This window comes from Tetrao urogallus (assembly GCF_951394365.1).
Source record: "Tetrao urogallus genome assembly, chromosome: 8".
NCBI lineage: Eukaryota > Metazoa > Chordata > Aves > Galliformes > Phasianidae > Tetrao > Tetrao urogallus.
In genome coordinates, this window is record NC_136821.1 from 4148763 (window position 1) to 4220851 (window position 72089).

The 72089-nt window shown below is 38.8% G+C and overlaps 1 protein-coding gene across 1 annotated transcript; it reads right to left on the reverse strand.

The window, feature by feature from the left end:
- Positions 1–2492: 2492 nt before the first annotated feature.
- KYNU (kynureninase) lies at positions 2493–54314 on the reverse strand (the record flags this gene model as incomplete). Its single annotated transcript, XM_079538916.1, is given in 16 exon segments — positions 2493–2645; positions 3729–3959; positions 7036–7121; positions 8596–8648; positions 24553–24626; positions 25367–25465; positions 28300–28326; positions 28330–28365; positions 31861–32007; positions 33334–33408; positions 34815–34886; positions 36365–36426; positions 42032–42114; positions 47947–48067; positions 52789–52978; positions 54234–54314. Coding segments are annotated over 16 exon segments (1590 nt in total).
- Positions 54315–72089: the final 17775 nt, after the last annotated feature.

Consider the following 72089-nt stretch of genomic DNA (forward strand, 5'->3'; position numbering starts at 1 on the left):
TTCAAAAAGCAGACCGTAATATTCCTTTTTTTATTTTTTTTGTACAGAAGCTCTTTTACTTGATACTCTCTCACTAAATAATATGTAAAATACTGACACCTAATGTTAACTTTCAGTATTATTCATTTTGTAAACTTTTACAAGAAATCAGGAAAGAATGTGTAAATGTAAAGCTCACGTGTTAATTTTGTTTCAGACCCCTCAACTCATGCAAATTTTAAAAATGAACAGCTGATGTCTATACAAGCAAGGAATCTGATGCTTACCTTCATTGCTTTATATTTATCTTCACTATTCATAGATAAAAGAGAAAGTTACTCAGATAAGTTGACCTACTGAAAGTCATCCCTCAATTGATATGTAAGTGCTTGTAAATAAAGCCAATACCTGTATCTGTACCCTGAAGTGACACTAAAAGGCAAAATACTAATAACCACTAACTTAACTGTACAAATTCAGGAAGCACTTTACCAACCTTACAAGTACTTTACCAACCTTACAAGATTTACTTTTCACAGTCCCCAGTGCAAGAAGTTTCTTTCACAGACAGCGAATTTAACACAGATTCCGAACTGCTCTGCAAGGACAAAACCTCACCATTGTTCTCTTCATAAATTCCAATAAGGATTCTACTAATTTGATTCCTAGATGCTATTTGGACGTGCTTTGCTTCCTTACAGCATATGTCCAGCTGAAATCAAAATAAGGAATGACATAGTATGACTCAGTGTGGATTTCTATTAAGCTTGCTTAACTTTACAGTGAAGACTTAAGAGAGAATAATCCAGTAGCATAAGTGCTTTGAACTTACTGGCAGTGAAATAAACCACCTTTTGCTATTGTGGCCCATCACGGCTTTATACTTGATGCTTTCCCTCATCAACTTTATGGAAAATGGTTCTTTTCTAAGGTCGTCTCACTGACAGATGAAAGTAGCTGTGCTGCAGATGTACATATAAAAATAAAACCCCAGGCACTGAAACTCAGATACTTGGTCTGCAATACAATGGCACAGCCTTGGCTGACTTCAGAAGAGATGACGTCAATGCAATCAGAACCTCTTGTGTGAGCCAGAGCTGCCCAAGTGCTACTCTTTAAAACAATATTAATGCAAAAGGAGTTCTTCTTACTTCTCACAGGTGCTAACAGTACCAGCAAATTCTTTATTTGCTGTTCTTTCAGCTTTCCTTTTCACATAACTGATGACGAAAAAGGTCTTATTGAGGCAGATTTTTTAAAACTACCCTTTTTGGGGTACTTTTACAGTGTTGGCATCCACTATAAAGGTTTCTCATTTGCAGAAGCCCCAGCATGCACTGAGAGATGCTCAATTATGCAAATAGTTCGAACAGAAGAAATGCTCTTGAGCCAAAGTGGTTTGGAGTAGTCCTCACTTCTCCCCCACAAATCCTTTCTCACTCTTGAAGTGGAATAAGTAGTACTACTAACAGTAATTCTCCAAGCGTTTCCAAGCAATAACCGTCAGAGAGAAAGGTTTCCAGATTAGCAGATTCTTGAAGAAAAAGATGCGTATAGAATAGCTACAGACTTAGGAACTCAGTTGCCATTCAGGTCAAGGTGTTATTTATTTCTCAAAGCAGTTCTGGGTATAGCATTGGTGAAATATAAGAAGTTTTTCTTCACTGCTCTTAGCTGCCAAGTGCAAATCTCTATAAATATTTGGGCCACACTGTGAGTAAACAATGAGGTTTCTCTCTGCTTTTGCTGAAACAATCCAGTTTTCATTTATTTTAATCCAAAATAAGCCTTGTTAAAACCTCAATACGTTCTCCTGTAGCCCTTCACAGTAGGTTACATGAATGTAAAATCCTTCTCAGCTTTCTCAAGCCTATCAACTTCAAAACGGCTACCTAGAAAGATAAAAGATGCATTGTTTTAGGCAACTGTATCACAGAAAAGAAGGTATCCATAATGCAATTTAATTCTTCAATTAAATCATTAATTAAACAAATTTTTAGGTCCTTTGAAAAAGTCAATATGTAGCAGCTAAGAATTATTAAACAACTGATTGTTTAACTTTCACTCTCCTAGTAAACCACATATTTTAAATGGGATTGATAAATTAAAAATGTAAATTGGACTGTATCTTTTAACTGTTAGCGACTGGTCTATTATTTTCTACTTTCTATTATGCATCATTTTTGTAATAAAGAAGGTGGGTTTTTTCATTCGTATTCTAGTTGATAGTGATTCTTCCCTGCTTCTCAAAGCCAGTGTAATAAAACTACATAAAGTGTTTATGAAAAGCCCCATTAAAATATACAAAGCATACTAATTCATGAAGTCAAAGTCAAAGCAAAGTGGAAAAATGAGCTTTAATAATATTAGGGCTGTTGTAAATAACTATTCAAGCACAGTCATTTTTTTTTGCAAATTGCATGGGATATAGCTTCGCTTACTCAAAGCAAGGAACCGCTTAGTGGGATAAATGCATCTTAGTCAGAAGTAGATTAAAAGATATGGCAGAGCCATCAATAAGAACCCGATAGTGCAGTATTGTTTGCTGTTTGTTTTGAAGAAGTAATTGCAGATCCCAAGATTTCAATAAATCTGTGCACATCCTGGAAAGAATTGTAGAGAGGAGCTGGGGCAACACGAAGAGCATTTGGTTCTCGCATGTCACACTGCAAAACAGAAAGGGAACGCTCAGTAAATTCAGGTCACTTTGTATTTATTTTATCAGACTGTATTTTTAAGAGTTACACCAAGGAAGAAGGGTATCTGTGCAGACATAAGTGAAAATTTAGGAACATCCAAGAAACTGTTTGGAGGAGCATTACTGTGAGGAGCAGAGTGAGAAGAATGGTGTGTGGCCAAAAGGAAAGGATTCAAGGCTTGGGACAGCAGTGCCAATAGGGGCTCTAATTGGCTACGCAGCCCTGTAATTTATGCTGAGGTCTACCTTACCACCTCACAGTAACCCATGGCCGAGGAAGCATACAGGTGACTAAAAAGCTGCCACAAAAAAGAAACATCCCTTCCAGTAAGATAGACTGTCTTGAACTAAAGACACAAGTAATGTTACAGGGCATACAGTAATTTTCTTCCCCTCTCTGTGAATTTGAACATTTTGCTGAACAGAATAGCCTCCTATATTTGAAGCATATAATTGCATTGCAAAGACAAGCCAACAGCATAAGGCCCTCTTAAAAGCTGCAGTTCCTGGAATTCCCTGGCAGCACCAAAACAGCAGCATATTTTACCTGTAGAGTTGCCCTTTGGGAGCATGAGTTACCAGCAGAAATAAAACTCATATATTATTTATATGGCATTAGGCTATCAGCCTCACCTCCCAGTACTTCTAAGTCATGAAATGCGTAGCCTTAAATTTAGTTTTGCTTCTTTGTGAGCAGCACTGACTGATAACCATGCTGTTACATGGCACCACTGGTCCATAGTGTCCTACTTGGACCAGCTTAAAGTCTGTAACACCTACACCATTGTGTACCAGTAAAGCCACTCACAGAATTGTGAGAATTAACCAACAGAGAAAGGACAGCCTGCACATTATCAAATAATTTATAAAATAACACTGCTTTCTTGCTCATTTGCACAACTAAAGATTGAAGTTATATAAGCACTTTTCATTATTTCAAGACTTTCTTGGCCTTACAGAAGATTACTGAGGAATAAAAGACAAATGATTATTTTCACAGGGCATGTGCTCAAAATGCAATGAACGAGAAGTTGAAGTTTGATTTACTCACAGCTACTCCTCTCTTCTCCAGCTCCTCAAACACAGACTTTATTGGAAGAGAAAAAGTTAATGTGAGTTGGCATCCTCTCTCTTCAATCTGAGGTGGTGTGATGATTTTTACAAAGGGCTTCTCAGGATTTGCTTTATCCTCACTGTAGTGATGATTTATCAGGTATTCCAAGTAACCAGTAAGCAGAACAGATTTTTTTCTCAATGCTTTCATTGTAGTTTGACCAAAAACCTGTAATGATTTAAAATCATTAGAATGGTAATGCATTGCAACAGAAAATAGAAAAGGTGAAGATGATTAAGGCCATTTCCGAAGTTAATAATGACTTACATAATAATTATTTTTTTCTTTTAACTTTATGACTCAAGTCTGCTGTTGTTACCAAACATCTTTGGACTGAAGCATTGATATCAGGCAGATACTGTTGGTACACATTTTAAAACTGGGTTCTTGAACACGTAGTGTAACATTACTACTTTGAGGAAATTAAAGATGTCTGTCTGTTATTAAAGATTTCTACACATCTACATAAATTAATTTACAAACATACACAAAAAACATTTGCTTTTCTAAGTAAATCTGAAGACATGCAACAAGGATGCACAAGGAAAAGTCATATAGAACGTGGTATCATGCCTCAAGAAACAAAAGTTAAGGCCCAAGGCAAACTTTATGACTAATTTATCAACTCTTATTTTCAAAAATACAAAATTTGCTTTATTATGCCCTGAACAGAAAGCTTTCCAGAAGTTCTGCATCTGATAGCCCACATAAAGAAACAGGGTTTGTTTGGCTGGTTTAATAGCTCTGTGCCCTCATCCAATTAAAAGAACTAGTGAGCTTCAACAAACAAAAATCTGTGTCAGAACATCATGAAAGAAAAGTAATGCTTAAAAATGACAGCCCTGCTGTCACACATACAAGCACAAAAGGCATGGCACAACAGTTTGGAAGGCCATGCAGCTCCTGCTCCTCTCCTGCTGGTCTACATGGAAATAGTCAGCTACAGGGAGCAATAGAAAATGCAACTCCTGCCTTGCACAGATCTTCCCTTTTCTTCTTTCCATACAAGCAGCTGCTGGGGAAAGAGGCAAAATAGTGGCGTCAAAGCAGACAATATTCTGTCTAGGCTGCATTGTGGCTCATAGCTGGAATATAGGGGCTTAGACAATCATGTCTCCACGGACTGCAGCTGCAAAATCAGAAGCAAGGTGAGGTTCTGCACAAAAAAATCCACCATCTTCATTCTCAGAAAATCATTGTTTCAGACTGAAGGAGTCACACTTTCAAGACCAATATATAAATAGTATTACCTTACGCACACCTCAAAGAGCATATAAAGAGGTAGATGAGAAGTCCCACCAGAAATACAACAAAGTTTGGTTTCCAGCAGCATCTGGAAATTTTGTAGAATATTCCAAGTATTGCTCCACCCTGCCATTAAATGCTCTACAAAACTACATTTTCCTTCTGTGATCCCAACTGTTAAAATATGGCTGCCGTAAGACAGGCTTAGCAGACATGGAAATGAATATGGCAGAGCCACCAGCAGCCCCTAGACACACGTCAACAGAAATCCAGAGGTGCTTTCCTCACCACACAGGTGGGCAGAGTATACCCATAGCCATTTAGCACATCACTGGAGGTACAACAGAAACCTGCCTCCTATTTCTCAGTGCGTTGCAGCAGGATGAGGAATGAATGCAAAAATCTGTCTGCTCAGGCTTTGTGCAAGGAATATCTGGTCTCCTGGGTGAAATTTTCAAAAAAAGACCTTTTAAATGGGGCTGTAGAGCACTCTCCTTTTTTCCATAAAAGGGAGCAGCAACTGCCATAACAGTCACTTTAAGCATTATTGAGGAATAACAGGCGCTAACACTTGCAGTTTTCATTGTTTTCATTGGAAACACTGCCTTCTGCTTAATGTGTCCCAGTGAAGGTGGCATGCAATTTCACTAGCCATCTCTTGCCAGACATGAAAACTATTTTGTTTCCCACTGTATTAGAGCAATTAGCACTGGGAAATCCTGGCTGTGCCAAAAGGTAATACAGGCACAGAAAGGGGAGGCGATGGAAACTGCTCAGCCCTCATTGTTTCAGGCTCCCTGCAGTGGGCTAAATGACATCAACCCACACAAACTGGAGCACTGACAATCTGGGTCATAGCAGAATAGCTTTCAGCTTATCTCAAAGGTCACATAAAGTTTAAAATATATTGGATGTTTAAGGACTAACAAAATAAATTGTTGGGGAGAACAAGAAGCATTGCTGTGCCCTTTGCAGTCCTTCAGCGCTGCATGTAAACAGGGAAGAGCACAATTGGCAATTTTCTGATTTTGTTTGTTTAAAATACTGTTTTTTCAGTCAATAAGGAAGAAGGATGTACAGTGTACAGACACTGCTCTTTGTATCAGCATCAGCTTTGCTGTTACGCTAATGCTAATGGAATGCTGGCAGAAATAAATTTCTGTCATTATGCTTGTGGCAAAACCTTGCTCACCAAGGCTGGCTTGAAAAGCAGCTTACACAAAATTTAATATAGGGAAATCAGTGTAAAACCATCCTCTTCATCTTCAAATCTCTAAAGTCATGCATGTCAGGGGTGAACAGTGAATAGCTCCATAAATGGAACTGTACTATGCATGGGGCCCTTCTCCTTTTGCCACCAGAAAACCAATGAAGAGATGAAAGGCAAAAGTCCAGATCCAGAACGCATTGATGAATTGTCCTTTTAGGAAGCATTAACAGACAGTTACTGTCTTTTCTGCTTGTGATAGAAGAGATTACAGAGGATAACAAAATCATAGAGCCATTGGTTCAGTGGAACACCCAGCTGCCCCATCTAATTTTTCCTAAAAAGCTGAGCCTGTTTTGCACAGGGGAATATATATAGAAACAATTCTTGATACGGTCCTTTGGGTTTACATGATTCCCTGCTAGGAAAGTTTCTATTGGTGTCTTTCATATGAATTGCATAGAGGCAAATCCTAAATGCCTGCATTGGGCAACCTATCTTTTGTATTGACCCACTAAAAGCCCAGGGTCAGACCTGTACAAAAGCTGAACAAGCAAACCATGTGTATCCCAAACCTGACGGCAAAATTTATGGGAATAGTGAAGAAACAAGTAAGATTTGTAAAGATTTGGTTTCTCAGGGTTGAATAATTTTTGGTTATTTGTTTTTTCCCTACTTGGCTTTTTAGCTTTTCTGGACTTTTAAAAGAGAGACAGCAATAAAATCATTCATTCACATTCATTTCACATTTTATATTCACAAATTCAGACTCAAAATAAAGCAGTCACTTACCTCTAAACCAGCTTGGAGAGAACAGACCAATAAAATCGGAGGATTTGATAACCGAAATCCATTAATTCCTTTACTTAGTTGTAATTCTGGAAAATGAATAATTTATGTTAGTGTTTTTGATTTCTTCCTTTTAATGGATTGGACCTTATCTTGAAGTCCATCCTCATGCAATAACACATTTCACTAACGTGGCCTGAAGGAATCACTCATTAAAAGGAAATAGTAATCTATTCACAGCTAATACTTTTAACTTAGAGAGAAGCCCAATTTTATCCAGCGGAAGACCTCATTAGTGGCTTCATGGAATCTAAAGAACTGCAATTAATTTGTTTAAATGGTGTGTGTTAAAACCACCTTTACACTTGAATCTCTTTTACCACTGGCATAAACCAGAGAAATTCCAAGTCAGCAGAGGCAAGCTCGTGCAAAGCTGCGGTGCACGATCAGGGAATCATATCCCTTGACTTTATTAAACTGACGAGACACGTGGGAGCATGCATTTGCAGCTAAGTGTAGCTTCAGGCCACATACAGAAGTTGCATAGACTTTAGGCTGTGAAATTTCACAAAATCTATTTAATAAAGCCATAAAGCTTTGCTGTAAGTTCTGTGTCATCATTTATATTTCATGCTCCAGCACCAGAGGATGCTGCAGAGGAAATGCTCTTCACGCACAGCAGACTGGCTAATTTTATAATGATTATTGCCCAACTTCTGCCTCTGAACTGTCCATGCAAATGGATAAGCAACATTCTTCCTCTAACAGTATTTCAAGGTAATTTGCGTCTCCTGCTGGCTTTGTATAGTGCCACTCCTAAATTTGGTCAGAAAAGAAGAACCAGACTGAGGTTATTAGTGAGGTGTTCACCAGCCAAAGTCACATCAATAGGGGCCACAGAAAATTAAAAGTATATTAAAAACAAAACACATTATTAAAAAAAAAAAAAAAAAAAAAAAAAAGCTCCTTTCTCATCCTGATCTCCCAGGATAGTCTCTCTGCCATGATTTTAAATGGAGCCAAAGAGTCTAGCCATCAGATTTAGAAAAAAACCTCCTCATTTCATTGTGCTCTAGGACAATAAATATTGAGCCTATTTCACAGCAGGTTTTTTTCTGTCTTATATTCCCTCAATTGTTAGTGCAAAAGATTTAGAGATGTTAAAAAAAATTAAAGCAATTGCAAAACTTACATCAGGCTGCTTTACTGTTTCCCATTAATTCCAGTGGAATTAATCCTAAATACATTATCCATGTGAATAGTAACAGATCCTCACTCAGAACCTTATGAGTTCAATGCATTAAGGTGATTCAAGTGTTTCATCCATAATCTATGCCTGTATCTTATCAGCAAAGTGTCTGGAAATGGATAGTCAGACACACACCCAAATTTATTCAATGTATTTTATTGACTCTACAGTACTATATATTTGGGATAAGTCTAGCTGAATACCTTTAACATAAGCATGAAAACAGAGGTCCATCCTTTCTACTCAAACTTATGTAAAAACTATGTTGTTTGGGATAAACATACAGGTAAAATTGAAGGTGTAGAAGTACATACTGTTTTCCATGAGGAATCGTGTTTTGAACTCATGACCCCACCAGCCGATTAACCTAAAATTTTATAAAGTAGATGAGTAGCAATTTTACTATAATATCTTTTATCTTACGTTTCAAGATTAAGAAATATATACATTTTTAACGGATTGCAATTCTAACAATGACATAAAAAAGCAATAAATTCTATAAATAGATAGCACTAAATACTTAGTTTTACTGTTTAGAAGTTCCCTTTTGACAAGTAATGATAAAATGTACCACATCTTTCAAATTAACTATTGATTTCTAAGAATAACCATTTTGTCGGAATTCATTTTGCAAAATGAGAAATAAAACAGAAATATTTCCTCCTCTTTGTTCCAAAGCATTTAACATAACCCCCCCTAAACTGACTTTATTTTTAACACGGAAAGCTAAAAGGTGGTATAAGATCTAACTGAAGTAACTAGTAGTGGGCAGCATACTGCCAACCGGGCCTTACTAGAAAGACTGTGTTGGCATTGCCTTCTCCATACTATGAGATAGCCACATGAGTCTTGTAGTAAGTTTTTCTACTGAACCATTCTTATGACTAAGAAAAGATGCTTTAAAAAGAAAAACCAAATCAATTTAATCCAGAAATCAGTTATTTACATAATCTCCAGGAGAAAATAAAATGAAAAGTTATCAGTTTGAAGATAATTAGCCAAGCTTTTAAATGAAGTTGATATTAGATTATTAATATTCCTATATTTGTTGAGAAATACACTCAAGGACATTGCTCTCAACAACTCGGAGAAGCATCTGGAGGCACCAAACCACCTGGTGCCCAGGACACTTCAACCTGTGCTGCAGACAAAATCAACACTTCAAAACAAAGGATTGTCTCCCCCACATCCCTTGGGTTGTGTACTTCTTGACTGGAAACATCAGTGACTAATCATGTCAATATTAATTGAAACTTCCCAAACATCAGTGCTATTATAACATTAGAAATTCCTTCCTGACCTCCTGAGCTCTCCAAAGACAGACAAACAGACAAACATTTCCTTCAAAGCTTTGGCTTTGCTCAGTTTCTTCTATGTCAGGTAGCAGGGCTGTTAGAAATAAAACCTGTTCTAAAATTCTAATAGGAAAAAAAATCTATAAGAGGAACCACATGGGAGGTCAGCATTTTCAGAAGTAAACAAAGAGAAAGAAGAGCATTGACCATCTCTCTCTGAAACAGGAACACTTCTTTGCAGCATGCTAAGAAGTGTTTAGCTCTACAGAATGAAGACCGCATTTGAGTAGAAGACTTGTGATCTGAATACTGCATAGTGTAAAATAAAGTATTTTGTATTTCTGTATAACAACATAGGTTTTATGTTTACTTCTGTGAAAGGCTCTGAGCTGCATCCAAACATGATGTATACAGAAAAAACATGGACTTTTTTTTATTGTTGTGTGATGTTTTTACTATTCTAAGGCCCATGAAAATCAATAGCGCAATATACATTCATTTCAAATGAGATACTATATTGCCAAAATGAATATACCCAATATAAAATAAACTGCTGCTTCTGCCCAAGTGCCTTAGTTAGCGACACTTTGAATCATAAAAGATATTTCAACTATTTAATATGCACTGTATATCTATAGGACATTTCACTGTAGATACCAAAGACTGGATGTTACTACAACGTAATTTCTGTAATGGTAATGTCAGTAACACGCACTACATGAATTTCTGAAGTTTTAAACAGCAGAAGAAAATGTGAAATACATTTGGACTGTTACTCTTTAGCAAGGAAAAATAAAATACAATGTTCCATGTGGACCACATCGTACAGTTAAAGAAAAACATCAACCAGACTTCTGCCCCAATAAAACTCAATGGAAAGCATTCTGGTCGTATGTGGAAAGCTCAGAACTTGCTAACTCTGAAGCTGGCTTAAAATCAGACCTCTGCTGCAGCACCACATTCTCATCTTGGAAACTGAAATTTCAGAACTTTTCCAAAATGACAGAATAAATGATTTTTTGAAGACAGTTTTAGCTTTCTTGCCCTTTTCTACCATAACATTGACAATTTTTATTTTCTTAAAAAAAAAAGATAAAAATTGGCTGTTCTAGATCTTTAAAGGTGTCACTACAGGATGTGCACTTCAAAGCAGCCCTAGTCTTACACTATCATTGATCTAATAGTCCATATGGATGTCATATTATTTGACATTTAAGCTGACAGGCTTCAAAGTGTGGACTCTAACAAAATCTTCATAAATTAGCAATTTGCTGTTTACCACTTCCTGTGAGAAAAAAAAAAAATTGAAATGAGGGTTGCCGCTGCTATGCCAAATTTCAACCTATTATGATGGGAAATAGCTAAGGTGTTAAACCCTAAACATAAGGCTTTGTAAATGCTCTCTAAAAATAATAGGCAATAAAACAGCACGTCAAGATGCTTCAGTAAAAATCTCTTGCTAAAAAGTCATTGCTCTGAATGTAAAATGAGTATTTTCAAATGCAGTCACCATTTTGATTATTCTAATTTCAAAAACAGACACCAAAATCTAAACTAATTTTGAATTCCCAGTCACGATCTTTACAAAATATGTAATATGAAGGCTCTTGAACTGTCTAATATACTCTGGTATTTAAAAACACTTTAGAATTTGATGTAACCGGACTTGAGAGTTAAAACTGTGTCTAGTTTTGGGTTCTGCAGTTCAAGACAGGGAACTTCTAGAGAAAGTCCAGCAGAGGGCCACAGAGGTGATGGGAGCCTGGAGCATCTCTTGTGTGAAGAAAGGTCAGAGACCTGTGCAGCCTGGAGAAGATGACTGAGAGGAGTTCTTATTGGCACTTATAAATATCAAAATGGTGGGAGCCAAGAGCATGGGGTTAGGCTTTTCCTGGTTTTACCTTGATATAGGACAAGGGGCAATGGGCAGAAACTGGAACATAGGAAGTTCCATGCTAGTGCAAGGAGGAACCTTTTTACTGTCAGAGTGATGGAGCACTGGAACAGACTGCCCTGAGAGGCTGTGGAATCTCCTTCTCTGGAGATATTCAAATCCATCTGGACATTCAGGAACCTATCCCAGGTATCCAGGTGCTCCTGGAGCACTCCAGCAGCTATCTTCTTTTTCTTCAGCATTAAAAATAAACATGAAACCCACTGCTGGCATGTTAAAAAGGAGAGTAAGTTAGGGCGGGAAGAGCTGTATGTTTTCTGTGGAGTGTGTACCTTTACATAAAACCCACTTTCGTAAGAAACAATATTTAAAATAACACATGTTCTGTTTCATCCTGCAAACAAAACCCATATCACTGTGCTTCAAAAGCACAGGGACTTTCCTGGTAAATTCTGCCATTCTCCGATGTATGCACAGAAGTCATTTTGAAAGAAGCAACATGCAATTTAAAGCAAACAGTCACTTAGTGCAACTCTTAGCATATCATGAATATTGCTGAAATATTTTTCCTATTATTCACTTTACCCCAGAATGCTCTCTCATTTTTCAAATAAATGAACAAAAACTCTCTGGGTTTGGAAATGACTCCAGAAAGGAGCGGTACCGTCTCATTTAACTCTACTCCCTTTAAGAGTATTTACACCAGGGAACAATCTCCTCAATAAGCATTTTTATTTAGCTCATTTCCTTCCTTCATATCTGTATGCATTAGACTGAAGCACTACTTATTCATAACTTGAGCCACCTCGTTTGTAGTTACATTAATGATGCAAGAGCGTGGGCTATAATGATCATGATGCATGCACAGCGCAGACATCAAAGATCATCCAGTTAAAAAACACAGAAAATATACAAAAAAAATTTTGCTGACCCTTGTGTCAAAGTTACAGATGATCATTCTACCCATTTATAATTTACAGCCTGAAGCAGCACAGCCTCTCATTTCCCTTCTTTGCAAGGAGAAAAATAAACTCTTGAGTAGTGATACAGAAAACAGGGAAAAATTATTAAAGCATTTTGACTTGCACAGTCCAGGGCAATGCACTGGAAGCATCCTTTCATTACATTGTGTGAGAAATCATTTTAAGTTCATGAGAAAGCATGTTAAAGAGCTGCAATGGGAATTCAGTGTGAAATTAGTAATATGCTACATCACATTTGTTGGCTTCACCATGCGTGTGTTTCTTCACTCCATAATCAGGCCATAATGCTATCTAGAAATTTTACATGCATTGCTTCCACAGTGTCTATGTTAGGAGCACATACCAGCAAACCACGCTCTGTTTATGAAACTGTGGATTAAGTTAAATCAGAAACGGGCAGTTCTGGGACAGGCTGTGCATGCAAAGGTGCTGATGTAGTTACTGGGCTGCTACTGAACTGTTCATTAACTCCTCATTTTATTTTATAAAGTCTTCTGGGTATTGACATAGATTTGAATTTCTGTGCCAGTGTTCTACCTATCAGTACAAATCAGCATTAAGAGTTCGTACGATGCCTTCTCCTACTCTCGTCTTTAAATGAGAAGTTCGCAAAGAACACAGAACTGAACTGACACTATGTCTGCAAAGACAACTTCCCGATGGAAAAGGAGTTCAGAGGCCAACAATATCCACCAAGCTGAGTTTCCTGCAGTCCCACCCACCCAGAACCATTGGCCGGCTGAAGAACATCCCTACCACATCCACCCCATGTGCTCCTGGTTTATAAGACCATAGAAGCACAATATGATGTGATACACAAATAAAGAATGGAGGTCCGTTGCATCTCCTATGTTTTCCTGTTAACATGAAAAGTGTTAAGTAAATAACTCACAAAGTCTCAGGAGTTAGACTGAAAAAGAAAACCAAAAGCATGGAGTCTGGGACCGGTCTGAAGCTGAGAACAAATTGCATGTGGCCTCAGTTACAGCAACTTGACCATGTTTGATCAGCATCTCCTGCTATGCATGAGAATGTCATGGTGTGCCACACTACCAAGGCCAGCCCCATCCAGCACTCATGTTTCAAAAAGTACTTTATAATGGAAAAGAAGTGACAGCCAAATCCCAAAAGACCTGAAGTATTCCTCAGCGTGCCATTTATCTATATAAAAATCTCCAACTTGACTGTTTAGTTCCAGGTTGTGAGGCACATTCCACTATAGAGAGCAGTAAAGATGGAAGAGGTAGCCAGGAGTCAGGTTCTGAGCAGGAGCATCTCCTGCAACATTCAGACTAATGTAAATCCCAGATCTTGACCTTGTGTAAATAAACTTGTACCACCTCACAAAGCCATAATATGTAATACTATGCAACCACTATTGGAAACTGGGAGCAAGTGAGAAAAAGAAAAGAGTAAAGCAGCATGCATGCTCCCACTCTCCCAAACCACACACTAACAAGGTACAACACTGTCTCTGCTGCCAGGGGCCACCTACCACAGGGGTGACGTTGAGGTGCATGGAACTGGATGACATGAACATAGATTTCACCAGCCTGGAAGTAAGCATGCTTCCCACCTCCTCTAAGCATAGACATGATCTTCAGGTTCAATAGCTGAGGCAGTCTTTGCATTCTACTCTGCATTAATTTTACTCCGTTTTTAACAGCAACTACTTTTAAATTTCAATATCATATTGTACTAATTGTACTGCAAGTTCAGGAGTATGATTGCATTTGTTTGGATTCAATGACAAAATTTAGAATCGTGTTGGGAATCAGCTCTCCTAAAGAAAGCAAATAGAAAAGATGCTCATTACTTTACATAGCGTATTTTTGGCTCACTGACTGAGTTTGAGGAGTTTCAATTTTCTTATCACAGACTTCCCTGATCGCAAACGAGTAATTTCATCGTTCTATGCCTCAAGCCTTCAGATCCAGAAATACTGCTCAGTATTGCCCTAACTCTCTGGTGAGTGGTGAGAATATACTCGTTGACATGGTTTCACATACTTAGTAATGAGGTTTGTGTACGTATGGAGAAACAGATTTCCTAAGAGTATTTTTTACTGATTTTTTTTAAATACAGATGGGAGGAGGGAAGCTGCAGGCAATGACTGATGCCACTCTTTCCCCTCCTCTCAGCCTTTTCCCAAATTACTCTCTCAGACTCAAAAGTTGTTGCCAATCTCAGGTTTCTGTTGAGTTCAGAATTTAATATTTTTTTTATCCATGTCACTTAACAGGCTTTTATGGAAAGAAAGAAAAAAAAATATATTTTTTTTCCTTTGCTTATTTCTACACATTTTATAGCTGTTTTGAAATAAATTTGCATAGTAAGACAACATTATTCAACGGTCACGCTTGAAAATAGGGCTTGCTAAACAAACTCCCATTCACCAAGCCTGCCCCAATCTTCCTGCACACCAAAGCAAGGTCATGCTTCAACCCAAGTCTTCCTTGCTGACAGTTTGCTGGAAGGGAGTGAAATACTTACATCTCATCTGGGCTTGAGGGGTCTGTTTAATCAAATTGAAGAATTTTGAAGGAACACCCAGTTTCATCACGGAGATACAGAATTCAAAGATTTTAACCCTCATGTACAAGTGAAATTCTTCACATGCCATGAAGCTGTCAGTTATGGAGTGTTCTTCATAAGGAACACACTGAGGTGAGGATTTGCATGAAGATTTAGCAACCAGCTCCCGTTGGGCTCTGGTAATATTTGCAAACTTAACTCTCACTGTCTCCTTCAGAAAACCTTGCCAGGATTGCCAAAGCTATATTAAGGAACCTTCCTGCCCAAACCCACCTTACATCTATTTAGACATCCTTTTTCCCAAATGGTAAGAACGGATTGTTTTTTTTTGTTATTCTCTTCCATTCAGTGGCTATAGTTAATTTTAAGCAGGATCTGTTGTTAAAGAATTCATAAAGCTCAGGTAATTACTTGCCTCAGACTTGTGTATTTTCAGACTACCAGACACTGTGATGCTTTTCAATTTATTACCTAATTATTAAGCACATGCAACTTGTGAGCAATGCCATACGTTATAAACAGACCAGTTTCTTATGGCTTAGTGGAAAAACAATCAAATCCTTATGAAAAGTTGTTACTGTGGAAGTAGTAACTTTTCATATTTAATATATTGAGGCTTCACTTTGGCAAAGGACCAAGGTAACATGACTGCATTAGGGGCTAATAGTGTGATATTTCTATTAAGCAGCTTGCATTTTTAGTATCAGCATAAAAAGAATATTTTGAGCACTGTTTTTGGTTAAAAAAAAAATAAAAAATCATTTCCTGCCTAGCATCAAAATTTTTTTGACCATTATCGTGAAAAGCCAGTTTCATAATGGACATAATGACATTTATTGAGAATACAGCTGCAATAGCTGACATGACAAAATCCTCCAAGCTCTTCTTCCATCCTTTTTTTTTTTTTCTTTTTTCTTTTTTTTCCCCCAAAAGTAACCAGGCAGCTCTCAGCTCCTGTGTTCTCAAGGGTGGGGAATTCAATGCAGCTGTTGCCACAATTAGAGAGACTCTTGGGTGAAAAACCAAGGCTGTTGGGTCAATCAAGCACAAGGTGATTTACGGCCAGTAGGTATTTGAAGACAGAGGTTGCACATGCTCCTCTTGCATTGATTTTTTTCCTTGTTAGTCTTTTAGGCTCGACACAAGTGGGAATACACCAATTTCAAAACGTCCCTCTACATTACCCCTCCAGGTTAGAAGGAAAGGAGATTGAGCTCACTTCTGCAACAAGAGACAAAGTGCAGAGGAATAGGAATGGCTGCCACGTCCCGAGTGCAGTCAGGGCCAGGAGGACTGACAGCTCTGCGCCAAACCTTATGATGAGGGGGGATAACTTCATTTGCCATCATCAGGCAAAAGGAAAGCACAATCAAGCAGCAGCCAAATTGTGGGCTAAACTAAATCCCAGAAAAAGTTCTTACAAAAACAACAAAAAAACAACACCTCTAAGGCTAATGAATTAAAAACTAAAATCAGCTTATGAATAACTATTAGCACAAAGTGCTTATATATCACTCGCACTAGAGAAATATCAGATCTGCGAAAAGGGGAAATACAGCCAACAGTATGCTAACACACTTAGCAGAAGTAAAAATCAAATATTCTCCCTAGCATCAGAAATTAAAAATCAAGCAGGGAGCCAACTAGTGTATAGATATATTAATAAAATTCTCAGCTATTTTTATAAAGTATTGAATAGTTCCCAATTATATTATGGTAGTGGTAAAAGCATATTACATTCTTTCAGATTTCAGTAAATTTTTCTAGGGTGTTTCAAATAGATTAAATTAAACAAGAAGCAGAAGCAACATTCCCTCCAAGAAATACTTCTAACTGTTAATTCTGACTTATAGGAAACTTGGATGGTTTTGATTATTATGATGCATTTACTATATGGCCTCCTCAATCCCTTGAATGAATCTTTGAGGGAATAATATCTAGATAGATTTCTAAATAATAAATGTACCTGACTGAACTATTATATGAAAATTTAAAGATCTGGGAAGATGTGCTTCCTTGACTCTTTGTTGTTTTTGAATAGAGCAATCACAATATTAATGCAAGACCTTTATCATACTGGAATCCTTATTAGCTAAAATGCAAGAGTTATCACCTCTGCTCTTTGCCTGAAACAAAAAGCAATCTACATTAGATGAGGGGTTTTGTACTAAACGTATGTCAGAGATTGGAACTAATTGAATTCAAAGTTTTAAGCGTCAGAATAGTTGCAATAGAATCTTATAGATGTATTACCAAACATTTATTGTCACTAAATGGCACTGGAAGATTCAAACTGATGTTATTGAGCTGAAGTCTAAGATGAGAAATTAAGGGAGCTCCCAGATTGGATTCAAACTTGGAGGAAGAAGGAGATGAGAGGAATATATAACATTCCTCACGATATCTCACTTCTCTTCAGGCACCAGAGTGAGCACAGGTATCTACATGAAGTCACAGCCAATCCTGAACCTCATAGAATCATCACAGAATCATGACTTGGGTTGGAAGAGACCTCAAGGATCAAGGAAGCTTCAATTTCCCTCCCCTCTCCTCCCTGCCTCCCCCACCTTATAGGCAGGGCCACCAACGTCTATATTCAATACCAGACCAGGCTGCCCAGGGCCCCATCCAACCTGGCCTTGAACACCTCCAGGGATGAATAGGGCATCCACAGCCTCTCTGGGCAGCCTGTTCCACCATCTCACCAGACTTATAGTAAAGAACTTCCCCTGATATCCAAAATAAATCTTCCCTCCTTCAACTTAAAACCATTTCCCCTTGTTCTGCTATTATCTACTCTTTTGAAGAGTTGACTCCTTTCCTGTTTATGGGCTCTCTTTAGATATAGAAAGGTTGAAATGAGATCACCCAGCAGCCTTCTCTTCTCCAGCTGAACAAGCCCAGCTCCCTCAGCCCATTTTTGTAGGGGAGGTGCTGCAGCCCTCTGACCATCTTTGTGGCCCCCCTTTGGTCCCTCTCCAACAGCTTTTTCCTCCCTGAGCAAGGGTGCATACTTAAAAGCAAAGAGTAAGAGAAGCATGAGAGAGGAGATAATATCTCAGTGACCTAAGGCATGGAAAGGTAGCTTTGCCTTCCATTTTGAAGTATGACACCAACGTGAGTGCTATCTCTCAGGAAGCTCATTCAGCAGGAAGGAAGCCAGCTCATTGCATTTCCTTACTGGTAAAATTAAGGCACAGCAGAAAAGAGCATTCAGAACTAACTGAGGATGAGATCGGAGGTGCAAAGAGCAAGCAGCTAACAACACATATCTTTTGAAGTGGGAAAAAGAGATCACAGCAGCCATAGACTCTGAGGAGAGCCCCAGGATTTCTTCCTTGCTAGTTAATGGGGATGCAAGAGTTGCCCTTAGGCTACACTCACCTTTCCACCAGCCTAAGCCTGTTGGGTTCCTTTCATGTGTTCAAGAAGTTGTGACTTACACCAGCTGATGAGAAAAACTTCAGGTTTCAGATGGCAAATTGCCCTTGTGAGAAGTGTAGCTGCCTCCCCTCTCACTTCCAAAGCTAGAGGCAGGAAGGGGCTGGTGGCAGAGCAAACGAGTATTTTGTGTCCTGCCAGCACGGTCCAGAAGGAGAGATTGAAAGTAAATTGGAATTGGCTCTGATCTATCATGTACGCTGGTATTGGAGAATGAATACCAGAAAGAACTAAAAGATTTGACCAGTATTGGGAAAAAAATAACTGTGAGAAGAATGCTTGAAAAGACATCGCTTCATGTTGCTGGAGTTTTGGACACATGAAAAAGCAAGAGATTAGAGGCCAAGACTTAAATAACATGAAATCCCCAAATCTGCCTGTAAGATATCTGTAGATGTCTGCAGCCAAAACAACCAATGCTATAAATACTGTTTGTGAGAATACATGACTCAGAGAGGCTAAGTGCTTTTGTTTGCCTATTTATCTCTGCTTATTTCAGCATTTTGATGCCTACAGTCAAAAGCAGATATCAGTTCAGCACCATGCTTTTTAAAGCTCTGTACTTGAGAAATATAAATGGAAACACATCTCTGATTTTCCACATGCTCTACTGCAAAGATTAAGAATTCAAAACTTACAGTAAAGGTCTGTACATCATGGGAGCACACAAAGGGAATGATAACAGCACATTACTTTCATACACACTCCAGCTGCACTATAAGGAATGCATACTTGATATCCAGCAACTTTACTTGTACAGAATCCCTTGAATTTACAAGGAGACTCACAGGCCCTCTCTTGCAGACCTTAAAACCCAGACAAGGCAGTGATGACAACACGTAAGGAAACACCTTCAGGGAGGAGAAAATGGGAGGATTATTTATAATGAGAAAAGAAGCAAGACTGCTTGAAGATGAAGCTTAATTACAAGGGAGGATTTGAAGGAAGATAGAAAATGTTGACAATGAACAAGATAAAAATGATTTTTATCATGGCAGTGACATAGAAGGATGCACAGAGCTGAAAAGATGAAAGTGGGAATGCACATTAACCTCTCTTTTTTTGTCCCAAAGACTTATTCCAAAGTTAAAAAGTACTACTGGATATTTGCCATTCAGCTGGTGAATATGAGAACACACCCCTGCAGGCCCATCATGGGTCTAGATTGGCCTAATAAATCACTTGTCCCAAGACAATGCAATTAAGCCTAATTAGCCGATGCCTTTATTCCTAAACAGTCTTTTCCCAAGGGAGGTATTAACTTTTGGTTTCTAAATTAGCTCAAGGATCTAAATTGCTCTCATCTCCTTGGCAAAGAAACAGTTCCTTTCTACCTCAATACAGAACACTTCATGCACTCCGGGGACACGTGTTGCGCTCTGCAAAGACACTGCCTATACATCACTCCACAATTTGAGTGCACCACGACAGGCCCTTCTGCACACAGCCACACACACTATCATCTGTGACCCCTGACTTTCCAACACGCCGTGTTCAGTGCAGTGTCCTGGAAGTCTCAGCACTGCTTCTTCAGACTGACATGGCCAGGCCAGGATGCTCTACCCAGTTATCAGCAGTATCAAGATCTAATAGACTACAAGGGCAACAATTGGAACATCAGTCCCCTGCTCTCAGAAACATTTTAACCAACTTTACTTCTTTCTGGTACTGTAGTTATAAAGCAACCTTCCCAACGTTTCTGTTATTCTCCCTCACTCTCAACAATAATCACCTCACTCCAAAGCCATATTGCTCTCAACATCAAAGAAGCTTCAGCTACTTCATTTGGGGATTAAGCATCTCCAATTCTAAAAGGGATAATACAGTATCTCTCCAGAAATTGAGAGAATAACTAAAGGAAAACAACCAGAACCCTGGAAGGAACTGAGCAACTACTTTCAAAGTAGAGCAAATGGGAAGAGAGGATTTGGCATGGGAGCAGGGTGGAGACAAGGGAGAGGAGGGAAGAGGAGACATCAGTCACTGACACAGCTTACATTTATCACATATCACTGAAATAGTCCACCTACCAAAAAGATATGCAGATCAACATAGAAAGGTAGAGAGAAACCTCTTGTGCTCTGGTATTTTCAATTTTCAAGAAATCTAAAAGAAAAGAGATCTAAGAGAAATGGTTGATTTTTCACCTCAATACACGAAGAACTTGTCTGAGGGTATCTTGTCCTTCTCAAAGGTTCTATGAAATGCTTGTTTTTATTTTTTTTTATTTTTTATTTTTTTACCCTATAGCAAAAGTAGATGTGATTTGGACATCAGCTGCTTCCTGCACACACAACACTTCTTCACATCACTTAAACTTTTCATTTTTTTTTTACCTGCTGCTAGTCTGTGCTGAAGTCTTGATAAATCCTTTTGCTTTAAACGCTAGGCTATGTACAGTTTTCATTTAATCCTCTGCCAAGTCTTATCTATTATTCTCCTGACTACTTTACATACATTTATTTCCCTTTCATCTTTTTAAATTGTGCCTTACTTTTTCTTACAAGGATTCAGCGAGGACTTTTGTTCCATTCCTATCTCAAGACTCCGAGAGTTTGTTCCCTCCCCACCCCTTATGTCAGCTGACAGCAGGATTAAGCTCACCATGCATTCACAGTTGCTATGAATACCTGGCTGCTGCTGTACCATATATCCTAGGTGCTTGCAAACTTGCACATTTCTGTAAAGAATCATAGAATCATTAAGGTTGGAAAAGACCGCTAAGATCATCAAGTCCAGCCACCAACCCATCCCCACCATGCCCACTAACTTTGTCCCTAATGCAGCTAACCTGCACGGCAAATTATCATTACCCTTCTTTTCATAAATGGAGAAATTGAGAATCGGAAAAAAAAAAAAGGGTTTCTCTGAGCTCAAAATGCAAGTCAAGCTGATTTTCAGTATTAATCTCCCATTTGCAACACAACAGAATTCAAATGGAAATTTGGTGGCCTGGGATCAGCATGCAGCCAGTGGTCAATGCATCAGCAGTGTTCCATACTCTGCCCAGGTCTACCGCCACAGAGAAATGGCTCTGGCACAATTAGCCAAGAGTATACTGCTCTGTGATATATGTGATATAGATAGAACAGGTATTAAAAAGAGCCATTCAAGTAATAAAATAGACTTCAAAGGAGCTGAGATCATGAGAGAATAGGGATATATGGGGCCCATATATGTCAGATTGATTAAATTTTACTACTGTGGGAAGAAAGATAGTGGACTAGTGAAGGACTGCCCAAAATACTCAGGTACAGATATTAATTAGGATGGTTACACAGTGTAACTTTTAAACCCATGGCCTTGCTATGAGTTAGAGGACGATAACTAGCTAAGCTCAAGTGCAGGATAGTATTTGCAGTGACACAGAAGAAGGGGACAGATGAGCTTGTGCTGCCCATACCTTCCACCTTCTGATCACCAGACCCAGGGATCAAACCCAGCTCTTGAACTGGTGAATTAGTGACTTCAGAGAAACTAGTGGGAAACTAGCACATAAACAGAAGTGAGATTGGTAATTATTTAAGTCTGTTGGGATATGACAAGGTATTACTGCACAATGCAGGTTTGGAGGTGTTAGATTTACAGGTAGGCTGACACAATGCCTCAGTTTGCAGGCTCAAAGCAGAGATCAGTCCTGAGATGGCCCTATCTGCTGTGAGAAGGCTACTAAAATAAAATAAATAAATCTCTCTATGCATACACATATGCATAAAAAAGAATACAGAAAGAAGCAGAGTTTTCACTTTTTCTAGTCCAGGGAGCAGACTGGATGGAACAAAATCTGTGGGTAATATAGCAGCCATATCTACAACACCAATGCCCATTTCCTTGCAATGTTCATATTAGCAAGACTCTGGGCACAAGAAAAAAAAAAAAAGCACACACATGGAAATAAAGGAAATTAAAACAACAACAAAACACCTCTAAATGCCTTTGATAAATGGCAGTAGCTGGGCTTAAGAGTGTCTTAGTAAAGAAATATGGATTAAATTGTTTAATTTCCACTGAGTACTTAAGTCCTTTTTGCCCTGAAGTAATAAAAAAAGGCACTTGGCAGATATTCTGGGTTTGTCTCTCTGAATTACGATCAGAACATATATATTTTTTTAATATTAAAATATGATATATAATTCCAATGGATAAATAACTACTTAGTCAATAACTTCTAGAAAATATAAAGGTTGAAACAAATTAAATCCATAGAATTGGGTAAAGTGACATCCATAATGCAGATCATGAGCAAAAAAAACCAATATTTCAGATGCTTTAAATGACAAAGGGCTATCAGCTGGAATGGAATTTAATTAGCCTTTATGTGTGGATGTGGTGGAAGTGAAGGAAGTATTTAGTGCTTCGGTTTTGAATGAAGTTGTCTGGCCACTGGGTGTCATCCTTGATTCAGATGACAGCCAAAGACTTTTTTCAGATTCAACATAAAAACTGCAACTTCCAGAGCAGTTAAATTCCACTCTATTTGATTGTACAACATACAGCAAATTGCTCTGCATTTAAATCAGCTATAAAATTGAATACTTTGACAAAGACAAATTCTCCTTTGTCTCACAGTCTTATTTGGAAACCTGAAAAGGCTGGTCGGTAGGGAAGAGGAAAAAAAAACAGGATGTATTAGCTACAAACAGTTTGGAGAGTGATTATCAGATCTTAAGAAATATGAAATAACTGTGATTAAATAATACAGAAGGTCTACACAGGAAGCTTGGAATAATATTCTCAATTGAGTCTCAGGTTGAAAAACTTTCATACAAGCATTTGTATTCAAGGCATTCAACATCGAGATCCAATACACAAGTTAATGATTATGTATGAAGAAGCAGGTTCAGGAAAAACTAGTTTAAGCCCTTCCCTACACTACCAAGCCAGTGCCCTCCCTGAAATTCCAACGTTTCATCAAGGAAAAAGAAAGACTCAAAGTTCTTGAGACTTTTTTCATTCTTTCTATTGCTATTCTGTGATTTCCAGCTGGTCCACTTTTTCCACCTCTGCCCAGCATCTTCCCTGCATGCCACAGCCAAAGCTGGAGGCCAGGAGACCAAGCCTGCACCTGCTGACTAATGGTGGACTAACAGACACCTTTCCAGCAGCGCTATCCCAATATCTGGAATATTTTGCCAGCATTCACACATGAAGATCAAATCAGCTCACAGCGGGTCATATGTCATCCTAATGAGTTTTCTGTTATGGGTGACTGAGAAGAACCTATCAGCGTTATTTTGTTATCTCCTGAGAGTCTAGACAGTCTGAAACCAGCACATAGCACAGCAAAGCTGTTTATTATAATATTATTTCTCTGAAACCTGATTTAGTTTGCCTTCCTCAAGCTAAAATAAAAGCAAGTGCCAGCAAATTCTCCAAGCATTAAAGCCAGAACGTGTTTACATTTGTCAATGCATTAAAAGTATTAATCCTACTGTTCTTAATATACATAAAGGGCAGACATAATGTTTTAAATTACAGGTATTTTTTTTTTAATGCAGCTAACTTCAGTTCTGATAGCACAGCTTTTCCTGGATTATAAAGTCTTTGAGAGCACAGATCTCCATGTAATGCTTTCCAGCTTTACCAGTGAATATAATTTTAATGAAAACATGCCAGTATTAAAGGGCTATTAGACACAGAGTTGAAATTGCCTTTGATTTTTGTTCACCAATAAAAGACTTCAATGATTAAAAAAATCCATTTTTAAAAAGAAGATATTAAGTATTCTCTTTACATTAAGCCATCTCACAGGCATGATTTGGGTTTCTTATTTTTAATATTATAAGCATTCTCTTTTATGATTACGCTTAGTTTAGAACCAATAGCAGACTTCAAGGAAAAATCATTGAAGATGTGAGCGCAAACACTAACAATTTCAAAATATACCCAAATTAGCATAAAATAACCCTTCTGAGATAACAAAGTCAGATAACCAGATTATCTAAACTTGCACTACCTTCTTCATTAACGCAATAAGTCAGCAACAAATATTAGTCTAATAAGTCTTCTTTGAATCAGGGAATTTTTTTCTGCATCCATCCATACAAACATATTACAAGTCGATGGTCAGGAGTCCTGTATACCTTTTCAGCTCCCTGTATTTAAGTTCAGAAATACACTTACGCTGGTTGAATACTCTGGGAATGCTTCTCGTGAATGTAGGCAGCAGCGAGGCCTCCCGCTCCAGAATTTAAATACTGGAAAGAACAAATCAAAATGTAAGCATCTTTTGTGCTCGTTATCTGTAATGTATAGCTTTTCTTACCTCACCCTGCTCTATAAAACAGACTAATTTCAATATTTCTCATGGTTTTTAAAATGGAGATCTTAGCACTTGTCTCTAAGTGCTAACGTAGGTAGAAGTAGATGTATTTTTTCAAATTAGTTCTAAAAATATTCTTGGCTTACATATGGTATCTGAAATCTAACAGACAAAAGGCTGAAGCAGACCCACATCATAATATACAGAGAAATAATTCATTAACCTGTGTTTATTGACTCTCAATCTCAACAGAAAGTAAAGAGAGCTAATAGATATCCTGCTGCATGACCTGAAATTCTTTGAGTTTAGGGAAAATTGCTCTCATTTAGGGACAATTTACAAAAATCCCATAGTGGCAAGACTTCTCCGTGTGGTAAATAAGAGAAGAGCCTTTGATTCCATGGCCATGGATCTGAATGTCCATCAGGGCAGATGTTCAGCCACTGCTGGCATCTATCCACCAACATCCACTAACACTAACAACAACGTACCGCTTACTTTTTGGAGCTTCTCATAACAAAAGCACCACTAGAGTCAGTATCCTTCAAGAGATGTTGCAGCTGATTCAATGATTCAACCCAAGCTTTGAATAATAACATCTCAGATTATAGCTCATACTCATCTTACCTCTATAAATGAGATTAGAGAGGACCTCAAACAAGGAATCTCTTTTACCTTGTAGGTGCACCAGCATGCAAAATCCACTCCCCAGTCATGCAAATGGAGCTCTATATTCCCAACAGCATGAGCCAGGTCAAATCCAACAAAGCAACCCTGCAGGAAAAATATTTAATATATTGCTTATCAAGATAACCAGCGCCTTAAAGTTACTTTGAAAAAGTATCTTCAGAGTTAGTTGCATGTATTGCTCTCTATACAGGCTTGATAACAAGTTCCATCATCTATATGTTTTTACTATGAGAGCTGTATGTATCTACCAAAACTGTCATTTGTTTTATGGGCTTGTCTTCAAGGACACTCGGAGATAGTTTAGATTTCTATTTTTTTTTCCTCATGCAGTAAAGTGGAATCACTCGAAATAAGCAGTCAGAGAAGCTCTAGGCAGAGGAAAAATAGTAATATACATAATGACATTATTCAGAGAAGAGCAGTTAGATTTTACTTTTTTCTTATGTTTAAAGTCCCCTCAATTTTCAAACCCCGATGTTGCTCTTCGGGAATCCAAATTAGTGAGATAGCATCCTATGCAACATCTTGATTTTTTAGGGATTTTTGCATTTGTTAACACACTGCCATTTCTCTGTTAAAAGTGGGTGTATTTTAACAACCAAAACTTGCGTGGGGCACTGTGTAAGGAAGGAGAAAAAATGATACATAATACAGATGTGTAAGATCACAAATAGCAGTTTTACACACAAAACAGCCACTGGATGGCAGCATTTTTTAAACTAAGAAAGTCTTCTTAACTTTGCTATTTATTTAAGCACAGAGAAATAAAACTGTCTTTTGTGCCTAGACTACAAATAAAATGCTATTTTGCATTTTGCTTTAAAAACCACAAACAGCCAGCTTGAAAACAGCATGGTAGGCATAAGAGTGAGAGCCCAGGCTTCAGAAAAAAATCAGCATCCAATAATAAAACAAAGGATTTTTCTTTTTTTTCCAAGAATCTCTTGCTGTTTCTTGCACGAAGGGAGTCTGAACTGAATTATTTAAACAATACTTTGGTATATTTAATCCTCTGTATAAGATAGATAACAATTTGAATGAAGCAGCATTTTAAGAAGATCCAATGGTAATTCCAGTGGAGGAACTAGTGAAGTTATCAGCTGGAAAAACCAACCCAAAATGATGGGAAGAAGAAAATCCACTGCCACAGTATTTGCATAATATAAGCATCTGCTATTAAACAGAACCAGATTTCCAATAAATATTCCAGCCTTCACACACACTGCAACTTGCCTTCATAGAGACGCTCAGGAGTAAGTTAGGACAAATAAACGTAAATGATGAGGTTAATACAGAGAGCTGAAGCACACTGGATGCCCATGGGAATGCTCTCATCCAGAGATAAAATGGTTTAGGTTCAGAAAATAAGATACTAAAGCCAATCTGCTAGTGAATGAAAAAGCTTAAGACATTAACCCGGCTTCAAAACATCCGTTGTCTGGATTCAAACATTTACATGCATATGAACTACACAATTTTTTTTTTAAACTGCTAGAAGAAATTCATTGGTTTCAGTGAACAACAGGCATACTGCAATATGTTAGGAGTCTTGGAGAATTAGCGTGGCAGCACATTAACAATATTAATACAAAAGAACTTGCTGCTCATGGAAAAAAGTGCATAAGAAATGCAACTCTATGGTAAATTCTGTCTTGAATTTATTTGTCCTTTCCTTACATGTAAGCAGTAATTTCTACAATATATTTAAGTGCAAGATGAATAATTGAGAAAAGATTGTAGAGTGAAAATAAGAGAAGATGGTGAGGCACCCAGAGAAGCTGTGGATACCCCATACCCGGAGGTGCCCAAGGCCAGGTTGGATGCGGCCCTGGGAAGCCTGATCTTGTGGGGGGCAACAAACGCACAGCAGGGGTTTGGAACTGGATGGGCTTTAAGGTCCATTTCTACCCAAAACATTCTATGATTCTGTGACACCAGGAAGTTGGATGCCCTTGTAATCATGGTACTAAATAGATGCTCCACAGCCAGAGCTACATCTGTAACCTCAATATGCCCAAGTGTGCCAAGAGCACTGATGCCAGCTGGTAGGTGTTGGCTTGCATCAGTGCCATGCACCTGCAGCCCACCAAGCAGATAGTCACCAGCATGCCACCCATGGGACATATCCCTCAGCCATTTTAACCAATCCCCATTGTTTTGAAATGGCTTGGCAAATCCCACAGAGCACCATTAAACTTCATGAGCCCGAGAACCTGGGTTCCGTGCTGGTTTCCTGCATCACCTCGGGAAATCCCATTCATGTTTTGCTCAAGTTGTCATCCCCAAAAACGATGATGCTGCTTTGGCTTTCCTAGGAAGGCGTCTGGCACGAGTCGCATGAACAGCAAATGTTTAGCCACACAGATTTCATGGAAGAAGTAAAACAAACTGAAACAGCTCTCCCTGCACACACCACGCAGAGCAGGGACTGCGTGGGAACGTCACTTCCTCAGGCACAGGGAAAGCAGAGCTCTCCATCTGTTATGGGCAAAGCGAAGGACGCAAGCACTCCCCTGCCTCTTCCGTTTTATTTTAACATCTAAAAGTCATTCCTGCAACATGTCTGGGTAGCTGCTGATAACCAGCAGGTAACAACTCAGCATGGACAATGACATTTGGAGAGACGGAGAGAAATGACAGCCTCACACAAGCAAAGCTGGGACATTTAGAGCGAGACGGGAAAAGAAATGAAGATGAAGGATCTTAAATCTCCTCCTACTGGGACTCAAGAGATTAAAATACTTTACATACTGTACAGAGACAGTGAAAAGTACAATGTAACTTATAAAATGAAAATCATATTTGAAAGGCAGTCTCCTAGAAGTCAGCCATTTCTTTGCTTGCAGAGGAATAAAACAACTAAATCTCCTGCAACCTCTACAGCAAGCACAGAAATGTGGAACAAGAAAAACTGTTACATCCTCTTTCAGCCTGCTGATGGGTCTCTAGCACAATACGCTGTAATTTTGATTTATCTGAGAGACCTAAGATGGAAAAATAGCCTGAGGTAATTTTTCAAGCTTAATTTAGTTCATTTAATATTTAATGACTTAATGAAGCTGTCTATGTGCAGAGCTTTCACTCTGGGAAGAATCTTAGCGTACGTAGAGAACTTACGAAATTGGCTTAAAAAATGTAAAAGGAAATTGGTAACTTAATTCATAAATGATTGACCTCAAGGATCCTAGGACATTTTCCAGACCTCCAGAGCTTGTGGCTCAGACCTCTAGTTAAGCCCTGATGGGGTAAAGCACTGCAGGACTTTATTTCAATTGTCCATTACAATAATTAAGACCATCCGTAGGACGTTTTTTTCCCCTCAGCCACACCAGTTGACTAGTGATATTCTTCCCCCTCTTCTCAAATGACACTGTCTCATATTGTCTTCCCAATTTCTTGTTGTCAGCTCTGCACAGTTTCACTGCTTATGCTCAGGAGCATGAGACCATTCACTACTCTTCAATTCCACTAAGGAGAGCCTTGTATTTCTGCTGTCAACATGACTTCTCAGGCAAAGCCTTTTTTAATGCACATTTTAAAGGACTTCAGCTGTTCTATGTTAATGTCACGTATGAGACAGTCATTCTAACCACTGCTGGTTTCATCAGGTCCAGAATCTCTTGAAGAAGAAATGGTCTTCAAGTTCTGAAAGCCTGTCAGCCCAGGGATAAGTACTGTACAGAAAAGAAACCTATAGACATTACATGGATGCTAATGACTAATCCTATCAGGCAGTTTTATCACATGTATCTAGCTCTGCTTGATCTGCTGCATGGCACTGGAATTTCCCTTTGAGTCATCAAGTTGACCTTTTGAGACACTGAAACATCTGCATGATAAACAATACCTCTTCAACTCAGGGAGAATACTGGATCCTAAGTTCTCATAACATTCCCTAACTGGTCCATAAAAGAGGAAAAAGAGAATAAAATAAAAGCAAAGTACTTCCTCAAACAACATATGGAAAAGCCCTTGTGAAAAAAATACAATGAAATAGCAGCTTATCATAAGTACCTGGAATCTCCCTAGATGGTTGACATCTCAGTAGCCTCACTGTCCAACATGATCAAGAATTGTTCTAGTTGAAACTGCATTTCAAGTTCTACTTGTTTCAAAATTGAGGACCAAAAGCACTGGATTAAATCCAATCCAGGTTAATCATCTGAACTCAAATTTCTCAAGCAGCAAAGGCTGTTTCCTTTTCATCACATCTCCTCCTCTCTGTACGGCTGGGTCAGCAGTTGTTCCTTGCTCTCCTCTGGCCCAACATCAGCTCCTAACATCATTTCTGACCTGGGAACTGAGGAGAGGAGCCAATTGTGTTTGAGGACCCAGCATTTTCCCTTCAGTAACCAGAATCTCCAAAATCAAGAAGCAGCAGCTTACAGGAAAACAACTTACCACTATTAACACAGCAAACTCTCCATGAATTGCTGATTTAATAGCTGCTCAAGTAAATATTTGCAGTATGCTGATTGTTTAAGTGTGGTGAAACTGTATGTTAAAAACTAGTTTTGTATAAACATATAAACTTCACTTAGCCCAGAGGCAGAATCCATAAGGATGTGGAGCTGAATGTATCTGACAGTGGCTGAAAAACAAGAGCTGCCTTATACTTTGCTTTTAAGGCTATCTAGGCGCTCAAGCACTTCTACAGACTTTATTAATTTTCTTTAAATACAATAACATCCCAGGTCATGAATGTACTCACTTCCCAGTCCAACACACTATCCACGAACAGGTTAATTACTTGCGTGCACAATTTATGCCTACATTCACTAAGAAGCATTCATAGGGACACAGCAGCCCACGCACCCTCCTGCTTGAATTAATATTTTGACTTGCACAGCCTTATGGAAATGTTAAGCTCTCTATAACACATCCTGGTTATCCTCTCAAGCAATATAACCATCAAGCCCATTTTTGCTCTGTATGAACAAACTATCACTGACTATTTTTCCCCTGGAACATGACTCAGCATGTCACTGAATTAGTTCATAGCTTTCACTGAAGCCACAGAGCTTCTGCTCCTTGAAATGCATGCTCATAGTCCAGTGGGCATCTATAAGAGAGAACGTAAAGAGATTTTTCCAAATTGTTCATGTTTACAGTGAAGAGAGATATCAGATTTTTCAGACCCTTCACAGAGTGGATTTGGAGGCACGGTTTGTATGTGGGTGTTAGTAGCTGAGCAAAAAGTTCTGCTGCGACAGAGAGCATGAGTGAGCAATGCACTGGCTGGCATCACCCCATCAATCACCTGTCTGCCCTTCAGATGTTGCAGTCCATCCTTCTAACTGCTTACCTTCAGAAAAACACTGAAAGAGGAAGGCACCACAAAGGTGTTGTTTTTAGAGCTACTTGGAGCTGATGCACAGACCCGCTTGCCCCCGCAGCTGATTGCCTTCATTTCCTTCTTCCTTGGCTCTCTACATCTGTGTCGCAGGTTGGTGCTGTTTTATATTATGTTCAGGACCAATTCTGTCATCAAGTGCTGTTCAGTCAGAACCCCCCTCTTTTTAATAATCCACAGTCCCTGTACCTGCTCTTCTCATACCTGCTCTGCTCTTTACCGTCATTTTTCAGAGCCCAGCTGCTTACTCCCTTGACCTCCAGAGAAACGCCCACAGCCAAAACTACAGCTACGGAAGACACACTCTGACACGAGTCAGGAACATCTCCAGAGTTAAAACATCTAATTGTAAATAATTTACTGCTTTGCAAAAGCACAGTGATACTAAATAAATTCACCTGTGAGTGGTTTAATCCTCAATTAGATAAAAGGTACATCTACTAAAAGAGTGCCCCTATGCAAAGCCTGGAAACTTCCTGGAGAGTAGAAGACTTAATTAAAAACTGTTTTCTCTTGGATTCCTGAGGCAATTGAGATGGCTAAAGAAGTTTTGCAGCTATGCCCATGGAATACACTATCTGCAAGTTCCTAAGGCTGAGCCATCACTAAGACATAGTCATCTTGTGTTGCTGATGCGTTCATCTCTGGAAAAGTGAGCAGTGGGGTTGGAGCAGTGCTGGCTGTGTGGGAGCTCACCTGCCTTAGGGGTGAACACTACCGAAGTGAGGCCACAGGGAAAGAGGGAAAACTATGGAAGTCTGCCAAACGAGGAGAAATCTAGCACAAATTAATCTTTAAAGAGAGATAGAAGCTATGATTTCCTCCTCCCCCTCTACTGCACTGAACCTCTTAGAATTCTATCCTTAAGGGAAAGCCAGGTAGAAGTCAAGTCATGCATAATCTCCATAATCTCCTCACATAGTTTAAGACCCACCTATAAAATCGGCTCTTTCAGCCCTCTTTCTTCCCACAGCACTCAGTCCCCAAATGATCTGTGCACCGCATGCTTTTACCTTTTATCAGAGTCCCACAGCTTTCCACATACACTCCAGTTTGTTCCACAAAAAGAGGAAATCAAAAATATTTCACTATATATACATTTAGGCTGGTCTTGGAGCAATCCTACCTTTTTTTGGCCAGCTTTTGTTATTCTAGGGATGTCAAACAGCTGGCCTGTGTAGTACTGCACCCCACTGAACAGAACAACAGCAATAGAGTCCCCTTCCTCTTCAATCACAGCAAGAATATCTTCAATCCTCAAGGTCTCCTCCCCCTAAAACAAAGTTAAAACACACATTTTACATCAACTTTGGCAGTAATGAAACTGTCATTTCTGATTTCGTAATCTATATTTTACCACAAGCCATGCTGCTTGCATAAGGAGATCAAAAGCAAATCCTTAGCACAGTAATGATATACAAAGGTAGAGCCATGAAGTAGCCTATGAGTAGAGTTACTTCAAAAAAGAAAATTAGCAAACTTATCTCGAAAGTGCCAGTTTTTAAATGTCTATTCACTTCATATTTTAGCATGCTTCGTACTCTAATATTTCAGACAGCTTTAATTTACAAGCCAGCATATATGGTTATTTTTAAATATCTGAAATTTGTGACATTCACAAGGCTTAAAGCTGTCTAACAGTTTCGTCCTATACTTTTTTGATAAACTTCATATCCCAGAGGAAACCACTGTAAGTTTGCTATATTTCTGTTTCAAAAACAATAAGTCTTGCATCATCAAAGCGCAACAATCCCCAAACATGGGGTCATTACATGTAAAATAACTTTAACAAAAAGTCTCGCATTCTCAATTCTTTACAGGAAAGCAACTACCCTGTCCTCCTTCTGTTTTCCTAGCAAGGGATTGTGTAAAACATACCAGCACCTAGGGATCAATTAGGCAGTGAAAAGCTAGAATTAAATTAGACTTGTTACTGAAAAGAGCTGGGACAAGACTGTTGAATTGCAAGTATTGCAAACTGCTGTTATCTCAACCATTCTTGCACATCTATCAGCATTCAGTAGTGGGCTCTTTACTTACAAGATGATTCAGATTTCAGAAGCAAAAGGTCACCACCAGTTTATAGTTAGGTGGCAGAGTTCTTAATACTGCAACACTGAAGCAAGGCAATCTTTCAAATTACTCTGTGCTGCATATTATTCAAAGCAGACCTTTTCCTTAGCCTGTGCAGATAAAGGCACAGTGCTGCTCATGTTATGGCAATCTTTTACCTTAGGACACTAAAAGGACATTAGTGTTTCTCAATGAACTGTTCCATTTTGCAGTTCTCTCAGGATGCTGTTAGCTTTCTGCAAATAGGAAAAAATGGGGTTGGGGTAGGGGGGGGGAGCCACATTTTTAAGGCAAATGCACCAGTTGAATCAGACAATTGTAATTCTGATCATAAAACTGAAATTCTACCTAAATATACATTAAACTTGTGTAAATTTGTCCAAATACTGTAAAAGCATTATAGGGAACATGGGACTATAACTTCTGCAGGCAGCTGCTAGAATATTTGAAAACATATGCCTTCTCTCATATGAGATCCACTTCTGCCTTAGGACTAGGAAGGAGAGCTGACGTGCATCTCACCAACCTCCCGTGGCTGCAGCATGAGCATGCTTTTCTCCACATCGAGTCCATGAAATCGAAGCTGGGACTCAACAGCATACTGCAAGAGATTTTCATGCAGAGCACATTAGCCTAAGTACATGATAAAGCAACTAAAGGAAAAAAAAAAGCCAAGCACAGCAGAACTTCAGAAAAGCAATTCAGATGCTTGCCTTTCACTAAAATTAATGCTTGAAGCCTAATCTGACTTTTCTGAAAACATTCTAGATTTCCTTCGGTTTGAAAAGATCAGAATTTAATTCACATCAGGCAGCAAGGACAAAGTCAAAGCCTAAATTCTGTAGGATAGGCTCATGGAGCAGAATGAGCTTGGAAACAAGGCAAAAGATGCATTTTGCCACATGTCAGCAAACAAAACCTTCACAGATAATGGTCCAGTGAAATCACAGCAGCACAATCTATAGCTCATTCTGCTAAACCTGGGCCATGGGTATGCACGTTGCTTGGCACATGCCAACTCCCAAGCTGTCACATGTGCACTGCTTTCCATGCAAACAGGTCTGACTGGCACATGTTCTTACCCATGTTACTTACCCTCATGTGCTGCACAGCCAGGAGGAAATGAGAGTTCTAAATTCTTACACACTGATTTTTTAAATCAGTAAATAATGGTTCTGGAGATAGCATAAAAATTATCAAGTAATACCATAAAATAGATTAAAACTACATGACAAGAACCAAAGTGACAGGAGTTGCACTGAGTATTACTGAAGCACCATAGAAATTTAAAAAGATGGAGTCCCAGCGTACAAGTGCACCTGGAAGAAATGCAAGATTAGCATGAAATTGCCTTTGTTTGAAATAAAGGCAATTTGAAGTTTATACAGTTGTGCTGCCTTCTTCAACACAAATAAACTTGGAAGTAGTTTGAGTCGTGTCTATCACACCTTAGAAATCAAATTTGTTACCAATTTCCATGAGTTTACGGAGCTGATGATAAAGTAGCAGTGGGTCACAAATGCAAAGATTAATTTTCTGTAAGCTATGATGCATGGACAATTGCGTCTCATTTTATAGCAGACAAATTATGTTTGAACTAGTAATCCAAAGTGCTAAGAACAAACATTTCCATCTCTGTCTGGGGATACATAAGTGTTAATGCTGTGAATTTGTATTGATTTGGTTTCATAAAGTAAAACAGCAACAAGAATTAATAAAACATTTACAGCTCGAGTTGATTTAGGCCAGTAGTTTGCTCGATGTCTTTAAAAAGACTAATAAATCAATGTGCCCATTCAATCTTTTCCTCTTGTAACATTTTTTATTTGAACAAAAGGAATAAAGTTACGATCTGTAAAATATGCTTAGCTCAAAAGCTTCTGACAGATTTTTTTATTGTAACGTTACTTGGACAAGATGAGCTAATAAATATTCAAATCAGGCTACTGATATTCTTTGGAAAAATATGATTAATAATACAAATATGGTAAAATATTAATTTCTTACATGGTCAGAGGGAAAGGCTTTGGCTTCTAGAAGAATTTTATAGCGTGTTGGAGTAGGCTTAAAGAAAGATAGCTGTTAGGAACAAAAAAAAAAAAAGATATGTTGAAATGTACCTCAGCAGAGATGCTCCCAGCATGTAACTTAATAAAGACTGTTTTACTTTCATGCAGACTACAGAGAATCCCTCAGAAATCACAAATATTTCTCTGTCCGTATAACATTTATCAAAGTAGGAGAACATTATAATACTGTATTTCATAGATTCATAATGAAGGTCACGAAAAATCCAATAGTGAAAACTTGCTCTTACAAGAATCAACAGCAAAGATTTGGCTGCAGACAGAGAAAAGTCTGGATTTCGCCCAGCCCCATCTCCCTTCTGAAGAATAGCAAACAGCACAAAAGAGCTGCATTTCCATCTCAGCTCTAAAACATTAGCTATCAAACCATTGCTTCTGAAACAAGCTGAATGAAAGGACCAAGCTTTCTGTAAAGACCTCATTCTCACCCATCTCAGCATCTTCAGGGGAATTGCCTTTCCTACTCATCATCACCAAGAGGAGGAGTAGGAGCAGACTTAGGAACCCTCTTGTTCATGATAGAGGTGTAGAGACAGTTCCACAGGGCTCAATCTGGGCTGTTTACTCGATTTCTAGCTGCACTGCACCTAATTCTCACCAAAGCAATTAGGTCAATTAGCTAATACATAGCCCCACCCTGCCCTGCTTCAGGTGCCTTAATTTGAGAAATTCAGAGATAAGTTACAGACAAGATCTAAATGCTAATACGTTTATTCTACATGTTGACCACACAAAACCTCATGTGATCATTCATTTGATGCAAACTTTGGAATCACTGAAGAACCATGGATATAACTGTTGAGGGAGCTACTTAAAAGGAAATCACGTTTAGGGCCCCGGTGTCATAAAACCAACAAACAGATGCTTTGCATTTTGTAGTTATATAAAATTCAGGAGTTTAATGATTTGAAATTTAATAGACATTACTGCTCCATCTTTACTCTTTGGTCTTGTCTTTCTTTAGCTCTCAAATTTGGCATGGAATCCAGAGTTGAGCAGCTATTTAGGATGTTTAATTACCATCAATTAATATTCTGATATCCTCTCTGAGGACAGCACATGTGAGAAAAGCTCAAACTTTATGAAGTCATACAATTATTAAGGTTGGAAAGAACCTCCATCTACCACCAATACTGTCCAGTAAATCATGTTCTGGAATACTACATTTATCCTTCCCTTAAACACCTTCAGAGATGGTGACACTACCACTTCCCTGGGCAACCTGTTCCTTGAAATCATCTTTCTGTCCAGCTTTTCTGTTGAAGTGGAGCCAGGTCTTGTTCAGAAATGATGTTGCTCAAGATACTATTTCAAGGGCTTAAGGAAAGTTAAGCATTTGCCTGGTGTTGCCTTAATGAGATCCCCACAAAACAGTTTACTTACATTAAGAAAAGCATATTTGTCACAGCCATTCATAAATAAAGGAAAAAATATTTGTCGACATATCAGATAAAACTCATGAAGACATACCATCAGGAGATGCAAGTTAACAGTTAGTCCGTTCATTAAGGCTACTTCATGTCTTTGGGCACCTGAAATAAAAAAAAATGTATATACTGTTTTGGATTTGATTCATAATTTCTGAGAAACCTTGTGAATTGATGAGAAAATAAAATAAGAAAAATGTTTTCAGTCAGTGTTTCTCTAAAGACAGGAAAGTAAACAAATGTTTGAGATGTCATCACAGAGAAGGAAAAAGATTTCTTGTCTGACTCACTACACCACACTAGCAGGAAAATATTTCTTTTTCAGGTCAGCCACAGAAAAACAAAAAGCAATGAAGTATTTCAATTTCTTGGCAAACCACTAGCAGATTTATTGCCATTAATACCTCAGACAAAAATCAGGTCATAAGCCTATACGTAAAGTAAGATTTCAGACTTATTTTTGTCATTAGTTTATCTGTAAAACAAGTAAGAAAACATATTGAGACAATAATCTGTCGTAGGTGGTAGCTGTGATGTCAACATAAACCTCATCTCTAATTAAAAAAACAAGCCAAAATGGCCTAATGAATATAACAGGCCATTATTAATGTGGCAACTTAACAGGAAGCAGCCATAGCTACATAGCTCTAGGGAGGGGAATAACAGATGCCTTTTGGCCACAGTTAATCACAGACAGAGCTAATGGAGTAACAACTAATTGTTATTACAGAGTATTAAGCAACAAATTCTCAAACCTTTATCAACCACTGGTGAAAGGTTTCAGGCAGGATGAGGGACTCTAAGGCAAAGTACTGTGTTGAGATATGGAGAAAATCAATTCCTATTTCTTTCTGTTTTGCCTGATGTCTGTTGTTGAAAAGTAGTAATTCACCCTTGACAAATCAGTGCTTTCAGAGTTTTCTTCAGCTGGAAGGAAGATAGGCTTGTGCACATTGCTGTAGTCATCACCCATCAATGGAGTTTACTGAAGGTGGAAAGAGACTGAAGAGAGGGAGAGATGAAGGCAAACTCAAGCAGGCAGGGAGGGTAGCAGCCACTCTGATGGAGAAAGAGGAAAGGAAAACATGTTGGGGCAAAAAGAAGAAGGGGAGCCGCAAGAAAAGGAGAAGCAAATCCTGTCTTTCTCGTGTCCTGGCCCCTAATCAACAAAGGAGAGACAGTCCCACTGCATCACAAGTGGTGTGGCTTCCCTGAGCTACAACTATACCAACCTTGGAAAGAGACACAGTCATGGGCTCAATAAATGGAAACTTGGGCTTGGGTAAATGGGCTAAGCTCAATAAATGGAAACTTAATCAAAGATCATGGAAATCTGTGAAAAAGAAGAGTTTATTCCTAAATCCTTGCTGTGCAGGTCTAAGCTTCTGCCATCGCAGGAAAAGCCAAGAACCACCTTGATTGAGAGATTCAATGGCCTTCTTTGTGTTGCTGAAATCTGTAATTATTGAACAACAATACCTGCTGATAGCTGTCAGTGAGTCCTAAGGACCTGTTCAGAGGATGATCCAGGAGGGATAAAAGTTGTTCTAATTTCCCTCCTCCAAACATGAGGAACTTGGAGTTTGTGAGAAGAAATACAAGTGAACCTAGCTCTTGAGCAAGAAAAACAAGATTTTTCATCACTTAAACTGCTCTCCTCTGATATTTTTTCCCTCTGATAGCACTGCATCCACAAGCTCCATGCTGCTGGAAGAGGTCACCTTGTACCCGTTCTACTGCAGATACAAAGACAGCTAGTCAGTGATTGCAGCTCAAAACAGTGTTATCTGCAGCCTTAATGTTTCTATGGAACTCTTGAGGCTAGGAAAAAAATAAAATCAAAAATGGTGCTTTCCTGTCTATCTCTGCTCTTTCCAAGAAATCTGTGGTTTTCACAGCAAATCCTGCATGAGCAATCCTTTGCTCACTGCACCACTCCCATATCAAACTAATGGTTAATCCGTAGATCACTTTTAGCTGCATGCTAGCATCCCAAATTAAAAATGACACTACATTTGTCTTCCGTAAATTATATATTTATTAAAAGCTTTCCATTATTGAATTTCATGCCCACAAAACAAACCTCATCCGTGTCATTGGAAAACTGTTACCCCTTATAACCTGCTCTGTTTTCAGAAAACAACCTTTCTGTGATCCAATTAACCTATTACAATATTCAAAGACCCAGCACACAGGAGACAAAATTATGTTTGCTTGCTTTCTTTCCTAACTTTATACCATATCTCCAAGACAGGCTAAAACCTGTATGTTCTGCTTGATAAATCTCCTCTTTAATAAAAGGAAGCAGCACTTGCAAAAGACAACTTCAGAGACAATTATGATTGTGTTAGGCAGGCACTGCCATCTTTCTCCCCTCTGTCTGCAGCAGGAGATTGATCCACAGCAGAATAAGTAAAAAGCATTCTGTGAAGTGATTGAAAACAAAGACTAAAGGCTCCCATTTTATAAGTGGTTTGCTTATTTCAAATACTCCTTATCACTCAAAGTCACTACAAATCTGCTCGGTGTTCAGTCTTCCCTCAACAGAGACCTGTCTGAGCACATCGTGGAGCAGCAGCCACACAGTTAATCTTGTTCCATCGGAAGGTGATCCTGCCAAGGTTGTAATGTTTTAATAAAGTCTGGTAGGAGCAGCTGAGATTACCGGCATCGCGTTATGCCGCTTGGTGTGAGGGTGGAAAAAAGCTCTGGCCTCCACTGACCTTGACTCTGCATTTCACAACATATTTACTACTGTAACTTTCATTGAACAAGAAAATGGGGCTGCACTTAATAAGCAAGATGTTACAGCACTATAAACCATTAGATGGGCAGAGATATTTTACAGTCTTTAGCCCATTCCTGAATAAATATTTTTCACTCACTACCACTTAGAGTGAGAACCGACAGTTCCTCTTTCCCATAACATATTAAATATGGAATAAAAACAGCATAAAATTATGTTTATATTCTTACATCAAAATCACTATAAAGAGAAATCCAAATTCACTCAAATCATATACTGCATCTTGCTGGAAGACAGTACATAATAATAAATAACAGCATAACATATTTCCTGCATTTATTCTCTTTATCTTTTTACTGATATAGACAGGTTAATGCCATTTTTACAATGCATCTATTATTTGGAAAATATTAATTTGTTTACCTCCTAAGGATTGCTTCCATAGGTTCTGAAAAATGCTGTAAGGATATTATATAAATAAAAACCTGCTGATGTGCAGATCAGATTTCAGCCTAAAACTTATTCCATTTTTTAATTAAACACATCTGAGAAAGTTCTGGAGGACAAAATCCAGAATGATAATCTTGACTATACTGCTGAGGAAAACAATAGGACGACAAAAAGCTTCCCACTGAAGTGTTTTAAAACCATAATAGGTCAACAGTAGGATGGCCTCAGTCATCATAATTTTCATAGAATATATATAGAGAGAGAGAGAGAGAGAGAGAGAGAGAGAGAGAGAGAGAGAGACAGAGACAGAGACAGAGACAGAGACAGAGAGAGAGAGAGAGAGAAAGACTCTAAAATGAAACAAGCTGTTGTAATAAGTTCCAAGTAGTTTGGTCCATTTGGTATGAAAAGCATCTGTGTCACCCAGAGTTTGGAAAAGAAAAGAAAAATAGGGAGGCTGATAGGAAATTAGAGAAAATTTAAGTAAAACTCATTTCCCCATTCTTGCACACAAAATATTTTTTTAAATAAACAAATAAAAAGCACTGAGCTGGCAGCCTCAACATAACAGATGGGAGAAGGGAAGAAGACCCCCAGCTGACTCCTAGCTTTCTGCAGTGACATTAAACTAAAACTGTGCCAAATTGAAGCTGGCACCTGTGGGGGGTCAATGCCCAGCTCACTCCTGCACCCCACCAGGTGATCAGAAACCCCATTTTGGGAACACATCCACGGCACACATTCATGATATCATGATATCATTCAGATCTGATGAATAATGAGGCATTCATAGTGCCCTCCAGTTACTGAAGTTCAAGGTTTACAACTGAAAAGCCCTTCTTATGCATCAAAGTAGTTATGTGACTGATCACATTTCTCACCTGCCCACAGCTCCCCAGTACAACACCAAAAGAACGAAAGCATCAACTTGCCAGGGAAGAGTGGTCAAACTAGAGAAATCCCTAAGTCATCTACGTCCAGCATTTCAACATACTTCCCCTTTATAATCTAACGTTTTTGTATTCTGTGATAGTTACCAGATACATGTACACTGAGCTTGCCCTTGAACATTGTGAAAGCAAAAAAAATAAAACCAATTTCTTCACTTCCTTGGGAATACTAGGTACTACAGCAACAAGTGCCAAAAACAACATACAGGAAGACAGAAGAACAGATCTGCATTTTGGTTTTCATTTCATTCTGCAAATGGGATCGGTCCACACAGCACAATGATGCTCAACATAGCCTCACCAATATTTATATAATCTTGTCACTTACATAACAGATAGGCCAAGTATAGAAATGTTTCCCAGTACTTGTTCTTCTCCAATAATAGTTTCCAAAATTCTACTGATTTTGAAACTTCACAGAGAAGTCAAAGTTGGCACATGTTCTCTTTATTTGCTTTAGGAATAAAATAAATTTATAAGTGCGCTTGTCATTAAACATTCTTTAATGTCTCCCTTTCCTGCTGTTCAGAATCCATTAGCTTTGCCTGAAGGAGAAAAACGCACCTTTCTCATTGAGCTCTTGTCTAGACTTGGAGAAGAAATTACACAAGACAATATCTAGCATACGAATGGTCAACAATAGTAATATTTTATCCTTACAGAAGGCATAAATGAACACATGATAATTTGGTTAAAGTGATCAATATTGACAATTAAGCTCAACAAATAAATTGAAATACTGGACAAATCTTAATAGAATCTCCTAACCTAACCTTGACAGCAGCTGTAAGGACTGGGGAGAAAATGGGTCTGAGACAGACTGTGTCAGTAACATCTCTCCTCCCCCTTCTGATAGCAACAAATCTTAGCAAAATCCCAGCGAAAGGTTATTTCAGCAACAGCACACAGGCCAGAATAAGAAGCAAGAGAGGAAATTTGCATTCAGACTCAGACGACTGCTTTTGTGGATGGCAAACTCACCAGGAGAAGTCTCCAGGGCTACTTTTCAATCTCCAGAATAACCAGCTGCATTTACTGCCCACGTCCTGCAGCACTTGGACTCCTCAAGGAGTACAGTAGGGTAATGGGAACTTGCAAATAGCAGGTCCTGCCCCAATTACTTGCTTCATTGACATAAGCAGTTCTCAAATATGAGGCTGGATTTAGTGATGAGGAAAAGAGGAAAAGCAGAAAATGTCTAGGTAGAAATCATTTCTCAAAAGGGAAAGTTCACTAGTTCACTTCTAGGGGGCGGGATCAGAGTCTGTAATGCCAAGTGCCCTTTAAAAGGACTTCACACGTTAGACCAATTGGCTTAAGAGGCTCCAAGAAACCCTTTGCTGCAATTAGATCCGTGATATGCATATGCTCGTATATTATTGCCTACATTCATTTCTTAAATCACTTGCAGCCTTAAAACAAAGTGTTACTCCATGTACTAGGCAATCAGAAAAAACTACTTCAACATGAAAGAATACAAGGAATTAAGGGCTTAAGGGCTTTCCATCTTAAAAGAAATTTGTTTCCATTTCTAGAGAAAGTTTTCTCTGCAGTTCACACCTACCAACCAACTCAGCCATCAGGTCCACAAGGCATTCATCCGCCAGTGCCCATGGGCGCTGCCCATTGAAGTGGCCATGAACCCCTCTGCAAGGAAAGAGAGAGAAGACATGAAAACACACTGCTCCATTTGGGTCAGTCCTAAGAAAAATACCTGGTTAGGAAAGTTAGGATCATCTTGTCCAACCATCAACCTATTGCCACCATGTTCACTAGTGCTCCTGTCCCTCAGTGCCATAACTAGCCCTTCTCTTGAACAGTTCCAGGGATGGTGACTCCACCACTTCCATGGTCAGTCTATTCAACTCTTCTTGTCAATCAATTTCTGTCACACAAGTCTCCTCTCTGAGCTCACCCATCTGCATAAAGCTGCCCAAACAGCTATGTGTAAATTGCTTCTTTTCTCCCTGACATTATTCTAGATGTGCAATTAGATGTTTTTGCTTTAACAGAACCTATTTTGAAACTTTATTTTGCAAACTGTTCCTGCCTACAGTGGATAACGCCAGCACTATAGATCTGAATGCATCACTACTCCAAAGAGACTTCACTTCTGGATTATTATTTTTTTTTTTTTTTTTGCTTTGAATGTGACAGAATTAAATTTTTAAAGACGTCGCCATGCATATAAAAATAAAAAATTGTAAAATTTCTTAAACATACAGGGGGTGGTGTTCAGATTTAAATGCAAATGATAGCAGATTGAGAAAAGCAATAATGGTGCTAATCCAGGGGAACATTGCTCTGGGCTTCCATCTCATTCCATCTCACACTGGATGATTTTCACATTTGCAGAGCACCACAGGGTACCTGTGGAGTCAGAAATGCCAAGCTGCATGGGAACCAAGTATAAAGCAGCTTCAAAAAGGGACTGAGACAGGAGGAAACAGAGTAGGAAAAATAAGCCTGAGAAGTTGTGATGAGAAAAAGGAAAAACAGCACATAAGAAACCTTTTAAAGAGGAATGAACCTACAATATTCACTTAAAATCAAGAGAAGACTTCTGGCAGATTAAGGTGTGACAAAGGAGTGTGTATGAGAGAATCCGAGCCAGCCCCCCATCCTTCACACTATTTAGAAGATTGTTTTTACCCGTCCACCTCCAACTTTCCTGCCTCAAGCAGAATTTTGTTCCACCACCCACGCAAATAACCTGGATGTTTTTACAGTCAGATTTTCTGATTACCTCGTCTCTAAATCACACCTCTTAGAGATATTTCAAGAAGAACCACAACCCCAAGCAAAGAAAATACAAACTGCCGCCAAGTATACAATTTCTTTCCAACATTTTTTGCCTATTCTTTGTGAAATACCAATTGTTTTTGGACTAGCTGCTGCTTAACACAGGTAATACTGAATATCTCTTACAGACAAAATACAGTCTCCCTACATTCAACCAGTCTAACTCCACAGAGATTAAGAGGAGGACCTCGCTCCTTAATTTGGATAAGGTCACAGTTCACCAGCTGACTGCTTTTCACAGTTTTGGAATTACTCTCTGATGAGATCTTGAGATGAGAAGCGGGCAGTGTGAAATAGGGCTCATTTACAAGAATATTTCATAGATGAAAAATAAGGGCAGTAGCTGGGTAAGTGGAGAAACACAGTTCCTAACTTCTCCAATCAGGACATAATGCAGCTGCTTTCCCTAAAGACAGTGGTATGTGTTTCACAAACAGCAAGACGCTTATAGCCAATTTTCCTTCCTATCCTTAAGCGTAATACAGTGACCAAGAAAATTTAGCATAACACAGATTGTTTTTTTTTTTTTTAAAGAAAGAAAAACACAAACAGATTTTCAGTGGCTCCCAGCCTGAAGGAATCTGCATTTCTGAAAGAGGATACTGAACATAATAAGATAGGAAAAAGAAGCCCTAACTACCTATGGGATTCTCTTTCATTAGCTTTCTCTGATTTTATAGCCATTAGTGTCCTTCTAATGGGAATTTACTGACAAAAGCTCTCTCTACCAACATACAAGACTAACAAAAAACTCAGAATAAGTTTCCAAGTTATCACGAAGACAGATATGAGATTTCAGCTGTGAGATTATTTTATTTCGAAAAGAAAGCACACAAAAAAAAAATTGAGTACAGTGAAAGAGGGGAGAGCCAGCATTAATTATTATTCATATTATTATGGCACATCTTATAGCTTGCCTTCCTCTTGATGGGCAATATAAATGCCAAGAGACAAAAATTATTGCAGCTAAAATGGTAGTTAAAGGCATATTCTTGGACTTCTTTTTTTTATTATTTTAATCACATGAAACTCTGTAGCCTTTGCTGATGGCACAATACATCCTATTCCACTTAGGTTGTAAAATTCTATGCTCTGCCTCAGAGAATTTATCTCTCTGTATATTATGCCACCCCTCTCTGAGCTCTGGTAGGCACTGGGGGTAATAATCTTTAAGGACAAGTGCGGTGCTTCTGGCATTCCCCTCAGACACATGCAACCTAACTTATTTTGCTTCCACTGTACTCTTGATAGCAAGAGAGATTTAAATTGAAGTACTCAAATTAATGGATACAAAACACATCTCATCAAATCGTAAGGCATCATACAGACAGATCAATTTCTTAAACTACTGAGAGAACTTCTCATTCTGCAAATTAATTTTTTGTCAGTTACCATTTTGTTTTCAATTTGGGAAGAAATCTGAACGCCACATTTTATTTGCGGACGCCTGGCTGATTTAAAAGTCACTATGAAAACTAAAAACACTTTTTCTGATACATCCCAAGGTTCCAAAGGAGGTAACAATAGGGATTTACATTAACTGCCAGCTTCAGGAATCTTCTGCACTCATCCAAATCTTGTTCAAATGGAAATTTCCTTTTTGCTTCTTTGCCAAAAATGATGCAAGCTGCTTAAGGAGCCAATACAGACTCTTAACTTTCATGTTGGCTTCAAGCAAAGAAGTAGTCAAAGGAAAGGACATATCCAAGGAAAAAATAACTGCATAGTGTAGTAGATTGAAGATAAAACTGAAAGAAAAAAGAAAAACCCACAAAAACAAAAACCAGGACAATAAAGAAGACATTTACAGTCCTAACATACAGTGTGCTAAAGCGTACAATACAGAGATGACTCTTACAGAATGGCAGAGAAGTGGCTTTGCCCAAGCTGCCCTCGTGTTCACAGGGCTGTTATGTCTTGCAGGGTGAGTTCAGCACGAAAGACACCTTTTAATGCACTAAAACCAGTCTTTTGGTACTGCAGGTGCCATATTGTAAAGCTCTCATCAGACTTGCATATTTTTTTTGTATTATACCAGAAGGTTGTTACCAGATTGCTTAAATGCTTCCAAGCATATATAGTTAATTAGTTTCTACCCTGAGTGCATTAATTCTCAGTTTATATTTACCATACCAGTATGTTATTTCACATGCTGTTCCTTCCCCCCCAGTGCTTATACCATGACACATTCAGCAATCCTTTTCCCTTTTACTCTTCATTTTGCCCAACTAAACAAGCTCTTCAGACTTCCATAGCACAGGCTCTCCTCTCCCTTGCCATCCCCTTGCAAAGCACAACTGACCTACGACAGGCTCCATCCTGATTTAACAACTCCACTTCAATGAGTCACCTCAAAAGGCAAAGTTTTTCTTTTACATTTGAGTATGTTTGCATGCAATTATTCTATAAAATGCATTAATTGCATAAACAGCTTTGGCAGATGAAGAGGGAAAAAAGATACTGTAAAGCATCTTCTGGCCTTCATCCAACCAGGCAAGTCACTGGAACCTTGGACTTTTAGATTTCAAACAGCGGACAAGTGGAATCTTGGTGATTCTAGGCTAAGCATGGAGGAGACAACCCTTCACCCCTTTGCCCCCATTCAGGAAACCTCAGATTCAGTAGAAATCAAAACAAGAAAACAAAAAGGATAAAGTCTCCAATGCTCTTATTTTAATCTACACTAAGAACATCAGTGGCTTAAATCTCTATATCTATCTATCTCTGAAGTCTCTATATATTAATACAAAAGAGAGAAAGGAGGAACATGGAAAAAAAGAAAATCCCAAACCAGGAGTTATGTTGGAATCAGAAAAGTCAGCGAGGAAAGAAAGCAATAATCCCCCGTTTGAACTGTGCGTGGGGGGGAATGCAGTGCTAGTGTGAGAGGGAGCACAAGAAAGAAAACACATGAAAGCCTTTTCCTTTCCAGGTCTTGTGCTAATGAGTTGTGCCCATCACCACTCAGAGACATGAGCTTCCCATCCCCAATGGCAGCTCCCAGGTAATTGTCCCTTTTGCTCTTGAGACCGGCTAGAAGCAGTGAAAACATTTTAAATAGACAGTGCAGCAGCTATTTAAGATGAGTCCTATGACACAGCAACCAAATTGGTTTATCACGTTTTCTAAGAGACACAGAATCTGTGTCACTACTGACTTGAAGGATGTTTCTAATTCATACACCATTTCTTAAAGTCTTGCTACTTATTTTTATGCCAGCCACAGCCACTAAATTCAACATGCCAACACAGAGGGCATTGAGCAAGCTTCAGCTGCTGTCTTATACCGGATTTTGCTAAGCTGACCTTGGTGACCAGAAGAACTATTTCTGTTCCAGCTCCATATCCCTTCACAGCTCCCATCACTTGATCCTCCCTCCCTGCCACCATCATTTCCTTTGCACAAATTCCTTAGTTCAAATTTTGCTTGACCTCACCTTGACTGTCTCAGTTGCCTTAAATACATCTGCAGCCAGCACCATTTTGGAATTTTTTTTTGTAAATTTATTTTCTTTAAATCTTTGATGTATTCTGGGTAATCTGTTTGCCAAAAATACAACTCAGATCCAAATAGCCTTTTTGGGTTTGCTGCCTCTCTTCTGTTAGCTAGAAATCACATCCAGCCATATTTCCCTCTTGGATACAGCTACTTAAGGGGCTTTTGATCTTCTGGAGAAACATGCTGCCTACACTTTTCTTCCAAAATTTTATAATCGTTGAGGGGGAAGAAAAAAATATATGCTTCACTGTAGCAAAGACAAACATAGGGATGGAAGCGAACCAATAAAAAGGTGCACTAAGGGAGCTGAAATACATTTGCACTCGCAGTGCATCAGTAACAGATAAGAGTGCTATCTGCTTTTTAGCTTTCGAAAAAACTCAGCTGTTTCTCTGATAAAGTACGATAATCATACAGAAATGGACAAGGTTGCAATTTTTTCAAATGGCTGTAGAAACTGCAGTGTTGCACTGAATGAATAACCAGCAGGAAAGAGGGCTTCCCAAAGTTCAATCCCATTCCCATTCATTCTCAACCTTCTTTTCACTTCTAAGAAAAGAAGTAATAAATATGAAACAGTAAACCATTTTTATTAGTTCACAGCATCCATCTATTAACAAGGCAAACAGCAGCCACAAACTTTTCACATTTACATCATGCAGTCTCCATCTGCAACATCAACTTGGGTCAAGAAGAGCTGATATCTCCCCAGTAGCACCATTTGTACTCTGTGCCATTTCAAGGGGAACTGACCCAACTGCAGCTCCCTTCAAGTGAATCACAAGCAGTTAAAATACGAATCAGAAACATCACAAGTCCTAAAACTGAATCATGTTCCTTAGCAAACTGCAGTAACCAAGTGAGTTCATGCACCTTGTGTATAAACTTATGCAGCAATTGGATGGGGATGCTTAAACTGCACAGCCCTTCAGAGGGGTCAAAGCAGAGCCATCATGAGCAGCACAGGTCATCATAACTGAAAATTTCTCGCTGCCTCCTTTGCCACTCACACCTTTAAAGGAGATTTAAACCATTCTGGGGAAACACTGAACATTTTATTCCTGTGCTGGAGAGGGTTTAGCACACTATTCTTCTACTCAAGCATTTCTAAAGCAAATCCTAAAATAAAGCAGAGTGCTCATCTGAAGCACAGGGTGGTGTTTCACATGGTCTACTTACGTTCGAGCCCACTTGTCCAGTTCTTCATCCAGGTAAGTTTTAACTTTTTTTGGCTGGAGTCCAAGAGAATTCCCAACAAAGTATATGCAGCTCTCCTCTCCGTTTACCAGGGTCAGGTCAGCTGCAGTGGGAAACCACAAATAACACAAGGAAGGAATATATCCATGTGTCACCACCCAGAGCTGCTTCCAACACAGCTCCCCAAATGCAAACAGGATTGCAATATCCCAGCCTTCCTCCTGCCATACAAACGTCCTCATCATAAAAGTGTCCTCTTCTAAGGTGGAGGACAGCAGAGCAACATGCAAGTGGTTATTCCCTCACGCTCCTGCAATCTGGGGCCAAGTGCATGCACATGTACTTTGGAACCAGGGTGAGTTCAGGCAGAATTAAATCCCCAGGTTTCTCAGCTGCATGGAAAGCAGCCACCAGCACTGATTTTGTCAGGTTCCTAATGAACAGTGAGTGAAAATTGAGCATTTCCCTGGCCAGACCATCCACTTATTCTATCATCAATATATCACTATTTTGAGCTGTGAAACTACTTCAATTGTACGCTTAGTAGAAGTTAAGACTAGGTAAATTTGTGTCTTTCATTAAGATCTCTCCGCATGATTAAATTGCTATCTAGAGAAATATTCATTTTTGGAATAGTGTAAGGCAGTCACAAAAGTTCTTGTCAGCATATATTGTGGGCTGCACTTCACGTCATCCTCTGCTAAGGAGGAGGAAATGTATGTTAACAAATTCTTTCAATGATTAGGAGAAAGCAAGGCCTGGAAATTTATAAATAATGGCTCTAGTGATGTTCTGAACAATCTAATTACCCCATGTCATCATCTATCAATCCAAACATTGTCTTTTTCTATTGTTTCTCACACTAGATATCCTTGGAGGCACAGATGATCTTCTTATAAGCAATCAGCATGCATCTATACAGGTACTTACAAAACTCGAAGTTAACATTACCTGTATTCTTAGTAAACGAGGCAATATGTTAAGATGCATGCTAGAATTAAATAAGTCTGCAATTCAGTCTGAAAATATTATTTTAAAGCGGTAGAAAAATAGATTAGGTGTCTGGAAGAGGTCTCTTACTACATTTCACACTAACAATTACCAACTTCATTGAACTTCACCAGAAACACATATTTCAGAAGTATAGGCAACATAGGTAATTTATTCCTTAAAGCTTTAGAAGCTTTTAAAAAGCATAAGTCAGAGAGCAATTTCAGCCTAATCTGTTTTACAGATACTATGTCTGTTTTTCATCCATATTTTAATAGGAATGAAAGGAGAGAGGTATAAATATTATCCATGGTCCTAAATTGGTTCTATTAACAGTTCTCTTCCTATCAAGAAGCACAGAATATGGTCTCATTGGGAACAGCAAGAAGGGTCTTTGCTCAAGAATTCAAGCTCTAAATCTCACTGTTACTCTTTCTATTTCAATCAAGCATTAAAACAGGTAAGGAATTATAAACAAGGCTGCTTTTCTTGCACCACAGTTCTCTCTAGATAAAACACCTCTTGGGTTGCTGTTGGAAAGCAGCAGCATTACTTCTTTAAGAAAATGTATCTTTCTACTTTTACATCTGTCACTTTTGATATTTATTTTCTGGCATGCGATAGCCTTTATATGAGACTATACTCTTCCTTTTCACAAAAGGCTGTTTATTTCCTCCTCCCTGGCATCATTAAAATACTCATTTTGGACAGCTGCTGCTGTCTACTCTAGGGTTTTGTTTGCTTTGTTGTTTAGTTTGTCTGGTCTTGATCAGCATTTCACTATATTCCAAAATTTCCACTGTCATTGTGATATCATTACAATCAAGTTTAAGACAAGTGTCTTTCACAAAAATAACCCTTATTTCTTACAGTACTAGACCATTTTATTCCTAGCGGAGCTGTGGTTGACATAAATCTATGAAATATTCTAATAAGAAGCAAGATCTACTTGCTTCTTATGTCTCTTGCATCTCTAGATGAGATAAAGACTGGTACAAAAAGATAGATAATTACAGAAATGTGCCCTTAGAATAGCATAAGGTACATGAACAACGATTTACCTAAAGATTTATCGGATACATTATCAATGATTCTTACATCTATTTGAACTTGTGTGGATTGGTCAGACCTACATAATTTTTCTGCGTTAGAGATGTATTTCCATACCTTTCAAACTTCAAAAACAAGTATATTTTCAGAAATATTCAACCCAAAGAATCAGAAATATTTTCATGAGCCAGAAATTGATTAAATCTGCTTACAAATTACTTGAATCCTATGCCTCGTTGAAGGATGAAAGATCACTTCTTACATATCTTCCTATTTCCCCATGCACACATCCCCAACAAGCCCTCCAAAGAGCCACATTTTTAATACTAACAGTACCTTTAACCATCTCTTCAGGGAAATACAGCTTACCACTTTCACTCCAGGACAACTTTTTATTCTCAAGAAAAGCAAATGATGCTCAGTTCCTTTATGATATGACAAAACACATGCCACAGCCTTAATCAGACTGACAATTTGGTACCTGAACACAATCCAGTCATTCCTACCTCTCTCAACATGCAAGAAAAAAACATTAAAGAGACTATGCTGTCATCTCAGAGGTAGATGATACGTGAATGTTTCCCTAAATCTTCTCCTATCATCTCTTCTTATTTGCTCACCTGTGCATTGTCCCTCAGGCTTGCCCATAAAACCTCAGATTTGCCAGGGACTTAGACTGCTAGTTGTTTCTCCCTGATCGATATAACAAATAAGCATTATAGACAACTGAGACAGTTTGTAAGCTGAAAACAAAATTAAGCTACTATACTGACTTTCTAAATATTTTCACATATGTAACTTTACAGTTGTCTCTTATGGATGTTCTCATCTGCTTCTTCTAAGGCTTCATTTTAAAACCTCATTGTTACGCTTTATGTAAATATATAAAAAGGTATTTGATGGCTAATTCCTGTAATGACATTTATCTTAAGCACGCTATCTAGGATCCGCTCCTGTGCCAAGATAAATGTCATGAGATCTCTGTGCTGCCAGTGTAAATATATATTTTTTTCCCCACACCCCTACTGTTTTTCAGCAGGGAAGCCGCTTCTAAAAGAGACAGGGAAAAAGGGGGAAGAGAGAACCTTCAATTTGTGAATACAAAAATGATGGGTTCTCTAGGCTGTTCAACTGATACTATCAATAGGCTGCTTAGCTTCATAAAAAAAAGCATTCACAATCTCAGGTACATGAATTATAGTAACTTGGGTACTGAAATTCAGATTTGGTCCAAATATTATGCTAATTGACAAACATATTATAGAGGATGTTAGAAAGGAAGCAACAAATACTGTCACAGAAGTATCTCATGAGTTGTATGTAGATTTTGGTACTTCTGTTAATTTGAAGCTGCTAAGGCATTGCACTGGAGTTCAACTGCCCCTGAGAGTGAAACCACCACACTGCATTCCCAGCATTCCAGATTGCTAGGTAAGGAGATATCGAAGGAACACACATTTAAAAAAATGTTCGGAAATTCAAGAAATTGTCAGTTTTCCATTATGGACCTTTTCCAAGAGTAATCTCATGAGTGGAACTGTAATTTCTCAGGTTCCATCAGTACTATCCTTTCCAGAAAAAATCTGCAGAAATCGTGCCTGCTTTTATTAGCAAAAATATTTTGCAAGAAAACTGTGATTTTTTTTTTTCCTTAAATTTTTAATAAAAGCTTTCTGCCACAGAGGAGGGTGTTAGAGAGGAGGACCGTGCATAACCATTCTCACCATCCAAGGTAATACCAGCTGAAAAGACTTCAAGTTTTGTTCCCCATGCATTTGACATGTGAGATGAAAATAAACCCAGCTGGGACTTGGGAAGCAGAGCAGAACCCAAGAGCACATTGCCTTTGAAGGTACATGCTCACACCAGGTTTTCCTGGTCACTTGTGGCCATACACAACAGCAGTAGCAGCTACAAAACCCACTGGCAGCAGTGCCAAGCACAGCACCAGAGCATCCAAACATGGAAATGCTTTGCACTTTCTGTCAGGAGCGCTGATAAGAAGCAAAAGCATCCCTCCTGGCTTACCCCTCCTGGCTGGCTGCTTGCACACCGGGTCCTCTCTTAACAACCTGACCAGAATTCCCTCTGTGCCCACATCCAGTCTCCCCAGAACAACCTACTCATCAGGTTAGAAAAAGGTAGACTCTTTTGCATGGCTACACTGAAACATCAGTGATCTGTTTGTAGGCAATTCATGGGGAAAGCAATCCCCAAATAAAGGCTTTGTTATGAATTATTTGCTGAGATCAATTATTTGCTTTAAGGCACAGTCTTCATCTAGCCTCAGGAAGAAAATCATCTCCACTACTAGCAATAAGGAAGAAATGTGAATATAATATACATACCGTCCCATTTATTAACTAAAATAATTGCAACTAGACAGATATCACTAAGCTGTATTATACTGAGGAAGTAACTGTGCTGAACTACAAGTTGTAAGCGACATTGCTGTTTCAAACCATTAGCTAGAAAGGCTTCTGCCTATAATTTTCAATCAGTCACTATATTGTTCAAAGCAGCTGACTGACAGCATAAGCACCATGCAAGCACTGTATCCTCGCATTTTATTCAGTAAGGGAATGAGAGCATAAAGCTTTTGGTGCTAGAATAAGTTGATGGATTGATTTAGCAACACCAGGGACACACTGTGCTCAGATATAACTGCAATTGCTCAATTATCTCATAAGTGACAATGATTTCCAGTGATTTGCAATAAACATATGCAGAAGATAAGAATTCCCCACCCTCCCCCCACTCTTCCACTGTAATTATAATTCTCACTTGGAGGCAGATCCTTGACTTTCGGGATATAGAAACATTCACGAAGATGCTTTAACTCATCTTCTTCGTCTAAGTATAAAGCAAGTTTCTTGTCTGTTGGGCTGCATCCTAGCCGCGAGGCAGCTTGCTCTATAATGGTTGCTGGTAGCGCAGTAGAAGATGGATCCATTTTCAGATCACTCAATTTCACCTTAAAATGAGAAGTGCCACAGTTTAACTTCTACAGAATGTATATTCATGAGTGGTTGATAAGCAGCCACCAAAGCTGCAGCATTCAAGGTCCCACATTTTCTTCATTTAAAGCTTTTAAGTAGCAAAATATGAATGAATAATGGCAAAATTGATCAATTCAAGAAAATACATAGCAACGTATTTCTGTTTTTAAGGCTTTTCTTTTTTCCCCCAGCTCCATAGATACGCTGCTGTTGCCTTTTTAAGCTATATCAGCAGCCTCCCAGTTCTCCCACCAGACCAACAGCAGTTACAAACACTGAAGCATCATTCACAGTTGCCAGATCTGAAAACCAGAGGCAGCATTGTTGTTATTACAGTCTGTGCTCCTAAAGATAGCAGGTGCATAGCTACACTGAAAGTTGTTTCCAGGCTACAATGCTCAGACTCTCTCAGCTTTTTTTCCTTGCCAAATAGGAGGGGCCCTTTGTGCTAATGTACAGGGCTAGACAGCAAGTATACAGATGAAAAAGACATCACAAGATGCTCCCAAAAACAAGACCTTAAAACATTTTAAGCTACATCAGATATCCTATGGTCTTACCTCCCTTGTTCCAAAGAAGGGACAAAGCCCAAGCCAAGCAGTAAGCACAAGAGTGTAAATTAGTGAGTTTTTGTTGTTGCGTTTTTTCTTTAAATCAAGTTTTAATGGTAGCCCCTGAACATCATCCAAAAGAGCTTCATGACCACATACAGGAAGGACAATTGTGGGTATCTCAATATAACCCTCTGAATAGAGCAACTCCATTAGTGCCAATTAATTCAAACCTCTTTATTCTCTAGGTAAATGGCCAGCATGATGCCAGTTATCTGGTTTAATCATTTGATTTATGATCAGAATGTTCCTCTCCAGAGTAGATACATTAAACAGTATTATTTTTTTCCCCCATCTCAGCAACACAAAGGGGGGAAAAAAGCTGATATTTAACTGATAATATTCACTTTCTTTTAGGGGCCTTTGGAGATCAGCAATTGCTGAACGTGGGTTGTTCACACTTCCTCATCATCACCAAATTTATCATCCTTACCCAGTCATCCTCATCACTTCTTAGCTACTAAAAAGGAAAGGAATACTGGAAAAGCGATAGAAAGGTATTAGAGCATCCCTTTTGTCAGTGTTTTCTATGGCTTCTGGGAGGTGAACAGCTACAGTGTGATGAGTTGCTGAGTGCAGTGCTAAAGGAGCAGCTGACATGGATGAAAACAGTACACACCAACTGATCACCCCTGGAAGACAGAGTGGGAACTGCTTCCCAGAGCCTCCACAGCTGTGCAGCAGCTCCTGGACCTTGCATTTCCCAGTTCCTCTGCTGCAGTATTGGCAACACCTGCAGCCTTCTATAGGTCAGAAGTGTACTCTGGATCCTCTTGGCATTCATCAGAGAATACTCTACAGAGACTTTTATTTCCTCCAATGGATGCAAAATACCTACAAAAGCAAGCTAGGATCACAGGCGTGCTACAGACACCACCTGTACCAGCACCTTGTTGTAATATAAAGATACTGAGGCAAAAGTTTACACTTCTCCCATTTATAAATTATAAGAAGGCATGGGCTTAACCAGCACTACTTTCAAGCAATACAGGAGTCAGCACCTGGAAAGTAAAACTAGTTCCAAAGATTTATTTCTTTTATTTGCAACACTATCATGGAAAGAATGGCCAGTAAACATGAAAGCAATATATAACTGTATTATTTTTTTAATAGAGATTTAGTGCACACTAAGGGAGCAAAATCCTTGAAGATGGAAATACCTCCTTCCTTATTGCCTCGTTCCAGATAAAAGAGCCACCCAGCAGCCTTTCCTACATCCAGGCTTCCCTTCTCTCTCATTAATGCCTAGATTTTTTTGCTGCTTATGAACACAACTCCTGAATTAAGACCTCAATGTATGTAAAGAGCTGAGACTCTTTACCTAGCAGAGCAGGTGTACTTGACAGGGAGTTGAGTATCACAGAACAGGTTCACAGGAGGGGTAATGTAGAGCATTAGTATTTCCAACCCCACCTTCTCTCCTGGATAAGAGACTACAACAAATGTAGCTTCCATCAGTTAGCTCATACAGGTAATGCAGCTAATTCCATTGCAATTTATGACCAGAAGATATATAAGGATGTTTGAAGGATAGTTTGGTTTTGTTGGTTTTTTGTTTTGTTTTGTTTTTTATACACCATATCCCTCTCATCTGGTCTCCAGATTTTTTGTTTTCCCAACACATAAAGACACGACAGCATCCTTCCATCTGTCTCATTCCTATTTCATTGTAAGGACTGTAAGTTATTAGAGTAGATTAATAGCTATCATAATCCAGGTCATCCACTGGCCTGCGTGGAAAGCCTAAATGGGTTTTGTATCCAATTGAGGCCTGACCCAAAACCCAATGAATTCAGTAGGTGTCTCTTTATTAGAGACAAATTTCTGGATGAGGCTTCTGGTTCCCTGTCATTGCTGCAGTTTGCTGCATCTGATCAATGAGTTTTGTTTATTATAATTCTTATATTAAATTTTGACAGCAAATATAATATCCAATGCGAAGATCTAGAAGCTAAAAATGATTAAGTGCTCTGAGGTATCTGATTTAATACAAGCATTATGAAATTAGACAAAACTACTAAAATAAAAATCAATCAATCAAAATCCTATTGAGGAATGAAATCCCAGAATCGAACTCTGAGACCAGAATAAAAAAGCACTTTTGTTCTTCAGTTGAGAATTAGGCTTCAGAGGAATACACTTTACAGCACTTCCTAATTGCTGTAGAACAGAGTGCCATGTAGTTATTTCACAGTAATTTGTGAATTATTCTCTACATGCAGATATTTTTTTAAATCAAAAACAGTACAGCTTTATTCCACCCAATCATCTTCACTTAACTGAGAATTATATTCTGCATCCTCTTCAAATCAAAATCAATGCAAAATATTCTTCCCACTTCCCCACATCTCCTTATCAGGATTTTTTTTTTTATGTGACTTGAAGTATAAACACAATACTAAGAAAAACCTCTACCACCTTCTCTGAAGTATAATAAAAATGTCAAGCATTTTCCTCATTTCCTTGAAATTTCCTGGCACTCTTGGCTTAATAGAAAGAGGATGTGAAATCAGCTTTTTTTTTTTTCTTCTTCTTCTTTTTTGACATCTTCACTACTTCCCCTACCATAAGATTTAATTCTTCTGCAGCTTTTCTTTCTGTTCCCCATCTCTTCCTGATGTTCACTAGTTTCTCTCCCCCCCCCCCCCCCCCCCCCTCCTCCCCAAGGTACTCTCCACTTCAGCCCTTACTTCTCCCACCCTCTTGGTATATGCAGGAATTCACTGAAAGAATTCACCAGTGAATGCTGGCAGTGTTTAGCTTTCAAAAAGAGCATGTGGAATCAAAACTAAAAAGAGTCATTACGTGTTTGATCAACACAAGTACCAACTCATTTCATTCACAATTTTTAACCCATAGAAAACAGTGGAAAGACCATAAAAGACAATGGATGAGGAAGTCAGGCAAATGACATGGATGTGATTATTTCTCTTTAGTCCTTTATGCATAACTTACTGACTAAACAGAAATATGTATGAATATTAACAAGCTATCCTATCAAACTCACACACAGAGGTCCATTAGGCTTAATTATAAGAAAAATCTCCCCTATTTCTAGACGTGCTTACTGTATTTTTATAGTTCTACTCTGCCTATGTTTGTATTTTGATGCCTTCAATAAAAGAACTGTACAGTCCCTCAGCCCCTTTACACATTCTCTTCAAGCATTGCAAGTTTTTACTCACAGTCTTTCTACGCAAGATAGTGTTGACATGGGCATACAACGAATCCCTAATTAAAAGCTGTGTCAGTAGCCTCAGGGGAGAGTTTATCAAGAAAAAACAGCAGGTCCTGCACTTTCTGCCCTCCAATGGCTGTCCAACAGGTTGCTAAACATGGCTCAGCCCACAGACCTTTGAGTTTTTCAGGTGACCCTGCGAGTGAACTCTGAGTATTGGGATTGTGCACCGATGAAAGCATACAAGTTAACAAAACCGATCTGTGCTTTCAAAACACACCCAATGAGAGCACCAGTGGCATCATGGACTGCAGCTGTGTGAAACAAAGAAAACCTACAGCTTTGTTCAGTGGGTAATGGACGATCCTTCCTCCCATCTTTACACAGAGAAAGCTGCTTTCGTGAAGACAGAAGTGCAGAAGGCAACTCCTAAAATACACAGCCCAAAGCAACGCATTCTAGATTATTTCAGGTTAAATACACTTCAGTGAATCTATTTACATTACAGGAATGAAGAGGAGGGAAAAGAAATCTAAACATCTGCAGTGTACCCAGCAACAGTCAGCAGCAAACACATCGTGTAATTAAATAAGTAACAGAACAGTGTCACAGCTGCAACAAGGGAATGTGACAAAGGGATTAGAATAAACTCAGTTACTTAGAGCAATTTAGACATACATTGACCTTAACATCGAGCAGTGACTCAGTGTTACAAGTAATTTCACATCTAAAGCTCATCTTTCCCCCTCCACAGAGAAGTGACATTACCCTGAGATTGGCAGCCGTTCCTGGGAGAGGATGAGGAAACCCTTGTGCAAATGCATGAGTCGCGTTAGGAAAGAACTGTAGTCATGTGTCTGCTCTGTCAGACTCTGACCTGAGCACAGGATGAGCACGTGACCTCCCCACCCCCCAAGAATTAACCGAAAGCAAGGGCTTGTGTGCATATTGTACATATAGAAGTTTATATATTGCTCTTCTTTATCGCTGTTGCAAAATTAAAATCTCTGATTAAGACCTTTATCTCAGAGAGGTGCAAGATTGAGGCCACAAACAACCATAGTGAAAGTGGTTTTAAACTAAGCTGTTTGACTTTAGGGAAGGAGCAGATCGATATGTAGCAGCTAGGAGTCAGTAAACTGTACAAGAACACGGCAGGGCGAGCAAGGGGAATTTACATGGAGTGTGGATTTGGCAATGTGGGAAACAGAAGAATCAGAGGTGAAATTAGAGACAAATAGAGTTTATACTCCTATTTGCTCTCCTGTAAAGATCACCTCAAGCTACCTATGTATTCCTATTTCAGCTCAATCCGCACTGTCTGCACTAGAGCTACATTAATTCCTACACACAGCTAGAGCATAGTCACCTCAAAACAACCAAGAATTTTTACTTTTGCCTCATTCAGTACCAAAAAGTTAGAAAAAAATAAAATAAAATAATTCAACATGGAGGAGAGTTAAAGGAGTCAGAGTTTTATCTCAAATTTACATTTAGTCTGCAACTCCAGCATGGACTTGTGTGAACATAAGCCTGTGCTAATGCTGATTTGTTATCTGGATTTCCATTTTCAGTAAACACCACTGTTTTTGATACTGCTAAACTGAAACACTTCCTCTCATCTCAGAAAAAAATTGAGGCACTCAGTATAGACCCAAAAATAAAGCTAACATCAAGCCCTCAGTTCTTGCTCATACTCAGTACTCGCTTCATACTGTCAAATGAATTTTTGGATTTGCCACTACTTGTCTTGAGCAAGAGTCCAAGTGTCTCGATAAGGGACTAAACAAGACAATTTGTACCACCAGGAATTTGGGCCAAAAGAAAAGCAGGATGCAGGGATACCGCAGCTGCTGAAGTAATAGAATAAACATCATTCAACCCAGAGTAGTATTTATGTTTCATTTGGTTGGCCATTTAAATCACAACAAGCTAAAATACAATGCAATTTTTCAGCACATCCTTGGAAATAAAGAGACAATGACAACAGACTGCCAGCTTTCTTAGCGCATTTTCCTTTGAAAATGGTATTTTGAGTTTTATCCACGATTGTCAGTGACAACACAGAAACAGCTATGCTGGCAGAGACCAACTATGTTTTTGTAGTTTTCATGATAGTAGGAACATTGACCCCCTTTTCCTGGCTATTCTCCTCTACTCTTTAGATGAGATGTAAGAAAAACAATGACAAAAACCTTTGCCCTAAAATTCAAGGCTAAAGCAATCAGCAAATCTGTCAACTTAAAAGAAAAAAAAAAAGTTGAGAACTAACCCAATCACCTGTCTTCTCCCCTCCCTCCCCCCCCCATGATGCTGTTAAGTAACCAGCAGACAAGAGATGAAACTGCTGTGAACTGCAGTAAGAGCAATGTGCAGATCCATGTTATTGTTACAGAGAGTCAATTCACTAACAAGCGAGTTCAAACAGGAGAGGAGAACAGTGTTATCTGCAGAGTGAGATTGCATGAGACAGAATTTCAGTGTGCTAGGAGAAAAGGAAGGAATGCCATGACATGAGGGGGGCAGCCTCAACCCGTTTCTCAAAAGAGCTATTAGGGGATCAACAAGAAGGCTCATTCTGATGTGCTCAGCTGCACAGTGCCAGACAAGTCCATGAGCATGCTGATACTGCTTCATCTCATCTTTCACACTACTCTTTTGCTGCTTCCACCTGTTATTCACCCACAGCATCACTGGAATACACTCCAGTTCTTACAACAGAAGCCTTGGTCCTGGATTGAAGAAGAAACAATCTTCCTTTTTTTTTTTTTTTTTTTTTTTTTTTTTTTTTTTTTTTTTTCCCCATGTAAACGCTTACATAAAATTCATTTGTTACCCTGAGGAATCTTACGTGTTATTCTTAAGGCATGCAGCAGCAAACAAGTGAAGGCATTCTGAAGCTCACCCACCTCGTGATGGATGGCCTGCTAGGACACCTGGCACATCAGGTAGCAAGCCCACACTACTCTTGCTATCAATAGGATAAAACAAACTACAAAAGAGCTCTCTTTAACAGGAAAATTCTTGTCCTGTCCAGGATAAGACAACCTGGAAGGCCCTTGACCAGAAACAATCTCAATTTCTACAGTCAGAAAAGGAGCAGTTAGGCAAAGACAGCAGCCCACACTGCATTGCTCAGCACAAAGTTACTGAGGAAAACTAAGGTTACCAGCATAAGACATGTCCTACAGCTATTTTTAAAAGCATAATGTGTACCCATCTTACCTTCATAACTGCATGATACAATTCATCTCAGACCTAACAGCAACAACTACACAAATAGACAAAAAAAAAAAAAAAACCAACAAAAGAAAACAAAAAAACACATTTAGATTTCTGTGTGTCCAGCTTGATGTACCAGCACCCTTATCCCTGTTGCTATCCCTCCACCTGCACACCTGCTCTGTTCAAAAAGCTCCTACTGCAGCTGAGGTCACATTTGTACCCTGCTTGATTAAAATATTCTACAGCTGCTCTAACTCACCTTGTCATCACTCCCAGGCCATAACACCTGTGTTTTGTTTCTTTAAGCAAACACATGTACTTGGCCTGCTTGAGTTATGTTGATGTGGGGCTCTCCCTACGTTAGTTTGCCTTACACAGAATTGACCCAAAACTATGGATTTATATTTTCTTTTTTCTCACAGAAGAATTAGCGATGAAATTCTTAATTATTGGCTGCATTTTGGGTAGCTAAAGTGAGCTTCTGAAATCTTCGTTTCACGTATTTCCTTTTCAATTGGACTGTTATCTCCAAAAATACATACAGATTTTTTTTCCTTTTCTCCCAACATTGTTTTCCTTCACATTGAATATCAATTATCATTTTCATTTCTTTCTGAGTCTTTATTCTTTCTAAGAATTTATCCCTGAAGGTCTATTTTTAAAGTGGAGTCTCGGTGAAAAATAGATGAATATAAAGAAGAATTTATTTACTTTCCTGCAATAACATTTAGAGAACAATATACCACCACTACGCTAATAATGGTAATAGAGGAGGACAATAAGGGAACTGGGGTCAAGTGATTTCCACACAAAGAAAAACAAAAGCAGTAACTCCCCCTGGCTTAGATAATTCCATGGTAGAGGCAACAGCAAGGAAATATATTTTGAATAGATGAATCTTCCACAGATCTCTCCAAGTCAGCTGCTGCTAATAAAAGACTTCTGTACTGCTGATGCCTTCATCAAATTTCCAGGCAGAATGCACATACACAGATGTTTTAAAACCCTTTTGCTATAAGGAAGCATTTATCACTGTCTATCTTAAAGAAGTTTTGCAAGAGATAGGCACTTAGTTTCCCCTTCCCCCCTCCCCCCCTCCGGTCAAATATTTGTTGATAATGTTTACTAATGTTTACTTTGGGCAGCATGGATTTTCAAAGTCATTTCTACCAAAAGCAGGGGCAGGATGGGTCTACAATCGATCCTTCCTAACAGACATCACTATGACAAAAAGGGGCATTTGAGAGACTGAAAGCAAAACAGGGTATCTGGCACCCGTTTTTCTTACGGCAGCTGCTTGGTATGTTTTGCATAACGTTCTCAAAAATAAATGTCACTGCTTTGGGAAGGGGGATTTACAGTGTTCCCAGCCACCCTTTCTCCAGGATCCTCTCCAAAGCGGGTAGAGGTGTCTGTATCAGACAGAGCCTCCAGGCATGGGTAGATCTGCAGCTCCCCATCCACCAAATGACCAGCTGTGTGTCTGGACACAACAGGACAACTGCCAACTTCTTCATCTACTCACAGCACATTTCCTGCCTGTGGTCAAAGAGTTTCTGAGAAGGAAACCAGAGTTCAGCTACAGGCCAGATACAACAGGGTAACAACAATGAGACTTGATCATGAGGCATTCCATAATAAGAGAGCTTTCATTTTTTAAAATGTTTGTGTACCATGTCTTTATGATGCTCTTTGTACCACTGCAGGTTGACTAATAACTGAGGACATTAATTTAACTGAGTTAGACAAACGACACTGCTGCAGTTCCCTCCTCCTCTGCCCCGTTTGCATTTCCATAAAAGCGAATGTACTTCACAGTTTTGATTTTATTTTTAAGCTCTTGCAGCAGTTACCATCTGGAGTAAGATTTGGGGTGGGGAAGAGAAGACAGGTCGGAAAATAACAAGCTGAAATGTGCAAAAAAAAACCCCGAGTGGCACATGGTGTGTTGCTGGTGAACCAGAAGCACCCAGCAGACCTGAGCATTTCAACAGCTAGAGCTGCAAAGCTGGCTGTGCCTGACTGTATCAATGGGCTGCTTTTCAGAACTGCCTCAGAGCAGCAAGGAAACCAGTAGTATTTAAAGGATAGTAGCAGGCAGCAAGGTGAGGTGTTACACTTGGGAATGGCACAACAGCAGGTAGTGGCTTGGGAAGGGGATGCATGCCTGCATACTCTTCAGTGAGAATCTCTTTCTTCAACTTTTGATCAAATGTATTAGCGAGCCCAGCAGGTACAAGGGGTATCACAGGTAAGAACCAAACTCAGGGCTAAAAGAGCAAAGATACATGCTTACAGAATCATAGAATAGAAACACAGAGTAATTACACTTGGGCAAAGACCACAAAGATCCTAAAGTCCAACCCCAGCCCTCCCCCACCATTCTCACTGACCGTGTCCCTCAGTGTCACATCTCCACAACTCTGGAACACCTCCACTCCCCTTGGCAGCCTGTTCCAATGCATCACTGCTCTTTCTGAGACTAATTTTTCCCCAGTACCCAACCTGAACCTCCCCTGGTGCGACTTAAGGCTGTTACCTCTTGTCCTATCACTGTTACCTGGGAGCAGAGGCTTACCCCCACCTCTCTACAACCTCCTTTCAGAACCTACTTTTCCATGTTTCCGAGTGTCCTTTCTGCATCTCATGCTCCCTCTTTCTCTCCCTGTCCCCACTATTGAGCCTCTCAGCCCTCCCTGACTGCTGCAGATTTAATCCTCCTTTGATTCCCTAATAAAATGCTTATATAGAAAATCAGACCACAAACTGGCCAAGGTCTGGACGAAGCTGTGCCAATAGCTGACTTCCTACCGATATTTATAATCCCCAGCTCACCTCTTGCTTGAACCTCGAGGTGCAGGCAATGACTCAGCAGTCACAGGGCTCATATTAGTATTCTCAGGGCATATCCAGAGCATTTTAAACCGGCTGCCTCCCCTGTGCAGTGATCAGACCTATCAGTCTGTGGTGAATTGCTCTGAGGAAGGTTACAGGTCTCCATAGGGACCACTCATGATCTTTGAAAAGTGCATTTCCCTCTAGCAAGTCATAAATGCTCTGGAGAATTGCTAAAGATCACTCAAACTATATTATTGAACACTTTGATGCCTCGCACTCATTCTGTGTTATCATATACTTTAAGTATATTAAAAGGTTCCCTAAATACCAAGTGCATTTGTGTGGAATAGAATTTATTCTTTCCAAAGCCAAAAGAAAATAACTTTGGATCATTACAGGTTGTGTAACGCTTTTTCTGCAATTCTGCAGAATGGATTATAAACTTGACAGTGTTGTGTTGTATTTTTTTTCCTACCCCACCTCCGATGACCGTTGTGACAGACTTTAGTTAACTTCTTTGGATTGTTTTTTCCTTGCTAACAGTCCCCAGTCAAAATGAAAAATAAGAACCTTCTGGATCGTGTCTTGATAAGGTCAGATTGTAGAATTTTTCTTTGCAGCAATTTAGCCAGACTTTCTCCTTCCAGAATACATTTACTCAGTAATAAACATCTCCAGACAGCCGGGCTGTACAGACTGGAAACAATTAAACCAAAATTGGGGAAAGCAGCACATGAATAAAGTATTTTGCTTTAATGAAATTGGACTGAAAAATTCAGGAGCAAAGGAAGTAAAAGCATTTTCAAATTGTATTAATTAGACATATTTGTAAAAATCTGTGCTTATGCAAGTACCTTATCCATTTTTTCATATCAGGCTACACAGAAAACAGGCAGGGTAATTGCAAGCCTACCACTGTAATGATGTGGTCAGACAATGGGCACACACCACCATTTGGGTACACAGCTTAATATCTAGAAGAAAAAAGATGAAATTTAGCCTATTTTCTTAAACTATATAACATGCAACCTGTCAAAAACAGGTTAAAAAGGTTTTTTTCTTGCTAAAGCAGAAAGAATTTAAAAAACAGCTTTCAGAAATTAGGTAACAACTTATTCTTAGGAGGAGCCTCATCTCTCAATTAGTAAAACAATTAAGTAAATGTGCTTAGCTCTCTCCGTTTGCTAAAGATCCAAGTAAAATCTGTGTGAAACAACACAGTTTTTTTCTATTATCAAAGCTATTTCACCAGGTCTTAAATTCTATAGTTTTCCAATTTCTGCATAAATGCCTTTACCACTTAGACATAACATACTTCATTCTAAATCTATCACTTCTTTACTTACAGGAAGAGAACAAACAGCACCTGTACTATTATTTTTAATTAAGTTATCCTCCTACACTTCCTCTGTCCAACATCATCCACTAGTTTTTATATAATTCTAAAATAATTTAGAATTGAATAAATTATGCACCATGGTTGTGACATCTCTCAGTGCAGCTTTCTCAGGAGACCCACAACTTGTACAAAAGTGAACTTGGTTTTACAAAGCACTATTTCAATTTGGAAAGTTCACAGCATTTTCAAGAGGAATTAATGAACGTGGCTAATAGCTGGATCTGAGTTATAAGGCATTAGTAGGACACAATGATGAGGAAAGGCAATATATAACCTTTAGAGGGGACAATTAGAGATCAATTATTAGAGCTAGAGAAGAGCATTCGAAAGCAACTTCTTCATTAATCAAAGATTACCTCAAATTAGAATGTTTAATTATTTGCCAAGGTGCTTTGTACATTCTTTTGTGCACAAAAAGAAAAAAAAAAATAAAAAAAGACAGAGGCTTTTGGCAAATTGCTCACTTCTGGATCATTTCATCTGAATGTGGTTTTAAAGATAAAATACAAATATTTTAAAGAATGTGTAGCGCAGCCAAAGTAGCAGAATTCCGAAAATGACATTGAAGATGTTGCAGCTGCTTGGTTTTATTATACCAAGCCTGCTATTGGTGTAATTGGTGTAACTATTTGGGTGTGTGGCTACACTGAAAAAAATGTTTTAGTATCAGAGGCAAGAAAGGAAAATGTGTAAATATCCTACACACTGTCATGATTTGTGGCAGAATGCTTGGATATAATGCAAGTTTTAGGTCAAACTTGTAGCATCTGAGAAAATATCCCAGAACCAGGAGGAGGCATCAGGAACAAGCACAGAAAGGGAGGTGGCAGTGGCTTTGGAGTTGGAAATGGCTTTTCCATGTTTTCTATAAGGGATGCTGGTGTGATTCCCACTGATAACAGAGATAGGAGTTTAGTGTCCCAAAACTCTGTTGGCAATGTTATCAGCACAAAGCAGAGGATTTTACCTTTTCTGCACCACCAAATTGTGATGTGAGAAGGATGCCACGTGTACCTTCACCCTTTTATTTAATTGTGTCATGTTTTTTTATGCTTTGAATTCTGACGTTCTACCAAATGATGATGGATGGCTATTTATGTTGTGCACTGTTTGCAATTAAATTCAGTTCTGGAAAAAAATAAAAAACTTGATCTATTTTTTCCTATATTCTGGGAGCATGAGTCCGTAGTAATATGAGGTGCCGTTTACATTTATTTCAGTATTCCACCAATAAAAGTATCTGACATAATAATTAAACAGACATTACCAGAGACCATAATCAGAAGACATATCTAGAGCAATGTCACGCAAACATACATGAACATTCAAAGTCATAACCAGGTCTGAGGAAGGAGGACAGTGTCCATGGAATATCTCACACCTTATCGATTCCTGGCTGCCTCGTCTGCCCTTTGAATCAGTCACTTGGTGAGAGCAGATATCTGGATGCTCAAGGTCAGTGTCACTCAACCAACCATGCCAAACTCTGCTCCGTTTGTTAATTATTTATGCCTCCTCACAGCACAAGTCACACACACCATGGTGCCCTGCGCTCCACTCGCCATTCCATACTGCTTTATAGGTAAGATACATCTCTCAGGTTGAAGAAAGGAGCTAAAAGGTTGCCGTTCCCCACTCATTTTAAGTTGGTGCAAGGCTTGGCTGCTGCTGACAGGTCTGATCACTATATAAAGTGTGCATTAATGTTCCCTACTTTTTTTGCTAACACTAGCACTTCTATAACCAAATCATGAGCTGGAGCCATATATACTGAATAGCTGGATTAATTTTCCACCATATATCTGCACAGGTGCTAGAACTCATGTGGGGAAAACAGTAAGAATAAATTGCTGGTCCAAAGTAGGGTCGTCCAGACTTCGGTTCTCAGTGGCACTGTAGCCTAAATCAACCACTACACCAACTAGGGAAGTGGCTACTGTGTTATGCATCTCCATTTCCTGAAGGTGCAGTTTAACAGCATGCCACTAAGGCACACATAAATATCTGGACCAGCAAAGAGCAAGTTAATCATGGTAAGATGTCCACATATTTGAAAGCAGTTAAACAAGTAAGGTCTTTTTTTTGAGTAATAAATTCATATATTTGTAAACGAGAAAAGCAAAAGCCCAGGATGCTTCATGGGTCACAGATCAGTGAAAGGAGTCACAAGCGATGAGACAAATTTAAGGCACACACCATCCTAGGTATTTTCTAGTGGAAAATAAAATCTCACATATAACATAGGGAGATCTCAATAATATTGTATAGACTAAATGCTTACAGATGAAAACAAACAGAATTTGAGCTGAAGTACATGATGGTCACTCTGAAATCTGAAAGATGGCTTGACAGGAGGTTCCACTCAGCTCCCTGATACAGACTTATCATTTGTGGCAGAAGAGCCACCTCTTAGAGCTGCCCATTGACTTCAGCCAGAGGATGAGCAGAAACTTGCAAGATTTCTGCTATTTTATCTGTGTAGAAAAATGATTTGTCTCAGGTTTTAAGAAAGTATACGATTTACTTTTGAATTACAAAAAAGTACACCAATTTTACCGTCTATTGGCATGAAAATTGCTTATTGATTTGAAGAAAATACTAGCAATATTTTACATAAATCTACTGTGATAAAACTAGAGTTTATAGTGCTGAAGACTTTTGTGAGGAGTCATTAAAGGAAGGAAATGACTTTTATGATACAAAAGGATAAAATAGGCTTTTAAAATGTTTCACAAGAAAGTTAAATGCAGAAGTTTATTTTTTAATAAATCTATTCCTTCTCAAGAAATACAAATGTATATATATTTTCTTCTAGTTCTTTTTAATTTGTTCTAAAATCATGTTATCTGTATAGAAATGCAGATTTTTTTCTGCTGAAAGCAAAATCATTTGTAGGAATGCAATGTGTCAAACAAAATTACTTTAAGAAACAATTCAAGTATAAATAGGAGCGCTGTGTCTGCACTCCTGTGTATCACAGGTAGCTCCAAGCCTGTTCAATCACTTCAACTGGAGCCATCGAATAATCCAAGTTGGAAGGGATCCAACAAGGATCATGGAGTCCAAACCCCACACAGCACCACCTAAAAATCAGACCATGGTACTGAGAGCACTAGCCAAATGCTCTCTGCGCATCAGCAGCTTGGGGCAGTGCTCACTGCCCACCTCTCTCTGATGCAGAACCTTTCCCTAACCCCACCTGACCTTATCTCACACAGCTCCATGCAGTTGCCTCAGGCCCTATCGCTGTCACCAGAGAGCAGATCTCAGCACTACCTGGCTGCTCCATAAGAGGAGCTATAGGCTTCCTATAACATCTCCAAGAGAATTCTTGCCTCTTTGTTAATTCTGGTTTATCACACGATTCCTCATTACCAAAAGTATGTCCGACACAGGGCAGAGACAGGAATCTGCAGATTTTTGGGTTCCAGAGGCCAACTTGCATCTCCCCACTGGCTCCGGTGCTTGTGGCTTTTCACTCTGCACATCTAATGGGCAGGATTACCTGGGATTGACCTTTTCTGTAAAAGGGAATCTAGAGAATAAACACTGTCAAACAGAGTTATTGTCTTAGTTGCCATGCTTCTACTCAGTTTAAGACAAAGACACAGCCCTGCATACAGTTAAATCCTTTTTTGCACAAGGGGAGATGAACTGGGCTTGGAGAGTCCGCTACACACACATAAAAGAGGAACTATAAAAATCCCTCTTCCTATCTTGTTTTTTTTTTGTCTCAAAAATATAATTTCCTAATCTTATTTTACTGATGTAAAAGCATAATGTGCTTTCTACGATCATCAGCTGAATAAATTTGCACCAGGCAGAGAATTTGAGAACTGAATGACAGAGCCCATAAAAATTAAGTTACCTGACAGTGGCACCAGCAGCACTTTTCTGACAGAAAGCAAGTTTCACTTGACTTTGGAGAAAAACGTTCCCAACAACTTTTAACCTAAGGGCTCATCGCCATACACATTTCCATGTGCTTTACATGCCAGATAGTTCTTCACCTTCCTTCTCCATAAAGTGGAAAAAAAATGAGGCCTTGAATTCGATCAGTTAAATTAGAGATAAATCTTTTGCAGTTGGGCCCATTTTTCACTATGGATGTGCAGAATCTGATAAGAAAGGATCCCAATACTTTCCTGAGACCACTATAAACTTTTACAAATATAATAATAATAAATAATTGCATCAACACAGGTGCTGGAACTCTGGCCAGCATTTCCAGTACTCCCAATCTATTAGACAATATCAACCCACCTTTAAAATGAAAATTAAACCTGAAGCAAATTCCCAACTCTTTCCCATTTTGAGAAAAAAAAAAAAATATATATATATATATATATATACATAAATCCCAGGTTAGTTGTTTGAAAACTTGCACACATGGTGAGGTATTTCTGCACTGCATTAGGATTAAGTGAACATGTCTCCCATTCTTCCTCTGCACTGTTTCAAAAGCCTGATATCAGGGCTTATCAAAGAAATGCTTGATCATAGCTTTACAAAAGAAAACACTATAATTTTGATGTTTCTGAGGTAGATTGGAAAAGCACGACACCACAGGTCATTGCAAATTTGTATTAGTCAATATCTAATTTTGCTCTGTATCCCATATAAAACATTACTATTTTCAAGTCTCTCAGAGCAGTAGCTAGGGGGCAGCCCTCCCAGCCAAGCTCTCAGCTTCACTGCAAGCAAGCTTCTTCTAAAGTTCCTGCAGTACAAAAGAGTAATAAATGCCACCAATAAAACCACTCAAAAGTCTTCCCACTACTGGGTGAAAAGTCTTAGTCATTTCACTACTGAAGTTATGACCTTCCTGCCTCAGAATGTTATCCTGGTGGACAATAAAAATAATTTTTTAAAAATATGCATAGCTAAATGTCTTCAATGCCATGGCAAGTACTACTTATGAAAGAGTTGAAACTGCTGAGAGCTACAGCAACACTATTGGTGGCTGAGTTGGGGTGAAGTAGCTGCTGAGCATGGGGCATCACAGAGATATGAAGCCATGTTGTCCTCTCCTTTGTCTTTATGAGAGTGGATAGTGACAGGACAAGGGGAAATGGTTTTAAACTAAGACAAGGAGGTTTAGGTTGGATATTAGGAGGAAGTTTTTCACACAGAAGGTGGTGACGCATTGGAACAGGTTGCCCAAGGAGGTTGTGGATGCCCCATCCCTGGAGGCATTCAAGGCCAGGCTGAATGTGGCTCTGGGCAGCCTGGTCTCGTGGTTGATGACCCTGCACATAGCATGTGAGTTGGAACTAGATAATCACTGTGGTCCTTTTCAACCCAGGCCATTCTATGATTCTATGATTCTCGTGCACATGTTGGCCTCTAGATGGTCCTCCATCAGGAACCTGCAATGGTTCCACACACAAGGTAATTGCAATATAGAGTCCATATATTACACTTGAATGCTAGTGCTAATTAAGGAGCGATTGATAATTAAGGAGAATGATTGTAATGAGAACAGCCGTGTGTGTTCAGAAAACTAAGGTTTTATTTCCAAATCAGTGCTTTAACACCAAGCCTCAGTAAGAAGGGATGTTCAGATGTTAGATTAATTAACAATGTGTTGTGAAAAATTGCAGACACTTTCCTCTGTCTTTAGAAGGACAAATGTGATTAGCAGAGAACACATCCACCTGCATAAGAACATTTTCTAATTATTCATGTGACCATAAATGACCTCTGGCAGCTCATAACATGGTGAAAACTGAAGATGAACAGTATATGCCACTGGGAAAATAATGCAAATCCTTCCCCATTCTCCATGATGTGAAATTTTTCGCTTTGTTATTAAAGAGAAATTAAATAGAGCACACAGTTTTATAACTGGCTTCCTCTCTCATCTTGGCTGCATGCACCCAGACCCTCTCCTGTGCCAGCACTGATATTCACTTGTGTGATGGTTTACCCCCCCTTTATTTTTTTATTTTTTATTTTTTTAATGTAGGAGAAGGGTAGAGGTTAGAGACAGAACTGGGAATGAAAGGAAGGGAATGCTGATATAGACCTAGACCTGCTCAAACTACCGGCAAAACTGCAGCCTGATCCACCTGCTACTGAGGTAGCATATATGTCCATATGACATGGACATAGGGGCAGTGCAATTATAACTTGTGCAATCTTTCATGTTATGTTTGTAACTATTAACTGTAGCTCAAACAACAAACAATACAATAAAACAAATTGGCTCTCTCTGAAAATAGGAGAGGCAAACTTGTTAGATAAGATGAAAGTCTTTGCATTTCACTCGAAACAAGTCTTACAGCTTAGTCATAAATATCTAAAAGTCTTGTTTTCTAATAGAAAAGCCATATAAGCTAATGTATAGCACTTATGGCTGGCACATGCAACACTTCAGTAGAGTTTCCCTGCAGGATCCAAGTTCAAATGAGCCTTTGCTGAGCATTAAGTCAGTCACTAACTCAGTGTATTACGGCAAACACAAAATAAATTGTGTTACACAAGTATTGCCACCAAATTATGGTAGATAGTTCTGCGGTAGCAACGTAAAATATCTATGAACTTTTCAGTGTACTGATGTTGATGAGTGGCTATTTCACAATTTGTTTTGTCCAAGAAGCAGGATTGTCCTATTTGCAGATGGAAGTATTACATTTCCCCCGTCCCTTTTTTTTTTTTTTTTTTTTGAAGTACATCTTTTTTCTCCTATGCAATTTCACCACAATTGTGCTACACTGAGATAAGTTTTAACAAGTTGGCAGCCATTTAGAGAAGAGAAAGAAAACACCAAAAAATCTAAGCTATTATTAAAGTAACATTAGATGCCTTAATAATCATTTTTGATCAGGTTATACTTGTTATAGATAAAATTAGATGCCAGTATAACCTTAAATTAAAAATAGCAAAATCACAGTCAGCAAGAAAATTAGATGTCTTACCAAACTTTGTATTGCAACTTTTAAATTCCCTGAGAAGGTTTTACTGGAAGTGATACTTAACCTTTATATGTCATGATCTTGGAATGGCAAGGTCTACATTTCTATGGCCAGGCCAATTACCTTCAATTAAGCAATAAATGTGCAAAGCTTGTTCGGCCAGTACAAATTCCTTAGCTTTATTCTATACCCTTAAAGATACACCAAGAATTAAAAAAAAACACAATCACCTTCCAGGAAGACTTTAATGAAACACTCTTGTTTCTTGTATGTAACTTCACCTTTTAATATCTTTCATTTAGATAAGCTTTTACAGCAGCCTTAAAGAATAAAACTGCTTGGCTACCCTAATTTAAAATAGAAGGCATATTGCCCTGGTGCCTTACAGGGATGTCTTAACTATCCGCCATGTATATTTCTTCTGGACAATGACCATATAAAAGATTAACACGTTGAGTGTGTTCATTGTAAAACACAAAATTTATCAGTGCAGTTCATTTTTTTAAAATTTACTATAAAAGATTACAATCCTCTACCCTGCAGGAACAATGGCAATATATCTGCAACATGGCTTACTCGCATGGTTCTTTTCCTATGGAGGAGATGTATGAAATATATCTAACCGGGACACACACTGAGATTTCTTAGAGGTGCATCAAAACTATTATTTAATTTTTCTCAGAAGTAACATATTCTACTGAAGTGCTCTTATTAGATAAAAGACCTTGATTACAAAGGTATGAAGTGGTGGCTGCACAAACTGTTCTGACATTACCAGTACACAACAGGAAAGGTCAGAATAAGTGAGAGAAAAGTGACATACAGTGCTCTCCAGGAGTTTCACTGAGTGTGTATGGGCCACTTATGTCACATTTTGCTTTATAACATAATCCCTACTTGTGCCAAAGTTTTAGAATC